This window comes from Apium graveolens, chromosome 7 (assembly GCF_009905375.1).
Source record: "Apium graveolens cultivar Ventura chromosome 7, ASM990537v1, whole genome shotgun sequence".
Classification (NCBI taxonomy): domain Eukaryota; kingdom Viridiplantae; phylum Streptophyta; class Magnoliopsida; order Apiales; family Apiaceae; genus Apium; species Apium graveolens.
This window is the reverse complement of record NC_133653.1, coordinates 4,108,855-4,179,813: the sequence shown is the minus strand read 5'-3', so window position 1 is coordinate 4,179,813 and position 70,959 is coordinate 4,108,855. Positions and strand designations below refer to the sequence as shown.

Genomic DNA, 70,959 nt, shown 5'->3' with positions numbered 1-70,959 from the left:
TTATGTACATATACTTTCTTAACCCATCTATATCTTGTAAGTTGTATCTATACACTATGTATTTATTTCTAAGATGATTTGAATTGATTCTGCAGGGTTTTTAGCATGAAAATGTACAATACTGTAAGTATCTATCTCTCTTTGTACGTACGGATATATAATCCTTTACTTTTTATTCTAAATGTGGGAGCATGGTACAGTGATACGTTTTGTGTATGGCTTTTTATGTTAATGCTTTCCGGTTTTTGTCTTGTATTATATAGTAGTAGCAAGAAATGTATAAATTATATCGGTTTACATGCCTCATTTGGTTGAAATAAAAAGGGTTAGTTGAAATACAACGGTAAAAATAAATTGGTTGTACCAAAATTGGTTCAATATTGATGCTGAATTTCAGTGGGTGAAACGCCAGAATCTGTCATACCATCTTACAAAGAAGCAAGTTCAGACATTAGAACCTGATGGCTGTTTGGTGGATGACGTGGTCAACATTTATCTTCAATTATTGAAAGAAAGGGAGTTTAAGTATGACAAAGATGGGTTGTTTGGAGAGGGAAGTACGGAGTTTTTCTTAATGCCCGGTGACTTCATGGTTCAGGCCAATAATTACCTTAGTCATTCTTATCAGAAGTCTTCAACTACATTGTACAGGTTCTTTGGAAAGTATAGAAAACAACACAATAACCCTTTGCTAATAGAGTCTGAATATGCGTTTATCCTTACTTGCATTAAAATCATTGGACTTTGTTCATTTGGTGCATTTCAAAAAAACGTATTCTACTACTTGATCCCATGAGTCATGACATGGAAGATAAGACATTGAGGGAGATGTACATGAAGCCATATTACATTGTGGTAATGATAATTTATTTTAAAAGTTAAAATAGTTTATGAAAATATTTGTACATGCAGTTAAATATTATTTGAACGTGCAGTAAAAATTATTTCCCCGTGCATGCTGAACTACTTGGATGTTTCCACTTATCCTATACTGAAATTGAGAAATGTCGAAATATGTAAAAATCTCCCTATCCAAGAGAACAACAATGACAGTGGCGTATTTGTATGTAAGTATGCAGTTGCATTGTGTCGTTCCATCAATTTGGAGATGGAGAAATGGAGCATGGGGGATGTTCTAACATTTCGACATCGCATGGCGCATGAGCTTGAAAAGGGACAAGCACGTCAGTTAACCCGCCTTCAATGAAACGAAGGAGTGGGGAATTATGATTTTTTTATCGGTTTGTAGGACATTAGTAGATTATTGGATTGTTAGTTAATGGTTCATTTAGAGGAATCTAGTTTAGAGGTTTGGATTATTGGATATCGGGTTTGGTCTGATTTGAGTCTGTTATCAGATTCTGTTTAATTTTAATTTGATTTTAGTTTTAGAAGTTATGGGAGTTTATTTGCTCTTCTTGCTTCACATCCCTGGCCGCCTTTAGTGTCATTGCATCACCTTGATGTGGTGGAGCCTTTATTTTCAAATGTTAGTAAAGTATCGAATTCAAGATGGAAAAATATGAACAATGGACCAAAATGTCATGATTTGAGTTTAAAATGCCCAAAATATCATTTTTGAGAAATAAGGCCCAGAATGTCAACTCATAACGGCATATAGTCTAACGTTTTGTATTTACATAAAACGGTACACGAACCCGCGTTTTGTCTTTTTATAAAAAGAAAATATATACGAATATACACTATATCTTTGTTCAATCTAACTTCTTCCATCTCTGTTCAATCCTCAGTTAGTGTACACGAACCCGCGTTTCTGAAGTTCTAGTTTATTTGTTGCTAGTATTGCAATTTCCGGGCGAATTGTTTGATTCTCAGCATTCATGGAATTAAAGGTATTTCGTTTTTATGTTTTATTCACTTTCTTATTGAATTAGTGTTTCATTATTTTACTAGTATGTATGTAATGTGATTCTGTGTGTTTGTTTTTTGATTGTATCATATTTTGAATATCAGTTTCCTTGATTTGATTTGAATTGGTTGTATCAATGTCTAGTTGTTATTGTTTAAACTTAAGTGTTTTGGTCATTAAGTTGGAATTAGGTAAATGAGTGTGGTGGTCTGTGTTGTTCTATGTTCAAACGGTAAGAACAATCCTTAGAATTCTTGCATACTTCTTTGTTTTGTGAACATAGTACTGGTAAAGATATTTAGTGGCTTAACCTACTACACATAAATCATATTTTAAGTGTGAAAAGTTTAATTCTGTGAACTGGATTCTATATTTGGAGAAATTAATCTTTAAGCCAAAAGTAACTTGTACATGGAAAATTATGAGTGGAACACAAAATACTGATAAGATTCAATCATTTGTTATCTAATCACTTAATTGAAGACTACATCATTTGTTTAAATTAACACAATATTTCTATTTGATAAAATGCAAAACACTGAGTCATTGATTAATGTTTAGGTTGCTTTTGTAAAGTGCAAGTTATTTGTACATGATCAGAGTTTTCTGATTGCATCTTGACACATAAGCAGTCTCACAAAATTATTACTCCATCCGCTGCAATACTTTCCATTGTAGAGTACTGTTGTTATTTCGAGACTAATAATTTTTTCCCTTACCTTCGAAGTGCAGTTAATGTTATTCCATTTACCGTATTTCCTTGTTTGATAATTAATATAGCCATTAATTCTTTGGCTTTTCATTTGACTAGTAGGGGTATTCTTGTAGAAAACTACTTGCATCTATACTTGTGAGAGTAATTGATACACTGGTCTGTTAGAAAAGTAGATATTTACAAACAAAGGGAGTAATTACTAAATATTTACAGAACCATTGGCTTGGTAAATTTTGGTAATCCAATCTTGTATCTGATCATCTGTTTTTACAGTATAGAACATTTGAACTCTCTTGGTAGAAAATTTCTGTTGATTGGAGGTGTTGGAAGATTTACTTTTTCTTAAGTTCTTTTTTTTGCAGCAACCGTGATTGTTTTTTTAACTTGTACTTCTATATGTTGCGGGACGTGCATCCAGGCCCTGTGAACCCTAGCCTTCTTCATCTTCAACATACACATAGATATTTAGATATTTGGAAGTTAGGTGGTGGTGATATGTTGAAGTGTCACCGAAAAACCCTAATAATCAAGATGATCTTCCACCGCTAGATCTTCGTATGGTCCCTTTACTTCAGTCTAGTAGTTTCTATGGTGTAGCTCGGGTGGCATCTTTACAGCTGGATTGGAGTCTCATATCAACTCTTGTTGAGAGATGGCGGCCAGAGACTCATAACTTTCACTTTCCTGTAGGAGAGGTCACTATTACTCTACAGGACGTAGGTGTTCTTTTAGGGCTTCTTGTTGATGGTGATGCTGTTATTTCCGATGTCACCCCTGACCCTGATATGAGTTGGCATTCTTATGTTGCTGAGATTTTTGGTAAAGATCTCGATCCGAAGAAAGACATGAATGGATCAAGAGTTCGTTTGTCTTTTATTTCTTCATGTGCTCCAGCACGTTTACCGCAGGATGTATCAGCAGATGATATTCGGTTTCAGGTCTTGTGTTATCTTGTTCATCTCTTTGGTGGTGTACTTTTTACTACATTTTATTCGTGACCTAGACATGTGCGAAGATTATGCTTGGGGTGCTGCAGTTCTTGCATATTTGTGTAGGGAGTTATGCAAGATAAGCAAAAAGGAAGTTGACAAGGTAGCTGGTTTTCTGCTATTGTTGCAGTTATGGGCATGGGAGAGATTGCCCACTCTTGCTCCAATTCGCACCTCTTATCCTTTTTTGATGCTCGTTTCTGGGAGGGTCAGGCTGCAGCTCCACGTGGACTCAGGTACTTAGCATTTATTAATTTGTTTGGGTTAATTAATCCCCAAATTGGGTTTTAAAACCGTTTAAAAGAACTTGATATGCTATGGAACGAGTTTATTTTCATGTAAGATTATAATTTAACACTTTTTAATATTTTAGGGTTCATTAATCCCTAATTGGGTTTTAGAGCGTTTAAAAGAACTTCAAATGGTACGGAATGGATTAGGGTTTAGGGTTAGACTTTATTTTCATGTAAGATTAGAATTTAACACTTTTTAATATTTTAGGGTTCATTAATCCTCAAATTGGATTTTAGAATCGTTTAAAATAACTTGATATGATACGGAACGGGTTAGGGTTTAGGGTTCGTGGTTTAGGGCCTAAAGGCCCTAAACCCTAGGAACCAGACTTTATTTTCATCTAAGACCAGAATTTAACACTTTTTAATTTTTTAGGGTTCATTAATCCCTAAATTAGGTTTTTCAAGCGTTTAAAATAATTTAATATGATACAGACTTTAATTTAAATATGAAACTGACTTTTTATTGTAATGTCATTATAGGTGGCTTTATGGTAATTCCTACACTAGTACGGGTGGTCGTACCCTTCCTGTTATTCGGACGCTATTGGACGGGCTGGGACCGTCTCAATTTATATGGCAGCCTTACCCTCTCGATGTCATTGCTAATCTTCATGCTTATTGCTTGACTGGTGAGCGTATTTGGCGCTACTGCGGGCCTTTGATATGTATTTTCATAGTCGAGCTTCATTGCCCCGATAGAGTTGCTAGACTGTTTGGGCTCGTGCAGACTATACATGTTGATGTTGTTTACTCGGAGGCAAAGCATAATACAAACTTGAGGGGAAATGACAAAACATATGGATTCAGAAACATGCAGCTAGCACTTCTATATGGGTGCATCATTTAGATCATTTATTTGTTGGAGCGATTGTTGCTGAGAGTGCAATGCCAGAGTAATATCCTTGGTATTTAGAGAGGACTGTTAGATTCATATCTCGTGTTGGTGCATTTAATCATCGCATTCTAAGTTTTCTTCTTGTTAAATCAATTTATTGTATAGGTTGTTTTGCTTTCGTAGTTTCATTATAAATTCTTTAGTAGTTGCTTTATTTGATACATGAATCTTGTAACATTTGTGTCTTTTCTTTGTTTGTTTTTTTCAGGATCTTATATTCAGGCAGATATCTGAGCGGACACAGGATGTTCTTCCTGACGTGTCTCATTTTGCTGACCATTGTCGTGATTTTGTCATAGAGTACATATTATATGGTTTTGATGAGATGTATGTGGAGGTTCATTGATCTAGGTAGTTGGAGGAAAGGCAGCAACCGGCCCGTCGAGGTAGGCGTGGTGGTGCACGAGCTGCTGCTGGTAGACGAGCTAGAGTTCTGATTGACGATGATCCTGTTGCTACAGACCTTGGAGATGATCGTCTTCCATTACATTCTGATTCTCATGATGTTCCCGAGTCATCTTTTCATACTCATACTCGTACTGATCCTATGGCTACAGATCTTGGGGATGATCAGGATCCTCCTGTACGTGATTCTGTTGCTGATACTGTTTCTGTTCATGTGTCGGGATCATCTAGTCACTTCCAGCACGATCCTCAGATTTTGGATAGATATGGATATGTTCCCCCTTTTGATCTTGGCTTGACTCCCACTCCCGAGCAGCCTCGTACCGAGGACCCTTCCACTGAGCAACCTTGTATCGAGGACCCTTCCACTGAACAGCCTCCTCCTCTGCATCTTTCTCACCGGCCTATTGAGCGGGTAGCTATGGATTTTTCTATTCCATCATTCAGTCTGCATGTTACACCTACACCTCCTACTGATCCTGATGCCGGTACGGATGTCACTTCTTCACAGAGTACCCATGATCAGAGTTCCCAGGACCAGAGTTTACAGGACCGTCCCAGGAAGTATGGACATTTCTACACTTCTAGGATAAACGTCATTCAAAGAGAACTTGTAATCCTCCAAACTGTGGAACAGATGGGCAGAAGTGCGCGACGAAATGAGGGTAAGCTTAACATTAAGTTTTTAAGTGTGTGTGTTTAATTGTGTATGTTTAGTATGAATCTTAATTGTAACTTTAAGTGTTTGTGACTTGTCAAATATAATTTCTAATTTATATTATATATTTATAAAATTTATTTTTTATACAGATGATGGAGTGGATTGTGGATTATAGGCACTATGCAGATATTGGAAAATGCATGTGATGGAGTTGCTTGTGCTTACTTTCTCTATTTTTAGGATTTTACTTTTGAAATCGTGTAGAAAAAAAGACTTGGAGATATTGTGTTGTTTATTAAGATTCAAAGTTTTTATTCATTTTAATTCGTATTGTATTTCATTGTATTATATTGTTGGTTGTTTGTTCCTAATTGTTGGTTGTATCAAGTTTTTTTTATTTGGGGGATAATTTACAGTTTAAGAAATTTAATTTTTAGCAAGACAGGGCATAATAGATCTCTTGAAATGGAACAGTTCAAAACAATTGAAGAAAAATGGCAGATAAAAAAATGTTTTTACAAAAACACTACTTAATCTTCCGTTTTACAGGTTTTAAAAAAATAAATAACTCTAAACAGTATCTCGTCTTCCGTTTTACCTATTTTTAGAATTTTATTAAAAAACACATTATAACGTTTGTTCGTGTCCCGTTTGTGTCAAAACGCCATATCGACTTCCGTTTCCCGTGTTTTAAAAAAATAAATATATCTAAACGGTATCTCGTCTTCCGTTTTACCAGTTTTTAGAATTTTATTAAAAACACAGTATAACGTTTCTTCATGTTCCGTTTTGCATTTTAATAAAAATTATATAGTCCACAAAACGGTGGACGAAGTGACGTTTTCATTTCTTTCTATAAGTATAGCAGACGAGCACAAACTCTCTGCTTCTCAGTTTACAAACCTAAAAATTCCCATATCTAGACAAAACTTTTTACATTAATATTTATTAAATTCTTAAAAATTTAGTAATGACTTCAGGTTCGGGATCTGGAGCACAATCGGTTACGGTGATTGCGTGGATTTATACAGATGGTAATATACGACAAACTCAGGGTTACGTGTATGATAAACCAGTTTATAAGTAAATACGACTCGATTCTAGTATGAATTTTAATAATTTGCGCGATGTATTATTTTTCAAATTGAAAATTGATAGGAGTTTGTATATTTTAAGTTGTGTTATCGATGGAAAAATTTCAATGATATGAAATTTGGTATTATTCCGGTTGATGATGAAATGATGATGATGTTGAGATGATGTTTAAAATTATTGTTTCGAATGGACCTCCTGTCTTTGTTGAAATTTATTTACCAAAAATTTCAACTTGTGCATTGATTGAAAAAAGTTCAAGAGTTGTGGAAACTAGTTCGAGAGTTTTCGAAAGGAGTGGTAGTAGGGGTTTTGATTGTCAAACTACTAGTAGGATGTATATTGGCGGTGATACGGTTTGTAGTAGAGGTTTGGATGCTTATGATGTTGTTGAGTCGGCTTTGATTACACGGGATGAGACATTGGAGCCAATGGAGTTAAGGGAAGGGATGATATTCGACTCAAAAAAAGTATTGATGCATACGGTTAGAGATTTTCATACCCGGAATCATCAAGAGATTAAGGTGGTTACATCAAGTGATGTGTATTGGATTGTGGTGTGTAAGAATAAGGATAGTGGTTGTGAATGGAGTTTAACAGTTAGGTTGCGAAAATCACTTGAGAAATTCTAAATTATGGAAACTTCGGGACCACACACGCGTTTGCACACCACTGTTACCCAAGATCATCCTAATATTACATCTCATGATATTCTTGAACTAGTTAAGGATTAAATCATAGTTGATCCCACGGTTAAGGAAAAAGTGTTGATGGCCACGGTGAAAAGTATTTTTGGTTACCAACCGGGAAGAAAGAAGATTAGAGATGCCAAAAAACTAGCAATGGATGAAGAACATGGATGTTGTGAAGGATCATATGAAGATCTCATTTTTTTGATGGAAGTGTTGCAATGTTTTAATGTGGGAACCAAAGTTGATTGGATTTTTAAGGAGGATGAGATGGAAGATCGTGGGAGCTTAGAGGTATTCTATTTTTTTTATACTAGTATTGTATACAATTTTAAATGTTTTTTCATAATAATGTAATGTTTTGTAGTTAACGAGTATATTATGTCTTTATTTGGAACATGAAATGACATTCAAGAGACTCTTCTGGGCTTTCAAACCATGCATTGATGGATTTTAGCATTGTATGCCTGTCATACATATAGATGGGACTCACCTATACGGTCTATATTCGGGTGTACTATTGAGTGATGTGGCAGTTAATGGCTTTAGTCATATTCTTCCACTTGCATTTGTTATTGTCGAATCCGAGAATGTTTCAAGTTGGGGGTGGTTCATGGATAGATTGAGGAGATTTGTGACAGGTAGGAGACACGGGATTTGTGTCATTTCTGATAGACATGCTGGGATTATTGCTGCTATGCGATAGACAGGATGGTGCGAGCCCCTTGACCATCATAGATTTTGCATTAGACACTTGGCTACAAATTTTGCTACTGCACATAGGAGAAAGGGATTGAAAAATAGGTTAGTAGAGTTGGATTCTCAGGTGCAAGAGAAAAAGTTTGATTCTAAATGGGAACAATTGTTGATTGATGAGTCTAGGACGACAGAATGGTTTGAGGATAAACCATTAAGTAAATGGTCTTTAGCATATGATGGAGGGAAACGTTTTGGCATGATGACCACCAACCATGCGGAAAGTTGGAACAACGCGATCGTTGATGTTAGAAAGCTCCCGATTAGTTCATTGGTTAAAGCACTATTTTTTAGGACGGTTGAGTATTTTTATGAAAGGCGTTTGGAAAATTGCAACCGAATTATCTAAAGATCGATTGTTTACTAATCATGCAAGCAAGAGGTTGAGTCGGTCAATTGTGCGTGCTAGGGGTCATAGTGTTAAAGTTTATGATCGAAATTCTTTGTTGTTTTAAGTAGTCACTAGGAAAGTTGACCAAAAGGGGGTAATAGGCATACCGTTAGAATTCCCGAGTACTTGTGTTCTTGTGGGAAATGGAAAGCGTATCGTATTCCTTATTCTCATGTTATAGCCTGTTGCGCGCATTTGAAATTGAGCCATTAATCGTTGGTTGATGAAATCTATAGGTAGAATGTATCGATGGTTTACAATGATGTTTTCGAACCCATTCCGAACAAAGGAGATTCTCGTTGGCCGGCGGGTATTAACTTTCCAAACGTGATCCATGACAAAGATGTTGAGAAAAAGAAGGGAAGAAGAAAGTCGACGAGGTATCAAAATGCGATGGATTTTCAAGCACCCAAGGGGAAAAATGAGTTATTTTAGTGATTTGTTTAGTACTAATGTTGGGTAAAAAAATGTATTGAATTGAGAGATTTTTTTATTGATCATTTTAATGTATTCGTGTGTTTTGTTATTGTTAATTTAATTGTATGCTTTAATTTCGTGAAATAGCAAATTTTTTATAGTATTTTTATGTATTTTAGTAAAAAATTAAAAAATTTCAGTGTGTAGTGAAAAGAACAGAAGCTTCTGATATTCAATGTATAAAATGGATCTTTAACTTGCGTTTAGAGCAAAACGGATGTTCGTCTGCCGTTTTACACTGTAAACGTTTCTTTAATCCGCGTTTTATATTTTTTTATTATTTTAAAAAACAGAAAAACGATTTATTATCCTCCGTTTTGACCTAACACGTTTCTTACTGTACCGTTTATGTTTTTATTTTATTATAATAATCATCAGCATTTTACCCTCTAAACGTTTCTTTATTCCGCGTTTTATATATTTTTATTATTTTAAAAAACATAAAAATGATTTATTATCCTCCGTTTTCATCTAACACGTTTCTTAATGTACCATTTATGTTTTTTTATTTTATTTTAATAAAATCATTAGTATAACGGTTTATTATGTACCGTTTTATGTAGTTATATTTTTTTTAAAAAAATTAAAACGGTTTACGATCCCGTATTTTAGTTTTATAAATTATTTTAAACGGTTCACGAAATAGCGTTTTTGGTATTAAAAAAAAGAAAAATCAAAACGCGATACGAATTTATGTTATGAAGTGACATATCGGATCATTTTCTTCAAAAGTGACAATTTGGATCATAATTTGCAATGAAGTGATAATTAAGGTCACTTATACATTTAAGAAACTCCATTTTTCTGTGGCATAGATATTTTAAAACAGAAAAATTAGTAATTACTATTAAAATTTATACTTATGAGGAATCTTTTTGCTATTATACATGCATAAAATTATGATATAAAAAATAATGAAAATGTGAATTTATATCGTATTATGTTTTCAAATTTTGGCTTGATTACTTTGTAGTCATCCAACTTTGCAAGAAAATAGGACGAGTGAGTATTTTTAAACATATTTAGAAAATATTTTGTGAAAAGACATTTACAATAACTAAAAAATTTCTTGTCAATAACACTAAATACACTGGCTCTTCCATTTGCTATACTTTTGAAAGGAATGATGACAGTTTATGAATGATACAAAGCTACTTTTTTCCCTGTTTATTACTTATACAAAGGGAGTATATATTGAGAATTTAGAATCAAGAATTAGATTGTTGCACTATACATCCCGTAGATCACGCCATCTAGAATCAAGAATTCAATTGCAGCACTATCTAGTACTACACATCCTGTACTGATCACCAAAAGTTGTCATCAAATGCGACAGATGAAGATGAGGATGGATCAGCCTCTTCCTCCAACTCCATTTCCAACTCTGGCTCGCCAAATTCAGGAGAATCAATATCGGCTAGGTTCTTTAAATCTACAATAGATAGCTCGTCTAGGCGCTTCACCACTAAGTCAGCAGCCCCAAGTTCGTACACAGGATGCTTGCTAGCAACAGCGACACACTTCATTCTTGCATCATGAGCTGCCTCCACAGTTTGGTTTGAATTCCCAAAAACAATACATCGCTCGGGTAAAAACTGTAATAGCTGTGCTGCATACATGTACATTTCTGGATCTGGCTTTCCTCTATATACATCCTCCGCTGTTACAATTACACTGAAAACCCCTTCAATCCCAATAACCCCAATTGCACTTTCAAGAGTTTTTCTTGGCCGGGTGGATACTAAAGCAATTGGTATCTTGTAATGAATCAAAACATTTACAAACTCTTGAGAACCAGGTCGAAATCTGTATATACCTCCCTGCAAAGCTTTATAGATTTCTTCCTTTCTCGAGGCCATTCTCTTTAGCTGAGAGGGATCTCTCGACCAACACAGAACCTCGGAAATTGCTTGCTCATTCTTCATGCCTTCAATTCTCCGAGTGATGAAATTTGGTGGTGGTGATTTTCCTTCTTCTTGCGAAAGAGCCAACCAAGCCTGCTTCTCAAGGTCTGGATTTTCTTCAATTAAAACTCCCTCCCACTCAAATATAGCACCTAACCACCCACAACCCATCCTTTCTTGTCGAAGCAATGGATTATGAAGTGCAGCATTATCAGCCTTGTTCTCTGGAGGCCACAATCCAGGTTTACGATCAACGTCATTCTCCGACCCATAATTAAAATTCCTAGGTAACCGCTCCTCATCTTTATAAGAATAAGCTTCCTGGGCCAACCCCATAGCCTGAGATTTGACCAATGTCATCCTCCTCATTGGACAAGCAACTTCCTCTCCTCGCGAAGAAGTAGAACAAACCAACTTCCTACCCACAAATTCAGTCCGAGGAATCTTCACAAAATTAACTACCTTCCTTTTACCTCCAACATCCTTACTATAATGTAGTCCAAATACCGGACTGTGCCTCAAAAGAGACGTTGTACCAATGGACTCAACAACCATCTTCCCCGAATAAAAAACCCCACAAGCTTAAGCTTACGATTAACACCTCACCAATTCAACTCAATAACTTCTCTCAAATTCAAAATATTCCCAATTAGACCAAAACAAGATCCCTAGAACTCGACCTTCTATTTATAAAAAAATCCTATCTTTACTTCAACTACCTCAAATCAACCCTTTGAACATGACACAAAATATAACTTAAGCAAACATAAATAACAAAACCAACCAAGAAAAATCACAAATCCACAACCCCTCAAACCCAAATCACCTCTTCCCAATCTGCATCGCTTCACAAATCAAGAAACTTCTATTTTCACAAATATATACACATAAATATCCCCTATAAATCACAAAAGTAAACAAAGTTTATAAAGATCACAACTTTATGCAAAACCCACCAATATTAACAACATTGAAGGGTGAAAAGCTAATAAAGATCGCAACTTTATGCAAAACCCATCAAAATTAACAACTTTGAAGGGTGAATATATGACAAAGATCACAACTTTACTTTATGCAAGACCCATCACAATTAACAACTTCAATAGGGTGAAAAGATGATAAAGATTACAACTTTATGCAAAACCCATCAAAACTAACAACTTCAATAGGGTGAAAAGATGATAAAGATCACAGCTTTATGCAAAACCCATCAAAATTAACAACTTTAATAGGGTGAAAATATGATAAAGATCACAACTTTATGCAAAACCCAGCAAAATTTACAACTTTACTTGCATATATTTAGCATTTAAATTAAAATTATATACAAATGAAAATCAAAAAATTATATAGAAAATATGTGGTGAATAATCAAGAAAAAGAGAAGGAACCTGTGTGGGTGAAAACGAATTGGGAAGTGAATTGAGACAGCGAATGGGAAGATATTTAATAAAGATTATTCTTCCAATCAGACAGTTTTTATTATTTACATATAAGTCCATACATACATAAATTTATTTTGTGGCGTGTACGTATAGATTATAGAAAGAGGGCTTCTAGACACGGTGTTAGGTTCTATTACCCACGTAAAAAATCATATTAAAATTAGAGTAAAAAATCATATTAAAATCGAATTAGGATCGAAATTAAAAAAATCGGAAAAATTGAGATAAATAAGGCCGGCCCAAACCAGAATCAAATCGAAAAATAAAAAAACTGAAACTTCTTTAATGGTTAGGTTTCGGTTATAACATCTAATCTAACCAAAAAAACCGAACTGATTATTAGTATGAATGAACAAATTATTTTATTTTATGCGTTTTTTGTGATTTTTTGAGACATTTTAAATTAATTAACATTTTGTAATTTCAAACTGTCTTGTATATCGTCTTTACAGGTTATCTGGGTTTAGCACTAATGGACTAGTAAATAGTGGCTACTTTCTGTTAGAAAATAGTAGCAATGCACACACGATTTTGTGTATATCTAAAATATCAAGAAATTAATGGTTTTATCAATTTTTATTTGAATCTGGGTAACTTAAAGTTGTGTTCACAAGTATACTATGATGCTAGCAAATGGAGCTGGTCAAATGTGCGGGTTTGAACCGCATATTCAGGACCTGTTCGTACGGAAACCCGTAATTATTCGGCCCAAACCGGTCCGGTTTAAACCCGCACAATTCGTTAAATTAATCGAGCCAATTACGAATACAATACTGGGAAACCGGCCCCGGCCCGCACTAACCCGCCCACACGGAACCCGCGCGAGCTGCACGCGCCTGCAAACCCGCGGGTGTGCTCACGCTCCCCTGTCTTTCCCCCAAGGGCAACCTGCAAAATCACTCAAATAGCAAAGCCTCCAACGTTCCTCTCCAACGGACTGAAATCAAAGCTTCCAACGGACTGAAATCAAAGCCTTATAAATACATACATAATTCAATACAATTTTTTCACTCAATCTCAATTCTCTATCTGCCTCTCTCAATCTCAATTCTCAATCGCTACCTTATATATTTCCTAATTATTTATGAGCTTCACCAATCAGTATCACCAATTCACCATTCCTAATTTATTTCTAAATTTTAACTCGCACATCACACATCACACATCACACATCACACATCACAGATTCACAATCACAAATTCACAGACACAGGACAGGAGCCACAACCACACAGGTGAGCACATCACAGTTCGCATATAGACACAGACACTGAAAAATGGAACAGGGAAGAGGCAGTTTTTCGTCTCAAGATTCAACCCCGGCGACCTCAATGCTACCACCTCGACCCGGATCCACTTTAAAACCGAAGAAGGTATTTTAATTTTTTAATTTGTTGCAATTTTAAAGATTTTGTAAATTTGTTTTAATAAATTTTTGAATGTGTTTTTTAATTCGTTTGGTAGTTTATTTAGTAAATTCGTAAGTTGTTCAGTAATTTTAAAGATTCTATGTAAATTCGTTTAATAAAATTTTTAATTCGTTTGGTAGTTTGTTTAGGAAATTCGTAATTTGTTTAGTAATTTTAAAGATTCTGTAATTTCGTTTAATAAATTTTTGAATTCGTTGTTTAATTTATTCTGTAATTTTTAAATTCCTTTTTTAATTCATTTGGTACATTTGTGCATATGCTACGAGTTCGAGACAATCATCACACATGTGGACATATTTTTCGAAAGAAGCGTTGTCGTATAATCCGAATAGATTTAAAGTTCATTATTTGATTTGTGTACAAAATGGTTGACCACAACCACCGTTTAATTCCGCTCGAGGGACCGGCACTGGAACACTAAGTCGGCACTTGGAGAATATTCATTCTATTACGAAGGCGAGTCACGAAAGCGGAGAAGCATGAAGAGGACCACAACAAATACAACTCGGTGGTTTTATGACATCAACTGAGGGGGAGGTATGCCTTTTTCCTATAGTAGAGATCGAATGATAGAAAGTTTTGCTACTTTTGTTACACTAGTAGAGTTACCATTTTCTCACGGTGAGAGTGATAACTTAGAGTATATGATGAAAACTACGATAAATCCGCCATTTAGAAAAATTCCTAGAAACACACTAAAACGACATACAATAACACAATATCATTGCACTAGAGCACAATTAATTGATTTTTTTCGAGAATTTGGTGGTATGATTTCGTTAACTAGTGATTGTTGGAGTTCGAGTCAAGGTGAACCTTATTTATGTGTTACCGTTCATTGGATTGGTGTCGATTACATGTTACAAAAATGAATTATTGCATTTGATGTTATGGACGAATCACACACCGGCTATAATATTATGTCTAGAATTTTAGATACAATTAAAGAATTTAATTTGTTTAACAAGGTATTCATAATTTCCTTACATAATGCTACTAATAATAACAAATGTATTAATTATATTAGGACCGAAATTCCTTTAGTTTTAGATGGAGTATTTTTACACATTAGATGTTGTGCGCACATAATTAACTTAACGGCTCAAGTAAAAATTTCACAAATAACTAATTTATTAGAATCTATTAGGAAGGTAATTAAGTATCTACGTTTGGCGGGTAAATATAGGTCTAGGTACAAGAAATTGTGTAAAGAAAATGGACTAAGGCCGAAAAAATGGGGCATCGATTGTCCTACAAGATGGAGTTCGACTTATAAATTACTTGTTGAAGTAATTAAATATAAACCAATTATTACCACCTTATATAACGACGATCCAATTCACCAATATGAAGGAGGAATTATTACCGAGGAAGATTGGGAATTAGCATCTACTGTATGTGACATATTTTACTGTTTTGTGCATGCTACTAAAGTTTTTTCTTATGTTTATAAACCAAATGTACACCATTGTATCATTGAATATGTTAGTATTGTTACTACTTTAAAGGAATACGAAGAACATGATAATTTCAGTGATATTATTAAGGATATGAAAATTAAATGGATAGAATACTTTACTGAATTTCCTTATATTTATGGTATTACATGTCTTCTTGATCCCGGTATTAGGAAGGAAGGTTCAGAAAACATGTTAGAACATTATAATGCGGTGTTAGGAATTTTATATGATCATGTTTTATACGTAAATAATTGTTTAAATTTGTTGTTTCGTCCTATAGATATGTATGCTCCAAAAACTCAAAGTACTGTACCACTGAAGAGTAGTGGTACTTCTAGTAGGTTTAGTAATACTATCTCATCTATTCTAACTAAAAAACAAAAATGTAGACTTTCCACTTCATCTCCCGTACCTGCTTCTGCCACTAGTATAGTTAATGAGTTTTTTTTCATATAGTTATGAGTTAAATAATGATTTTGATATATTAACATGGTGGAAGAATCATGAGTTACAATTTCCGGTTTTAGCAAAAATTGCAAAGGATATTTTAGTTGTCCCGACTTTTACAATTGTGTCCGAGTCCGCTCTTAGTGCAGGTAGAAGAGTATTAGATGAGAAGAGATTGAGTCTTGCGCCAGACGTTGTAAAAACTTTAGTTTGCAAAAAAGATTGGGATCAAGCCGAAAAGAGAGAACAAGGAAGAAAATAAGACTCCGACGATGAAGACGAACCATGGATGATAATGGATACTTCATCTGAATCGGGAACCTCAACTAGTGAACAACTCTAGAAAAAATAGTTAATGTAATTTTTATTAATATTTTTGTTTACTTAATTTATAATTTTTTAATGTTTAATGCGGTTTGTTCCATTTTTTTAGAGAGGAGTCCCCTCACATCATTTGTAATATTTTTAAATTATTAAAATTTATACGAGGTGCCATCCTCTTTCAACCCAAAAAATTAAAATAATAAAATTATTATTTAACCAAATAAAAAAATTGAAGTAATTATGAAATATATTATTTAACAGAAAGATTAAAAAACACGATGTCCGAATTATTTGCTATGCAGAACAGCCGAAGGCAGTAATTATTTTCTATGTACTACTGTCTAGTGTGTACTACATATGATTATGTGCCTTCAGCCTACACTATACTACTCTTGTCTCCTGCACTAAAAATATAATAATACTTATAATATATTATATCAAGTAATTGGTAGAATGGAGAAGGCTGGCGGTGCACAGCACGCACGGCCCGCGGGTTAACCGCACGAGCCCGCACAACTCGTACGTGGTTATTCGCCCGTGCGGTTATGACTTCAGTTTCTTCGATTCGAGCCCGGCCCGAGCCCGGTTCGTTCATTAACAGGCCGATTCAGTGTTACCATTTCGAGTTCCCAACCCGTGTGCGGCCCGGCCCGGCACGCACGGACCGCACAAGTGGCTAGGTCTACTAGCAACCATATGAAGGCAGAGCTCAGGGTTCATTTCGTAGTGACTGAAATTCACAATCTTGAAAACCGATGACCCCTCTCATTTTTTTGCTCTCCCCAGGCATTGGCTATCGTTAACGTTTCAAAATATAAATTTTTTTGAACTAAAATCTTCTTATTTCATCCGGTTTTATAACCAAAATTGAATCAAGGTTTTCAAAACTGAACCCAATGGTTCAATTGCGGTTTTCGATTTTTTGCAGAATCAGGATATATATTTTATTTCCATGAGACCTGAAAAAGCCAAACAATATGTAAGAAACTGAAGTTGACAACAAGAATCAAGATATAGCTAGAATACACATCAAGGAAATAAAGCAGTTGTATCATGTATGATAAGAAAAAAATACAGATAGAATAATGTAAACATGGATTTTTAAGTAAAGTACCACCTCGACATCTGACTGGATCTTGCACAATGAAAATGTGCGAAAAATTTGCATTGAGGACAATAGTAAAGCCAATTTAATAGATTCAGTGTATGATGGCAGAGTCTGCAATGTTGTGTAAATTTTTGATAAGCTTCCAGCAAAGAAAATGAGAGGATGAGAGGGTGTTTATTGTGAAATTGAAAAGAGAAAGAGGTAGGAGCATCAACACAACTCTTGTGCATCCAAAATGAACAATCCATCATTTATATGACATGTCTTCATTATCATTCTTCATGTTGCAAACATTGCATTTGAATGAAGATGGGTGTTGGATTAAGGCTAATACGTGTTGGATGGATGTTTAAACTTATGGTTTCGTAAAAATGGCATTAATATAAGTAACAGTTTTGAATTTTTTTAGTTTTAGGGGGATTGATACGGAGGACAAGGAATTCTTTAGGGTTTTCAATCTTATGAGGTAATTCTGCACAAGTTTCGTGGAGTAAGAATTTTGATAACATTGTTTCTTCCCCGATCTTTTTCTCTCTCACTCGAGCCCAGTCCACGTGGCAAACGGATTGTGGTTAAGCTGTGGTGTGGGGTGCCTTTACAAAACAGAACCGGAGGGGGTTGTATCCCCATAGCAACTCCGACGTGAGAATAAAAATGGGTTTCTTGAAGAGAAGAAGAGGGAAGAAGGAGCTATTTCAAAATATATGCAGTGGTGTGTGTATATGTGTGTATAGGCCTTTTATAGGTTCCCAAATTTAGGGTTTTAGGGGTTTGTACCTCTTCATCCTATCCATTGATGATTCTTGGTTGGTGAATGATTGGATGACTTAGATTGCTAGTGGGGCCCGACTGTCCTTTTGCAGCTGGGGTGTCTTGAGATTCACACACGTGGACGGATGGGATGTTGTTGTTCCATTTCTGGTAACATGGGACAGTTGACATTTTGGTCACTTGCCACGTGTCCGAGGGACCACCCTAATTTGGGTTTGGGGTGTTCTCTCCTTGGGCTTTTGTAACATTCTTTTGGGCCTGATTACTTATGGCCAATCATTTGCCTCCCACTCCCTTATGCGGGTTTACCCGGATGAGGGAGTAGTACTGTGGTCCGGAGTTGTGCTTTTTAATTTCTGTAACTTGGAATTTTTTGCATTTTTTCTTTAATTTGTGGCCCTTAACCCCGGGGTTTTGTTGGGTACAAGTCCCCGGGGTTGAATTTGGGTAGGCCCTTTGATTTCTGTAACTTGGATTTTTTGTTTGCATTTTTTCTTTGATTTATGGCCCTTAACCCCGACTTTTGTTGGGTACAAGTCCCCGGGGTTGCATTTGGGTAGGCCCTTTGATTTTTGTAACTTGGAAAAAAATTGATTTTTTTTTGATTTGTGGCCCTTAACCCCGGGTTTTGTTGGGTACAAGTCCTCGGGATTGCATTTGGGTAGCCCCTTTGATTTGACCTGCTATGTACGAAAATTATTGGTTTACAGTCTTTTGTCATTTTTTCGGGGTGTGAGGCGACAGTTTGGTTTCTTGTAGGAACATATATATATATATACATATATATATATATATACATATATGTATCAGACGTTGCAGTTTCCCCCTCTTTCTCTCCTCAAAAGTCGCGCCTGTTAAATAATTACAGCCATGTAATCATTAACTTCTGCGGTTATTTTTATGACGTCCAGGATCGTGCCATGTGTCATAAACCCGCGACCACGATTGTCGAGTAGTTGAGTGGGTTTTTATCCCACTTTCGCCTATAAATACCCGTCCTTTCTCATTTCTTCATTCTTTACGCAATCATAAACACCAAACACTCTCTAGGTTTTTTGTTCAAGGCGAATTTCGAAGATCTTTCTCTTTGAAGTCTTTTTATATCTCCTGCTTTCTTGTAAGTTTTCGAACTCCTCTTCTCGGTTTGCTTTCTCGTACTTGTGTTTGATTCGATAAATAGTGTAGGTTAAGTTTTTCGAATGCATGTAACTATTATTGAATGCATCTGTTGCTTTAATTTGGCTATTTTGGGTTTTGATATTTGACATGCGAAACTGTTGTTTGTGTTTAAAGTTTTGGTTCGAGTATTTTTGGTTTTTTGTTGCCCAAAGCTGGGTTTGTTTTTCGTGTTTTTGTATGCATAAGAAAGGAGGGTTTGATTTCTGCAAACACTGGGTTTGTGTTTACTGTTTGAATCTGCTTCGTGTTTTGGTGTAAGTATGTGCATATGTATAGATTATAGGATACACTTTGGTTGGTTTGATTTCGAAGCTATCTGTTTCTGAGTTTTGTTTTTTCTCTACGTTTTGTATCGAAATGGCATAGACTCCGTGTAGGTATATGGTTAGGAGATTTAAGAGTTGGCTAACCTGAAACATAGATCTGTCCGTTCTCAATTTGGTTTCCCCGATCATTCTTCTAGTGATTCCTCCCCGGAACCCGAGAATATGCCTCCCCGTACTTCCCAGCCTGTAGTTGAGGAGTTACCCACCTTCCTTTTACACCCCGGGCAGAAATTGGGCATAAAAGATGGGTCTTGGGTAGATATAGATCATTATTTTGTTCAGACCCGGGAGAACAGTACCCCTCATGATTACTACTTTAGGGACCCTTCCTACGCTAATAGGCCATAGGGAGAGAACCTTATGACCGTGCCCGTATGGATGAGTTATTTTATAATGCTCCGGGTACATGCTATACCCCTTCTCCTCGTCATCCTAACCTTGGTATTTACACCACAAGTCAAATAGATGACCTTGTTAAGGCAGTATTCCACTTCGGGGATGGAATGGAGTGGAGGTGGCCGAGCCTCATGAGAGGGTGTATCACCGTCTTGAGGGGGATTGGGTAGCCATTCCACTAGAATACCTGCGTAGCATGAGGCCCAACCTTCATCAGTTTACCAAATCCCTTTGCCGTGATGTCTACGGGATCCCCTTTACTCAGTTGGCCCCGAATTTGGTCTAGTGGATATCCTGGTTCTTTGTTTGTTATCATGTATAGGGTTACCTACCGACCTTTAAGCTTTTCCACCATCTCTTCAAAATCAAGAAGTCCACCAATACCCCATGTATGAGTTCACTTTTAATATAGATGGTTGCGGGTTTCCCGCTGATGCCAAAAATTCTCCCGTATTTATGTTGAACTCTCCCCGGGGTTGGCATCATGAGTTCATCTTCGTCCAGGGTGGGGACCTGGAGTTTATGTCGGTGTACAAAAATGTTCTTAAAAATAGCAGGTTCCCAACCCAGCGGCTCGGGGGAGCTGCCTTGGCGAAGATGTACGACTTTGTCGTGGCTCTCGGGGCTCAGTGGACTCGAGACACTTTTCTAAATAATCAAACATTATTTTATGTCAGATTTAAGTGCTTTTATTATATGTAGCATTCTGTTCTGTGTCTTTTCCTTACACGTACTTGTGTTTTTCAGTTTTGGTTTCTGAATTATTATTCCGTTGTGCAGGTCTCCCGTTGCTTAACCATTTTCACTACGAGATGTCGAAGCAATTTTAGGAATTGGATGGTAAGTTCAAGAAGATTGGTGGTGCTGTTCACCTTGACTCGAGCAAGAGGAAGGGAGGTGGTGGAGGAGGTGGTGGAGGAAGTGGCTCACAGATCTGGGACACTAGTTTGTCGGGAAACAGTGTGAGGCAGACAGTGCCGGGGAGGGTGACTCCTGTTGTCGTGACTGGACCTGAGGAGGAAGTTGAAGTTTAAGAGCTGGAGGAGGAAGAGGTTGGTGCTTTGAATCCTCGCAATAGGAATGCTGCTGAAGATGTTGCTTATGGTCCCAGGACCCCACAACGTAGGAGGGTGACACCCCAGGCTCCTCCTGAAGAAGAGAGTCAGAATTGGTGGAAGAGGATTCCCTGAAGAACTTCCTGGCCCGGATGACTCTTGATGACCGGAGGAGTGAGATGTTTGATAACTATGCCACCCCTGAGGACTTAGAAGTTTATGCCAAGGAGGACATTGACACCTACCTTGATCACCTTGTTCGCGATGTCTCGGATGTTCGTACACTTTGTTTTTACGTATATCTATTTTCCTTGTGTTTTTGCTCAGCATTTGTTTTTGTTTCAGGCTAATTCCTGGATCGGCGGTTGTTATACCGTGATCCACAACTATAGGGTGCGGGTGGTGAAGGTGAAGACTGCGGTGAAGGACTTGCCTGACGAGAAGGAAAGGTTCACCAAGTACCGGGAGGTCAAGGAGAGGGAGTCCCAGGAGCACAGGAAGGCTCTCGCGGAGGAGGTTAAAGCTTCGGAGGAAGCTACCCAGGTTGTTGGGACCCTCCGGGCGGAGGTTGAGAACATGAAGAAGGAGCTTGCTGCTAGGCCTCGGGAAGAGGATGCTCTTGCAGCCTTCCGGGGTACTCCTACCTACTACAAAGAGCTCAACAACAAAATCTTCGAGAAGGTGAACATGTGCTGGGATATTGCTTCTTCCTACCTTGCTAAGAATCCTGGTGGCGATATGGATGGGTTCATAGAGTTGTATCTCCCTGAAGAGCTCCGTATTGAGAACGCTCAGGCTACTGGAGAGGGCACTTCCGCGGCACAGCTACCTCCTCCTCTCGAAGAAGGTAATGAGAAGACTCATCCTCCTCCTGAGAATTAATCTGTGATGATCCAGGCTTCGTGCCTTGTAATTTCCTTTCAAGTTTTTTTGTCTTTGAAAGTAAGCATTTGTGGCTTCTAAACCGAATATTTGCTTTGTTTGAATTTGATCCGGGGTTGGTTTGCCCCAGGTGTGTATGTAAATATATTTCCCTTTCCAGCAATTGTTCTTTAAGCTTTTGTTATTTCGCAGGTCCCCGAGGTGGGGTTAAAATTTTAATTTGATAAATTTTTTATAAGTACACAGGGTTTGTGTATTTGTCCCCGGGTAGGGGTTAAAATGTTTAGTCGAATAAAATTCTTATAAGTACACATGGTTTGTGTAATCGCCCCCGGGATGGGGTCAAAAATTTTAAATGATTAAAATTTTTATAAGTACACATGGTTTGTGTAACCGTCCTCGGGATGGGGGTAAAAAATTTAAATGAATAAAATTTTTATAAGTACACATGGTTTGTGTAATCGTCCCCGAGATGGGGGTAAAAACTCTAAATGAATAAATTTTTTTATAAGTACACATGGTTTGTGTAATCGTCCCCGGGATGGGGTTAAAAACTTTAAATGAATAATTTTTTTATAAGTACACATGGTTTGTGTAATCGTCCCCGAGATGAGGGTAAAAACTTTAAATGGATAATTTTTTTATAAGTACACATGGTTTATGTAATCGTCCCCAGGATGGGGTTTAAAACTTTAAATGAATAAAATTTTTATAAGTACACATGGTTTGTGTAATCATTTCCGGGATGGGGGTAAAAATTTTAAATGAATAATTTTTAAAAGTACACATGGTTTGTGTAATCGTCCCCGTGAGGGGGTTAAAAACTTTAAATGAATAAAATTTTTATAAGTACACATGATTTGTGTAATCGTCCCCGGGATGGGGGTAAAAACTTTAAATGAATAATTTTTTTATAAGTACACATGGTTTGTGTAATCGTCCCCGGGAGGGGGTAAAAACTTTAAATGAATAAAAAATTTATAAGTACACATGGTTTGTGTAATCGTCTCCGGGAGGGGGTTAGAAACTTTAACTAGATAAAAAAATTATGCATGTGGGTGTGCAGACAATAATTGTAATATAATCATAAGAGTAGCATCATTCTAATTTGAAAGGGGTACAAAAAATGGCATTTTTCATTTCAAAATAGGCATAAAGCATCGATTACATTATAGGTGGTGTAAATACAAATTTAGATTTCTTATTGTTGAACAAAAATTAGGCAGCCATGCGCACCTTTCTGCTGGTAGAATTTTCTGAGGCGAGCTCTATGCCAAGTGTTCGGGACCTCAGTTCCGTTGAGATAGCTTAACTTGTAGGTCCCCGGACGAAGTGCTTCTCTGACTATGTAGGGCTCTTCCCAGTCGGGCTGTAGCTTCCTTTGGTTTGTTGGGTCCGAAGCCTCAGTGTGCCAGAGTACCAGATCGCCTGCTTCATGTTCTCTTATCTTGGCCCTTTTTCTGAAGTAGAGTTTTGTTTTCTCCTTGTAACTTTCCATCTTTTGCACAACATGGTCTCTTACTTCATCCAGCAGTTCTAGATTATTTCTTACGCCTTCAATTGGATATCTCATCAAAATTGATAATCCGATGTGACGGGGATCCGGTTTCAATAGGGAGCCTGGCTTCTGAACCGTACGCGAGCTTGAAGGGGGTTTCCCCGGTGCTCGTCCTAGGGGTTGTTCTGTAAGTCCACAGGACCTTTGGGAGCTCATCTGGCCAGGTCTTCTTTGACTCTTCAAGCCTCTTATCCAACCCCCGGAGGATCGTCTTGTTGGTCACTTCGACCTATCTGTTGCCCAGTTGTTGGGCTACAGAAGACCTTTTGTGTTTGATGCCCAGTTCCTGAAGATAAGTTTCGAAGTCCGATCCAACAAACTAAGGGCCGTTGTCTGAGACCAAGACAACAAGAATCCCGAATCTCATGACTATAGAGTCCATGAACTTGATGCAGTCTTGCTGGTTGATCGTCCTCATAGCTTTGGCTTCCGCCCATTTAATCATGTAATCGATGGCTACCAGGACGTAGCGGAGATCTCCCTTTGCCCGGGGAAGGAGCCCATGATGTCTATGTCCCAGACATTAAATGGGATTGGAGAGAGAACATACGAAGGTAGGCTCAGGCTCTGCTTGGGACATTGCTGAATTTCCGGCATTGGGTGCATTTATTGACATAGGAAATAGCGTCGGAGTGGATTGTGGGCCAATAATAACCTTGCCTGATGATCTTGTATGCCAAGACTTTTGCTGCCAAGTGGTCTCCACAGATACCTTCATGCACTTCCCGGAGACAATAGTCTGCTTCCTCCGGATCCACACATTTCAGAGTCGGCGCCTAGAAGGTTCTCCTGTACGGCTGATCATTTTCCAGGAGGAAGTGGGCAGTTTTGTAGTTGTCCTGGGGTGGGGTTCCCTGGGACTGCCGGATGTAGTTGGACTATCTGTTTGTCTTGATCCTCTTATCTTTTCCGTACGAAGAACGTTGCTTTGGGGACTCCTCATCATCACAGATTCTTCTATTAATTTTCATATATGTGAGGAAATCATTTTCCTTAATGAATTTTGAGGCTAACGCATAAGCTGAGGCAAGGCTTTGGGGCTCTCTGTGAATTAGGTCCTTGACATAGCCCTCACAAGAAACCGGGTGGATGTTTCTTTGAAAGATGTTAACATCTTCTTTTTCTTCGAGGTTGGAAAGTTGGTTGACCACCTCTTGAAATCTCTTGATAAACTCAGGGAGCGTCCCTCTACTCCTTTGCTGGATGGTTTCCAAGTGGCACATCTGTAGCTCATTTATGCGGTTAGCCCGGAACCTTTTCAGAAACATCTCTTGGAAATCCTTCCACGAGTCGATGCTACGGGAGAGAATTCTGCTGAACCATTTTTGAGCCCCTCCCTTCAGTGTAGATGAAAAGAAACGACATCTCGTAAGGTCATTGTAATCATAGATATTCGAGATCTGCTCAAAGTAGTTTAGGTGCTCCTCGGGGTCCGCGAGCCAATCGAACGAGTCAAAGTTGAATTGTTTAAGACTAGATTCCCTGGGAGTGGATTCTAGTCTCCTGGTGAAGGGGGTGGCTGCTCCTCCAACTTCCATGTCCCCCTCAACTTTCCCCTTGAGGTCCCGGAGAACCCGGGCCATCTGCTCTTGTTTAGATTCCTTTTCGGGCTCGGAATCTGAGGAGACATGAATTCTGCGCGCCTTTCTTCTCAGTTTTGCCTCCTTTTCTTGGACTCTCTTCTCAATATTAGCTTTGGCCTTGGCCTCTTCTTCTTTTCGAATCCGGTCCCGGAGCGAGGCTCTTTTGATTTCGTCTCGGGCATCCTCGGGTGGTCTTTTCAGGTTTTTGGCGATTCTGTCGAGGATCGAACTTCAGGATTCCCCGGAGTGCTCTAGCTGATCCTCTGTGCGGGTTTCAAGTTGGTTCCTTTCTTTCCATAGGCTTACAGCTGTCTGAATCTGCTCCGGGGTCATGCTCCCCCAGGGATTTGTAGAGGTCTCAGCATACTTGTGGGCCACTTTCTCGATGGTTACCCTCTGATCTCCTGGTTGGAGCTGTTGCGACAAAGCGCGAGCTATGGGGGGCTCCTCTTCTATCTCTTCCATCTCGTCGCCCCTAGGCAGGACGACGGTAGGTTGGACCGTTCTCGAGATGGCTGTCTTGCTCTTTTTTTGGTCATTTTTTCAGAATAAAACGGGCAAAAATGACATAAGTACAACGATATGTATGTTTTAAGGTGCGAACGGTACGAAAAGAAAGCTTAAAAGAAAGTGGGGGTGTTAAACTTACTGGGGTGTAACTCTTTCAGGTTCCTGGGGTAGAATAGCACGAATGGAAACGACACCACTGAGCCGGAGGTTCGGCCCCTCCTTCTAGCACCAATGATAACTCTGTTTCTTCCCCGGTCTTCTCCTCTCTCACTCGAGCTCGAGCCCAGCCCACGTGGAAAGCGGATTTAAGCTGTGGTGTGGGGTGCCTCTGCGAAACAGAACCGGAGGGGGGTTATATCCCCGCGGCAACTCCGGTGTGAGAATAAGAATGGAGTTTCTTGAAGAGAAGAAGAGGGAAGAAGAAGCTATTTTAATATATATGCAGTTGTGTGTATATGTATGTATCAAGTGAATATTATCCAACCCTTAAAACCCCTTTTTTGAGGTCTTTTATAGGCTCCCAAATTTAGGGTTTTAGGTATTTGTACCTCTTCATCCTAGGTATTGATGATTCTTGATTGGTGAATGATTGGATGACTTAGATTGCTAATGGGGCCCGACTGTCCTTTTGCAGCTGGGGTGTCTTAAGATTCACACACATGAACGGCTAAGATGCTGTTGTTCCATTTCTGGTAACATGACACAGTTGACATTTTGGTCACTTGCCACGTATCCCGGGGACCACCCTAATTTGGGATTGGAGTGTCGTCTTCTTAGGTTTTTGTAACATTCTTTTCTCCTTGGTTATTTGTAACATTCTTTTCGGCTTGATTACTTATGGCCTATCAAATTTGATACATTTTTCAGCTACAATCGTCCATGATTTTGCTGCGGCTGTAACCGAAAACAAATGATTTACACGAACCTAATTCTTCGTTGCAGGCATTAGAGAGATAAGTGGATGCTCGTGGCTGAAATGATCAGCTCTGAACAATACTATCTCTCTCTCTCCCCCTCTCTCTCCTCTCTCTCCATCTTCAATTCTTGTGCAGTGGAACATGTATAGATCTGCACAAATTTACTTGAAATAATTTATACTTTGCCTCTTTTTTCTTTTATTTTGGAATTACTTGTCTTTTATTTATATACACTTGCATTCATCTGATTAGTCAACTTCAATTGTCCACTTAGCCTTTGGCTTTCTCCACCTAATTTACAAATTTAAAAGCAACTACAAGTCTACAACGGTTTTAGTTGTTGTACATGTCAGACGAGTTGTAATTATATACTTAAAATTACAAATTTGTCTAAGAATTATTTCTCCAAGATCTACAAATTATGTTACATTGCCAGCATCCACAAAAAGACACCATCCTGGTTGTGGAAAATTTGTATAATCGAAAGCATGTTACGGTTTAAATAAGAAAGTCAACTTTGTACCATTATTACTTATATCCAGTTTGATGAGATTGTTTAAATGATCTCTGAACCATTTACTTATATTACCATTATTACCATTAGTACCTTCAGATTCCTATAGCTTGATTAAAAAAGAATGGTTGATGCAATCATTTCTTTTGCAATCGAAAAGCTCGGTGAATTTATTGCACAAGAAGTTAACATTCTACTAGAAGTGAAAGATAATGTAAGGTGGCTCAAAGATGAATTGGGCTACCTCCAGTCTTCCGTAAGATATGCAGAATCTAGGCAGGAAGAGGAACTAATCTGCAACTGGGTGAACAATGTCAGAGATGTTGCCAATGATGCGGTAACTATCCTGAGCAATTTTAATGCTCACCAGCAATAACATGAAGCTCCAAAACAAGGTATCTTGGATCGTTTACGGGTCTGTGTTTGCATGATCAAAAAAGAAGTTACGCTTTATGATATCGGCAAGGAGATAGATTCACTCAAGAGAAGGATTGAAGTGATCAAGAATATGCGAAATGAGTATCGTATTGACAACATCTTAGCCACTCCAAACAAACAGCAGAAAGAGAGAACATTATTAAGAACAACTGTCATTGATAACCAGGTGGATGTGGTTGGTTTTGAGGATGTTTTTAAGACTTTGAAGACTGAACTTGAAAACAAGGATCTCTCCCTCAAAGTCATTTCAATTCATGGAATGGGGGGCTTGGGCAAGACTTCACTCGCCACCAAGTTGTACAACTCTAGCAAGTTGAGACATTTTGACACTCGTGCTAAGGTTTGTGTGTCCAACGAATCCATTAAAGATGTTCTGAAGAGAATAGTAAAGTCTTTTATGGGACCTGAGCACGAAAACTATCTGTCAAACATGGACGAGCATGATTTACTGCAGTATCTGCAAAAGTTACTTCAAGATCGAGGCCGCTATTTGGCGCTGATTGAAGATATATGGGACATCAAGGCATGGGACAAGATAAAAATTGCGTTGCCAAACCAGAAGAATAGTAGTAGAATTATCATAACTACAAGGAATAAAAAAGTTGCAGAGATGGTAGATGACAAATGTTTTGTTCATCAACTCCGTTTTCTAACCGAAGATGAGAGTTGGCAATTGTTTTGTTAGAGAGCAGAACCAACAACCCCAAATTTGAAGAAATTAGGAAGGGGGATGGTTGGTAAATGTCGCAGTTTACCGCTTGTAATTGTGATACTGAGCGGCCTATTATTGCACAACAAGACCTATTTTTCTTGGTCAAAGGTGAAGGAGCATATATGGAGACAACTGAAGGAAGCTCTTTTCAGGTTGAAGAAATACTGAGCTTGAGTTATAATGATTTGTCTCCCCGTTTGAGAGACTGTTTTCTCTACCTTGCAAGGTACCCGGAAGACCATGTGATTGAGTTAGACGAGCTGAAGCGTCTATGGATTGTGGAGGAATTTATATCGGAAGCTGAGGAAGGTGAAGGAGTTGTCATGGAGGATTTGGCTGAAGATTATTTGAATGAGCTAATTAGTCGCAATTTGATTCAGGTTGAAAGTTTGCAACTAAATGGACAAGTTCTGACTTGCCGGGTCCATGATCTTGTACATGATCTTGCCATAAATAAAGCAAAGGAGCACAAGCTGTTGGCTGTTTTCGACTTAAGTAAACACCATCAAGATCTCATCTATTATTATCCTTTGTTGGAAGGACAGCCGCGTCATGTCATTTACAATGGATTATATGAATACCTGAAATGTCTTAAGGCTGAATTTGATTCTTCAAATTTGCGTTCATTGGCACTGGTAAAGTATTTTAGTGGTAATGTTGAATTAGAAGAAATGGAGTTAGTGTGCAACAAACTCAAATATCTCAGAGTGCTAGATATGAGAAGTGTGAATTTAAGAATGGATCAATGTTGATACTGCTAAAATCACCAACCTCCGTGCACTATATATAGAAGGAGGAGGAGGAGGAGGTTACACGTTGGAGTCCATAGCTAATTTAACAAGTCTCCAAACATTCAGCCTATTCTTTATTTCTGCTCTTATTCCAACAATCAAACCACTCTTGTCTTGCCATGATCTCAAGAGCGTCCGCTTAGCAGGTCCTCTAAATGTTCCACGGGAACTACACTTTCTGCCATATTCAGTCACGGATTTAAGTCTAAGCTTTAGTGGGTTTACGGAAGATCCAATGCCCACTTTGGGAAGTTTGTCGAATCTCACTGCTCTTGAGTTGTATGATGTGTACAGGGGAATCAAAATGGTTTGCAGTCATGGTGCGTTTCCAAGTCTTCAAATTTGAAGATTAAATACGTTCCCATATCTGGAGGAATTGGAAGTTCAAGACGGAGCTTTCCCTTCTCTCAAACGATATCAAGCCCGTCTTTGTGGAAAACTGAAGAAAATTCCGGTCCTATTAGAACGTTTCTGGGTTCCATATCTTTAATTTTTAAATTCTATGGATGTGTTTAATTTTTAGTTCTTTTTTCAGAAGGGGAAAATTTGCATTTTCTACTTTTCTTCTTCATTCTATGAATGTGTTTAGTTCTTTGTTGTATTTAAATGAGCAAGCTAATAACGAAGTTTTGGAGAGATAGAAATTCAGTATTCAGACTGATAGCGAGGTTGTCGAAATTCAGACTGATAGTGAGGATGTCGAAAAAGGATGAGACCCTTTGCATATAATCTCTATACATTTGATCTTATTATCACCTACCTAGCATAAATGTTACATCTTTATGGTTCTCTTTAGCTTGTCATAATCACTTGATATATTCTATGAAATTACTGCAGATGACAAACATTGAAATGTGCTCACTTTGTTAGTCATTTAATCCCAGTTATGCTAACTTTATAGCATTCCTTCAAGTCCAAACTTAATGAACTTAAAACCAAATTACTGTTTATGTGAGGTTGCCACGAAAGGGAAAACAAGATGAACTCAGGAAGTAAAACCTACAAGTTGAAAACTTATCTGATAATTTATCCATTTCTTCAATGTTGTTTGGCAATTTTTTTTTATATATATCTAGATTAAAACCTATATTGTAAAAGAATTGATCTTATATAGTGAATAAACAACAAAGGTAACATGAAGTTGTGTAAGTTGCCCATAGACATCGGATAAAACCCGATGTCTTTGTAAAAATATAATTAACATCACTCACGAAGACATCATCAGTCATTTTTAATTTAAGTACGTGTGAGCTGATAATGATGTGTTGTGTATGGGAAGTGGTAAAAACAAATTCTCATAATTATTATTAACTAATGTAAATTTTGTATGTAAAATTCAATATAAGTTAAATACATATACCAAGAAATTAGGCTTCCTTTAAGACTGACAACATAAAGAACATGTCAGAGAACCACTCTGAAAGCTAAAGACACACTTCATGTTTGTTCATTTGATCAAGCAGGGTTTGCTTCCAGAATATGCTTCCTGAGCATGGATAAACCAGTTTCAGATCATAGAGAACTGTCCTGGAAATGTCCTGAGCATGGAATAGGCAGCTGCTAATCTCCTGTGAACTGCATGTCGCTTAAATGGTTGACGTGATTTGCAGGCTATTGCATGAACCCGTGGGGTTATCCAGTGCGAACCCAAAGGGTAGCGGCTGCGGATTTCCTACGATAAAAAAATGCCTTGTTTCAACAGACAAGGGCAAGTATATAAATTTAAGTAACGGAGTAACTATTAAAACATCAATTAACCACATAATACACAATACTCTTTCAGTGTTGAGCAACAAATTTCTAACATGTATTCAAGATTTTTCAACTATAGAGCATAATAATCCTTAAACTGCGTATCAATTATTCCAAATTAAATTATGTTATATTGATATTAGTTAACTGCAAATATCCATGAAAAGGCACTACTCTGGTTGTTCTGAAAACCAATGATTGAATAACATATGTATAGTGGTTTGCTTAATCATCTTGATCTGGTTGTCGTGAAAACCAGTGATTGGAAGCATATAAAGATCTTGTTCATGTTCTAAGAGTTCTGATTGTGAAAACAGGGGAAAGAAAAGAGAATAAACAGCTAGCAACAGTCATCTTGATCTGAAAAACACTTGGTCGATCTTGATGCACCATGTATTGATCCTGTAACAGCATGTATATCACACAAATGAATATTCATATATTTATTATAAATATATGCATATTTATTATAAATATTAAAATATAAATGTAATGTGCTATCGTGTACCCAAAAAATAAACGAAAAATCAACGGTAACGCTCAATTATGCATTTTCGTGGTATGCACTCGAAATGGTAACACAAATACTAAAATCTGCACGTCATTTCTATTATGTCATATTTACTAAAATTTGCGTGTCGTTTTTGTGTATTTCTTATTAACGTGTGGTTTGATAAACTACCGGGTCCAGAAGAAGATTCCAATAGATTGATTCAGATCACAGGATTAACAAGGCAACAAATACTGACAAGGTCACTTCCAAACTAATTCAACTGACGTTACTGTCATGATCCCTCTTCTTCAATAATTAGGACAAGTCTCCGACGACCTTCAAGTTGCATTTTATATCTATTACGTTGTACTATATACGTCGCATCTATTACGTCTGCTTGAATAATCTCCCAAGTAGAAACTTCTATGCACTTGAGTAGAAATTATTTACAAAATGACAAGCATTTGCAGTTGTTGACGAGACTGTTGTGAAAAGCATACCACTGAATTAAGCATTATCACTTTTATGTCTGAGCACTATATATAGACCAGCCTCCCTGAGTCACTTTGTAAAATTCTTGTTGTTGATTCCATTACTTTTTGATCATAAAGCTTTATTGAAAAGAATGGTTGATGCAATCGTATATTATGCAATCGAAAAGCTCGGTGAATTTATAGCACAAGAAGTTAACATTCGAATTGGAGTGAAAGAGAATGTAAGGTGGCTCAAAGATGAATTAGGCTACCTCCAATCTGCAGTACGACATGCTGAGTCGAGGCAGGAAGATGAGCTAATCCGCAACTGGGTGAACAACGTCAGAGATGTTGCCAATGATGCAGTAACTATCCTGAGCAATTTTAATGCTCTCCAACAAATATATGCAGCTCCAAAACACGGTATCTTGCGGCGTGTTCGGGCCCGGGGTCGCAGGTTCGAGAGAGAAGTAGCGCTTTCTGATATTGGCAGGGCTATCGAGTCACTCCAGGATAGGATTGTTTTGATCAAGAAGAGGCGAACTGAGTACCGTATTGACAACATCCTAGCCACTCCAAACGTGCAGCAGAAACAAAGAACATTATTAAGAACAACTGCAATTGATAACCAGGTGGATGTGGTTGGTTTGGAGGACCATTTTAGGACTCTGAAGCTTCAACTTGATAGCGAGGATCTCTCTCTCAAAGTCATTTCAATTCACGGAATGGGGGGCTTGGGCAAGACTTCACTTGCCACAAAGTTGTACAACTCTAGCGAGTTGAGAAATTTTGACACTCGTGCTAAGGTCTGTGTGTCCAACGAATATAACATTAAAGATGTTCTGAAAAGAATAATAAAGTCTCTAATGGGACCTGAGCACGGACAACATTTGTCAACCATGGATGAGCATGATTTGCTGCAGTACCTGAAAAAGTTACTTCAAGATGGAGGCCGCTATTTGGCGTTGATTGATGATATATGGGATGTAAAGGTATGGAACCAGATTAAAATTGCATTTCCAAATCAAAAGAATGGTAGTAGAATCATCGTGACTACACAAAACAAAAAAGTTGCAGAGATGGTAGATGACAAATGTTTTGTGCATCAACTTCGTTTTCTAACGGAAGAAGAGAGCTGGCAATTGTTCTGTCAGAGAGCAGAACCAACAACAGACGATTTAAAGAAATTAGGAAGGGAGATGGTTGGTAAATGTCGAGGTTTACCACTTGCAATTGTGATACTGAGCGGCCTATTATTGCACAACAAGAGCTATAGTCATTGGTCAAATGTGAAGCAGAATATGTGGAGACAATTGAAGGAAGGTGGCTCTATGCGGATTGGAGAAATACTGAGCTTGAGTTATATCGAATTGTCTCCTCAAATGAGGGACTGTTTTCTCTATCTTGCAAGGTACCCGGAAGACCATGTGATTTACTCAGACGAGTTAAAGCTTCTATGGATTGCAGAGGAATTTATATCAGGAGCTGATCAAGGAGGAGTAGTCATGGAGGACTTGGCTGAAGATTATTTGAATGAGCTAATTAATCGCAATTTGCTTGAGATTGACAGATTGCGATTGAACGGACAAGTTCTGACTTGTCGGGTGCACGATCTTGTACGTGATCTTGCCTTAAATAAAGCAAAGGAGCACAAGCTGTTGTTTGTTTTCGACTCAGGAAAACACGATCCAGATCTCATCAATTTGTTGGACGGACAGTCGCGTCATGTCATTCATACTGAATTAGGTGAGTACTTGAACTTACTTGAACGTGGATTTGAAAGTGGATATGATGCTTCAAATTTGCGTTCATTGGCACTAGTAAATTATTTCAGTGAAATAAGAGAAACGAAGTTGTACAACAAATTTAAAAATCTAAAAGTCCTAGATATGAGAAGTGTCGAATCAGAGAGGATACCAGAAGAAATAGGAGATTTAGTTCTTTTGAAGTACTTGGGCTTAATGGGCGGTGAGAACTATTCTATAATACCTATAAAGATTCCGCCAAGTATAGGCAAGCTGAAAAAGCTACAAACTTTGCACGGTTCTTGGACCAGAGAGTATACAGTTCCTACAGAGATATCTGAGTTGCATGAGTTGAGGTGTGTAGACTTCAAAATTAGTGGGAGTTTGAAAATAGGTAACCACCAAAAAAAGTTGCACACTCTCTGTATTATACAGTATAAGGAATGGATGAAGATTGATACTGTTAATCTCACCAACCTCCATGCACTGTCAGTTCAAGATAAAAAAGGAGATTATGGTTACTACACTTTGGAGTCCATGGCTAATATAACATGTCTGCAAACATTCAGCCTATCCTTTAGTTATGTTGAGATTCCAACACTGAAACCACTCTCGTCTTGCAATCGTCTCAAGAGCGTCAACTTAATGGGTACTCTGAAAGATCCATGGGAACTATGTTATTTGCCTAATTCAGTCACGGATTTAAGTCTAGACACTAGCGAGTTTAGAGAAGATCCAGTTCCCACTCTGGGAAGTTTGTCGAATCTTACAGCTCTCGAGTTGATTAATGTGTACAAGGGAAACAAAATGGTTTGCCGTCCCAACGCGTTTCCATGTCTTGAAATTTTGAAACTACTGTTCTTCTCCAATCTGGAAGAACTGGAAGTTGGGGACGGAGCTTTCCCTTCTCTCAAAAAATTTCAAACATTGGAATGCAGAAAACTGAAGAAGATTCCCGTACAACTAGAACGTTGCTGGTGGGCGTCAGCCAATTTTTCATAGATGCTGTGTTATTTTTTAGTAAGAGGACCTGCATTTTGTTATTTTCTTGTGAATTTGATGTTAGATATATTTGTGATGTCATGGCTAATATGATTTATGTTTAGTTATTTCAGATCTTATTAAGCAGGAAAGATCAGTACTTAACTTGAGATCGACACTTATAGTGAAGACAGTACTTAAGATATCAGAACTTAAGTCATCAGTACTTAAGGTTCAGGAGATATTTATCAGAAGATAATATCAAGACTTAAGAAGATGTTCAGATAAGGAAAGCAACTGATTGAAAGGAAAGAAGATCAAGATGAACATAAGAAGATATATGCATGAAGAAGAATTCTATTGAGAATAGAAGACTTGGAAGAAAAGATATCTGATTGATATATTTTAGGAAGCAGAATTATATTCCATATCAATTAGAAGATCTTGTAACTGTGTACTATATAAACACAGACATAGGGTTTACACTATATGTGTTATCATTATCGAGAAGATTATTCATTGTAACCCTAACAGCTCTCGTGATATTTGTTCATCACTGAGAGAGAACAGTTTCATATTGTAACAGAGTTTATTGAGTTAAATAAAATATGTGTTCTGTGTTCTTAAATTCGATTTGATTGTGCTATACACTGTATTCAACCCCCTTCTACAGTGTGTGTGACCTAACAAGTGGTATCAGAGCCTATATGTTAACACACAAACAGTTAAGATCCAAAAAAAATCATGTCTCAAGAACCAAAAACTCCAACCAAGTCCACCAAAGCTGAAGAAACTCCAAAGACAATAACCCATAGTCGTTATGAGACTATTAGAGTTCCCATTCTAAAGCCATCTGAATATCCCATATGGAAGGTGAGAATGACCATGTTTCTGAAAGCAACTGATCCACAATATCTTGACAGAATCAATGAAGGGCCTCACAAACCAACCAAGCTCGCAGTTGCAGTTGCAGTTGCAGGTGAAGCAACAAAGTATGTACCAAAGGAGAAAAGTGACTACACTGCTGAAGATATCGCTTCAATTGCTAAGGATGCAAAGGTACGACACTTGCTGCACAGTGCCATTGATAATGTCATGTCAAACATGGTAATAAACTGCAAGACTGCAAAAGAGATATGGGATGCTCTGGAGACAAGATGTCAGGGAACTGACTCAATTAAGAAAAACAGGAAGACAACACTCACTCAAGAGTATGAACACTTTGACTCAAAGTCTGATGAGTCATTAACTGGTCTATATGACAGATTTTGCAAACTCTTGAATGATTTGTCACTAGTTGATAAGGAATATGATCTTGAAGATTCAAATCTTAAATTCCTGTTAGCTCTTCCTGAAAGTTGGGATTTGAAGGCCACAATTATAAGAGACAACTACAATCTTGAAGAAACAACTCTTGATGAAATTTATGGGATGCACAAGACTCATGAACTTGAGATGGAACAAAGAAGCAAGAGGAAAGGAGGAAAGTCAAGAACAATTGCTCTTAAGGCTGAAGAAGAATCCCCCAAGGCAGCTACCTCAAGGAAAGGCAAGGGTAAAGCTCTCTTCACAAAGTCTGATACTGAGTCATCAAGTTCTGATAGTGATGATGACTCAGAAACTGAAAGCTTGCCTGAGATGGATGCTGATGAAGAGATGATAAAGCTGTGTGCTCTTATGGTGAAAGGAATCACGAAGATTGCATACAGGAAGTTCAGGAAGAGAAAGAAGTTTTCCAGGAGAGGTACAAGTTCTGATAAGAAGAATTTCAGAAAATCTGAAGGGAAAGGAGGAAAGTCTGACAGAGGAGATTACTCAAATGTCAAATGCTACAACTGTGGTGAGAGAGGCCACATATCTCCTAATTGCAAGAAAGTGAAGAGTGACAAAGGCAAGGCTCTTGTCACAAAAGAGAAAAGCTGGACAAACACCTCAGACTCTGAAAGCGAGGAGAACTATGCCTTGATGGCAAATGCTGATATGTCAAATGCTGAAAGCAGTACTGAAGCTGCTGAGTTAAAGGTACCTCAAACTACTTATGCATTTCATACTGATGATATTAATGAGTTAAAAAATATCTTAAAACCATGTTCATTAGTTATAGAGATCAAACTTTAACATGTGAAAGATTAACTTCTGAAAACCTAGATTTTAAGAAAATGAATGATTATCTAGAAAAAGAGTTAGTCATGTTCCATCAAACTCAGAAAGAGAGAGATGATGCTTTCTATGTTAGGGATGAAGTACTTAAAATGAATGAATCTCTAAAAACTGAGTTAGAAAAAGGAAAGAGAGATAATCAGGACTTGGACTAACTCTGGCAGAACAACTCAGAATTTGTTAAGTAGTGGAAAATGGAAAGAGGGCTTAGGTTATGGAGATGAAAAGGAAACTGTAGAAATTAAGCCTGTAAAACAAAAGCCCAAGGTAAAACCTGTTAAGTTTGTACCTGTAAAGTCTAATACTAAAAAATCAGAAGTTAAAAAGGAATTAACTTCTGACAAACTAAAACAGGTTAAGCCAACTGAAGTTAACATAGGCTTAATGACAAAGAAGCAGCTTAGTCATAAGCTGAAAGATGTTAAGAATGCAAACAAGGTAAAATCACCTAGGAAAAATAGGAATGGAAAGGAAGGTGTGAATAAAAGTAATGATTATAAGCCTGTTCCTGATGCTCCTAGAAAAACGTGTCATAACTGTGGAAGTTCTAACCATCTGGCTTCTTTTTGCAGGAAAAATAAGAACATAAACTCCTTACCTTCAAAGTCAGGAGTTAAGAGTCAGTCTGTTAGATATAAGCCACAAAATCCTTGTTTTCATTGTGGTAGTTTATGGCATTCTATTTATACTTGTAAGGAATATCATAGTCTGTACTATGATTTTTATCAAATAAAACCTTCTTTAAAGAAAGTTAGCATTGTTCCTTCTAGTATAAGTTCTGATTCAAAGTCTGATAGTGTAAATTCTGAAAAGAAAAATGTTAACATAAACTCTGATGCTAAATCCGCTGCAAATGTTAACAAACTTAATAAGGCCAAAGGATCCAAGCAAGTCTGGGTCCTTAAAACTAATCATTAGTGGTCTTTGTGATTGCAGGGCACAGGAAAAATATCCTAGTTCTGGACAGTGGATGTTCAGGACATATGACTGGAAATAAAGCCCTGCTATTAGACTTTGTGGAGAAGGCTGGCCCAAGTGTTTCTTATGGAGATGGCAACATGGGAAAAACTCTGGGATATGACACTATCAATCTTGGGAATGTCATCATTGGAAAAGTAGCTCTGGTCTCAGGACTTAAACACAATTTGCTGAGTGTGAGTCAAATCTGTGACAGAGGTTATCATGTGGATTTCTTTGAAGAACACTGTGAAGTTGTAAGCAAATCTACAGGCAAAGTTGTTCTGAAAGGATACAGACATGGTAACATTTATGAAGCCAAGCTTTCAACAAGTATTGATGGTTCTGCAATCTGTCTGATGAGTAGAACATCAATTGAAGAAAGCTGGAGTTGGCACAAGAAACTCTCTCATTTAAATTTCAACAATATAAATGAGCTTGTCAAGAAAGATCTTGTGAGAGGACTGCCAAAGTCAGTATTTGCTCCTGATGGCCTTTGTGATTCTTGTCAAAAGGCAAAACAAAGAAAATCTACTTTCAAGAGCAAGAATGAATCATCAATTCTTGAGCCTTATCACCTGCTGCATGTTGATCTATTTGGTCCAGTGAATGTCATGTCTATTAGACAGAAGAAATATGATATGGTCATAGTAGATGAGTTCACCAGATACACATGGTGTATTTCTTGCACACAAAAAGTGAGACTGCATCTATCTTGATTGATCATGTCAGACAGCTGGATAAATTGGTCAAAGATTCTGTGAAAATAATAAGGAGTGATAATGGCACTGAATTCAAGAATTTGATCATGGAAGAGTTCTGTAAAGACCATGGAATAAAGCAGGAATTTTCTGCTCCTGGAACTCCACAGCAAAATGGAGTTGTTGAAAGAAAGAATAGAACTCTTATTGAAGCTGCACGAACTATGCTTGAGGAAGCAAAGCTACCAACCTATTTCTGGGCTGAAGCTGTGCAGACTGCTTGTTTCACTCAGAATGCAACTCTTATCAACATGCATGGAAAGACACCATATGAGATGGTGAATAAAAAGAAGCAAAACTATGTTCATATTGTAACCGAGTTTATTAAGTTAAATAAAATCTGTGTCCTGTGTTCTTAAATTCGATTTAATTGTGTTATACACTGTATTCAACCCCCTTCTACAGTGTGTGTGACCTAACATTTGATTTCACCTTTTTAAAGTTTATATTACCTATTAATTAAAGAGAAATCTGAATCATTTTCCTTTATCGTGTTTACGATAATTATTTTAACTTAAGAGCAACGCCAACAAGGAATACCAACTGAAGTTGTTGACTCATTGGGATGTCAACAGAGGTGTCAAATGAGGCGGCATAAGTGTCCACTTAGAGCGTCAGATGAGATCTCATGAGATAGCAGTAATGTTCGTATATAGCAGTAATGATTCCCAAATCTCAACAATTTTACATTTATCTACATTTTACTAAAACAAAGTACTCCTCCGTCCCAATTTATCTGTCCTGTTTAACTTTTTGCGGTCAAACTGACTCAACTTTGACCGATTTCATATAGTATATAATTGAAAATATGTATAAAGAATATATCACTAGAAAGTACATTTAATTTACTTTAGAGGAAAGTTCTATGGAGACAGTTTTTTAATCGGAGACCTTGGAGACCACATATGTTCTGCAATCAAAACACTATAAAATATATTATTTTGTGAAGTATATTTTAGGAGTATCACTAATTTATTAAAATTATTGAAGATCATTTAAGTTTAATAAGTAGAAAGTGTATGTTCTGCAAGCTGAAAAAATGTTCTGCAAACTTAACATGTTTTGCAGAATAAAATATTTTTGTAATATTTTACATGCGGTACATATATGATATTCAAGATTTTGAATAAAATAAGGATCTTTGTAGAGCATGATTCGTAATATAATATGTTTTGCAAAGTTTTTATGCAATATTTAACTTGTAGAACAGAAGTGGTCTTCAAGGTCTCCAAAAAAAAGTGGTCTCCATAGAACTTAACACATATACTTTAATATGCAGTTTTAAGTTTTTCAAAATAATGAAATAATAAGTTTTTATTTATGGTCAAAGTGATATTAAAGCTCTCCTTTAAGAGTTTACATCATCAAATTCTATGTGTCAAACTCTCGTTATTTTATGATGTCATCTTCCACTAACAACTTATAAATGCTATTGTATATTCGTCACAGCTGTGAGGGACAAAAGGTTTTGATTTGATCAACAATTTGCATTAATGTAACAAGTCAACTTCAATTATCTTTTGTAGTATTATATTAACAGTTGCATTCATTTGATTAATCAACTCTAACTGTCCATCCAGTCCTCCAGCGAAACAACATTTTTTTAAAATGGTTCAACGGAGTCTTGATCACTCAAAAAGTTATCAGTAGTCGTGAAAAGGGAAGACAAACATGACGAAAGACTGACACCAGAACTAGCAGCTAAAAAGCAAAAACTCAATGAAAACATCAGTTGAAAAAAGAAAAAAGAGACCTTCATCCTCAGGCTCATATATATATATCTTCAAATATAACTCAATTTAAACATTAATTTGAAAATTTATCGATTATTATTTCTCCCCAAGTATGCTACAAAATAAATATTACTCACTCCGTCCTTTTCAGTTGTTAACATTTGAAATAAAATGTTCGACACGCATTTTAAGTCTCCTATCTAGTATACTTACATAAATTATTTTTAAATTATTTTTCTTTTGAATAAATATTAAATGTTTAACTTTATTAAAAAAATCAAAATAAGTTATAAAATTATACTACATAATAGCTTGAAATGCGTGCCAAACACTTCATTTCTAATATTAACAACTTAAAGGGACGGACTGAGTATACTATTAGTCACCATATCCACAAAAGGACAACACTCTGGTTGTTGCAGAAACCAAAAGCTGAAAGCATGTTACAAGGACACCAAATGCGGCATCAAATAAGAAAAGTGTCACAAATGTATAATTTGCCATTGATGTGCAGAAATGAAGCTTAAGAAAGAAGAAATTAACAAACTTTTATTAATAAAAAACTTGAGGAGAAAGACATTACATTGTTGTATTTATACTACCCTAATAGAACAATCTAGAAGCACTAACATATAAGAAGCTAGTACATAATTCTGTTATGCTGAGCTGTAATTCTACTAACTAACAAACAATCTTGACTTTCCATATTATGTCACAGCTGACTTTGATGACCTAGCTTGTGAAGCCTCTGCAGTCTCTAGTTCTTTTGCTTCTGAACCTTCTATATCACTAACATCCCCCCTCAAGTTGGAGGGTTGAAAGTAATTGAAAATCCCCAACTTGGACATAAGAAAGTGCAGAGAGGTAGAAGACAATGCCTTGCTAAGAATATTTGCAGGTTGATTTGCAGAATCAACATGTGCAGTCTGAATAATGCCAAGCTGAAGTTTTTCTCTAACTAGGTGACAATCTAGTTCAATATGCTTAGTGCGTTCATGGTATACTGAGTTGGAAGCAATGTATAATGCTGACTTGCTGTCGCATACCAGCTTCACAGGAGTAAGATTGACTAGACCAAAAGTTTGAAAAACATGAAGTAACCATGTAATCTCACAATAAGTATCTGCCATGCACCTGTATTCTGCTTCTGCAAAAGACCTGGAGATTGTGTGTTACTTCTTACACTTCCAGGAAATCAAGGAATGACCAAGTAAGATACAATAGCCAGTTAGAGATTGTCTAGAGGTCTTACAGCCACCCCAATCAGAATCACAATATGCAGTCAAAGTGAGAGGAGTATTAGCAGCAAAGAATAAACCTTGGCCAAGAGAAGATTTTAAGTATTTGATCACTTTGTGAGCAGCCTGAAGATGAGCAACTCTAGGTTTGGCAATAAATTGTGATAAGACTTGAACAGAATAAGCCAAATCAGGCCTTGTGACTGTCTAATATAGCAATCTTCCCACCAAACGTCTATAAGTAGCAATATCAGATGGAGACAACAACACACTAGAGTTGTTTTGTAGATCATGATTCTGATCCATAGGAACTTTTGAAGGCCTAACACCAAGAAGGACAAAATCCTACAGAATGTCCATAGTATATTTCCTTTGGTGAATATAGATACCAGTAGATGATCTAGCAATCTCAATGCCCAAAAAATACTTCAAAGGACCTAAATCCTTGACCTTAAAGGTTGTACTCATATAAGTGATTATAGTCTGAATTAAAGCTTTGTCTGTGCCAGTGATGAGAATATCATCCACATAAACCAATACAGCAACAAAATGAGAAGATGTGTGCAAAGTGAAGAGACTGTTGTCAGCATGAGATTGAGTGAACTTATAAGATTTCAAGGTAGTAGCAAATTTGGTAAACCAACACCTTGGAGCCTGTTTCAGGCCATAGATTGACTTAATTAATTTGCAGACCAAATTTGATGGATCAGAAAACTGATTTATCTGATATATAGAAGATAGATGAAAGTATCCATGGGGCAACTTTATGTACACTTCCTCATGAAGATCACCATGAAGGAAGGCATTTGTGACATCCAGCTGAGAGATAGACCAATTTTGAGCTGCTGCCAAAGCAATTAGTAATCTGACAGTAGTCATTTTAGCTACAGGGGCAAAGGTCTCAAAATAATTTAGACCATAAGTTTGAGTGAAGCCTTTGGCTACAAGCCTGGCTTTAAATCTGTCAATCTGACCATCAGGAAGATATTTGACTTTAAACAACCATTTGTAGTCTACAATCAGTTGATTTGGAGGTTTCTGAACCAGTTCCCAAGTATTATTACTTTCAAGAGCATGCAATTCTATCTTCATTGCAGTAAGCCAATTGGCATCCTTAGAAGCTTGCTGATAAGTGTATGGTGTAGCAATAGAAGCAGAAGCACGTAAAGAGTGTTGATATAAAGGAGTGAACTTATCATAAGTCATATAGTTTGATAAAGGATAAATGGAAGTACCTTTCTGCTGAGAGACTACAGTAGAAGAGGATGGTAGAGTTGGTAATCCTGTGAAGTCCTTGTATTTAGTTGGTAATTGCTTATGTCTGACAGGTCTGGAAACTACATGAGGGACAGGAGGTGAAGATATATGACTAGGAGTTTGAGAGGTATCTGGATTATCAGTATGGACAGGAACATGAACAATGGGAATGTCTGAGAACTCATGGAAATGAGAGGGAGTAAACATGGATGAGGGTAATTCTGATGGTGAAGAAGTGACTATAGATTGAAAAGGATATTGATTTTCAATGAAAATAACATCTCTTGAAATATAGCATTTCTTAGATTGTAAACACATAACTCTGTAGCCTTTTTTTTAAAAGGGTATCCCAGAAATAGACATTTGAGAGATTTTGATGCAAATTTATCAGGTTTGTCATAAAGATTGGAAATATAACAAAGACAACCAAAATTTTTAATGAGAGAATAATCAGGTGATTTCTGAAATAGAACTTCATAGGGAGACTTGTAGTTTAAGACAGGTGTGGGCAAAATATTGATAAGATGTGTAGCAGTAAGCACACAATCTCCCCAGAAATGAATTGGGAGATTGGATTGAAATCTCAATGCTCTTGCAACATTGAGTAGATGTTGATGTTTTCTCTCAGTAGTTCCATTCTGCTGAGGTGTGTGAGAACATGTAAATTGTTGAGCAATACCAAGTTCAAGAAGATGTTTTTGAAGATCCTGGTTTACAAATTCTGAGCCATTATAAGATCTTGTAACTATTATATATTTGTGAAATTGAGTATGAACAAAAGAAATAAAATTCTTGAGTAAATGAGGAACTTGAGTCTTAGCAGAACAAAGAAATAGCCAAGTGAATTTAGAGAAATCATCCACTATTGTTAAAAACTGATTACAATGACCATGGGTAGTGTGTCTGTATGGTCCCCAGACATCACAATTGACTACATCAAAGACAGTACTACTTTTGGTTTCTCTAATAGAAAATGGCAATCTAGTTTATTTAGCTAAGTGACAAACTTCACAATCAGGTAATACAGACTTAGAAGACACAGATATAGAGGAAATATGACTAAGAACATTAAGTGAAGGATGACCAAGTCTTCTATGCCATTGAGAAACAGAAATTGAGTTTACTGTTTGAGAATGAAGAGCTGTAACAAAAGCTGAGTCTAAAACTGTTTGAGTAGACAACTTGTACAATCCATCAACAAGATTACCAATCTCTCTCTCCTTCTTCATAATTGAGTCCTGCAAAATGCATTTAGTAGCAGAAAAAGAAACAGTATTTGATGAGTTATGAAGAAGCTTTGCAATAGACAATAGATTGCACTGAAAGGTAGGTACTACCAACACTTCAGTAAGAAGAATATATGTACACAATTGCACTTCACCAATATGACTAACAGTGCACACATCACCATTTGGTAAATTGAGCTCAAAATGTACTGGTTTTGAATTTTGAATCAAATGCATAAAAGGAGTGATATGATGACTAGCACCAGAATCTAAAATCCAGGTGCTATCAGAATTAGCAAAGTGTACAGGAGATGCAAACATGACTGAATTAGCATGAGGTTGCCAGTTACCTGCAGAGGCATTACCAGTAACATTATTGATCCAAGGTGCATTAGGGGAAGCCGAGCCTGTAACATCTGAATAATTTTCTGACATTGAGCATCTGACAGAGATGAAGAAGCACTAGAATCTGCACTGGACAACTCATCTTTACACTGAGTATCTGATTTGGAATTGACAGAGTTAGCAGAGCTCTTCTTAGAAGCATTGATCCTGAGTTTTGGCTTAGGTTGACCATATAGACGATGCCACTCCGGATAACATGGAGAGCAAAACACTTGTCCTTAGAGTGTCCAGTAAACTTACAGTACTCACACACAACAAGCACATCAGTTGCTTTCTTCTCATCTCTTTTCTACTGAAATTTGTTCTTATTTCCACTAGATGGTGTGAATTTAGTAGCAACATGATCAGAGGTCAAAGAGAGTTGATTAACATTATTCCTCTGGTTTTCCTCTTGCAAAAACATAGCATATGCTTGACTCAAGTCAAGTAAAGGCATCATAAGAAGAATATGACCTCTAGTGGAGGTGAAGGTATCATTGAGTCCCATAAGGAACTGACTCAAATGAATTTGACGCTCATATTGCTCAAGCTTTACAATAACCGAACAAGCACAACTGCTAATGACACACACACATTTAGGAATTGGAGCTAGATTTTCCAATTCATCAATCAGTCCTCAAAATTGAGTGAAATAAGCAGTAATACTTTTAGTTCCTTGAGTGAGAGAAGCTAAATCCTTACGAAGATTAAACAATCTCGGAACATTATTTTGAGAGTATCTAGCTGCTAAATCATCCCAGAACTGCTTAACAGTAGACATATAGACTATACTCTTCCTAATTTCATGAGAAACAGAGTTGAGTATCCAAGAGATTACCAGATCGTTGCTTCGTTTCCATAGAGCAACATGAGGAGATGAGTCTGCAGGCTTAACTTGTGTTCCATCAATAAAACTGAGTTTAAGCTTAGCAGATAGAGCAATGGTGACAGATCGACTCTAGTGAGCATAATTTTGATCATTTAGAACCTTAGTAACAAGAGATAAGCCTGGATGATCTGTAGAACTAAAGAAATAAGGATGATTGATGTTAATTACAGTGTTTAGGGCCATTGAAGATCGATTAGTCGAAGAAGAAATGGCGGAAGCATACGTTTGCATAATCGAGATACTAGTAATCAGAGATCAATAGCTTTGATACCATATCACAAATGTATAATCTGCCATTGATGTGCAGAAATGAAGCTTAAGAAAGAAGAAACTAACAAACTTTTATTAACAAAAAAACTTGAGGAGAAAGACATTACATTGTTGTATTTATACTACCCTAATAGAACAATCTAGAAACACTAACATATAAGAAGCTAGTACATAATTCTGTTATGCTGAGCTGTAATTCTACTAACTAACAAACAATCTTGACTTTCTATATTATGTCACAGCTGACTTTGATGACCACAGCTCATGACCTAACTTGTGAAGCCTCTGTAGTCTCTAGTTCTTTTGCTTCTGAACCTCTATATCACTAACAAAAAGTCAAATCTCTACTTTAATTATTAACTCAATAATTCATTCAGATCCAGTTCGATCAGATTATTTAAATAATCTTTGAACCATATGTTTCTGCTATATAGTGTTTACATTTGGCCTAACAAACCATACAAGTCAAAGAATCTGCAGCAGACCAGCCTTCCCGAGTCACATAAATAGTTTAGTATTTTTTTGCTAATATTTAGTCAGATTAGTATTTTTCTTGTTGTTCCTGAGAAAAATGGTTGATGAAATCGTATCTTATGCAATTGAAAAGCTTGGTGAATTTATTGCACAAGAAGTTAACATTCTACTAGAACTGAAAGATAATGTAAGATGGCTCAAAGATGAACTGCGCTACCTCCAATCTTCCGTCAGATCAGCAGAATCAAGGCTGGAGGAGGAGCAGATCAGCAACTGGGTGAAGGATGTCAGAGATGTTGCCAACGATGCGGTAACTATCCTAAGCAATTTCAATGTACACCAACAAGAACATGCAGAAACATCTTAGCCACTCCAAACGTGCAGCAGAAACAGAGAACATTATTAAGAACAACCGCCATTGATAACCAGGTGGATGTGGTTGGTTTCAAGGATGATTTTAAGATTTTGAAGGCTGAACTTGATAGCGAGGATCTCTCCTCAAAGTGATTTCAATTCACGGCATGGGGGGCTTGGGCAAGACTTCACTTGCCACCAAGTTGTACAACTCTAGCGAGTTGAGACAGTTTGACACTTGTGCTAAGGTTTGTGTGTCCAACGATTATAACATAAAAGATGTTCTAAAGAGAATAATAAAGTCTTTTATGGGACTTGAGCACGAACAAAAGTTGTCAACCATGGATGAGTATCATATGCTGCAGTATTTGCCAAAGTTACTTCAAGATCGAGGCTGCTACTTGGGTTGATTAATGATATATGAGATATACATGTTTGGGACCAGATTAAAATTGTATTCCCAAACCAGAAGAACGGCAGTAGAATTATCATTACTACAAGAAACAAAAAAATTGCAGAGATGGCGGATGACAAATGTTATGTCCATCAACTCCGTTTTCTAACAGAAGATGAGAGCTGGAAATTGTTCTGTCGGAGAGCAGAACCAACAACCCCAAATTTGAAGAATTAGGAAGGGAGTTGGTTGGTAAATGTCGAGGTTTACCACTTGCAGTTGTGATACTGAGCGGCCTATTGCTGCACAACAGGAGCTATGCTTATTGGTCAAAGGTGAAGGAACATATATGGAGACAATTGAAGGTAGGCGGCTCTTTCCATATTGAGGAAATACTGAGCTTGAGTTATAATGACTTGTCTCCTCATATGAGAGACTGTTTTTGATAACTCCGGTGAGCGGGGCGGGTCCTTTCGACGCTGTTCCTGGACCTTCTGGGTGTTAATGAGGTGTAGCTGCTGTTTGGGAGCCTGCAAAACAACACCGGAGGGGGGTTTTGTCCTCGTGGCGTCTCCGGTATAAGAATAAGTAGCTGGTTGGGGAAATAAAGATAAAGAGGCTAAAGTTGTTGTGTGTGTGTATAGGCTGAGTATATGAGTGTGTGTAATGAAAGTGTTTTTTCTAACCCCCAAACCCTTCATCTTTTGGGGGTATATATAGCCCAAAAGGTAGGGTTTAGGGGTTGGTACCTCTAGATCGGGACCGTTGGTTCTTGGAGGCATAGGACGCCTGACTTGACTGGATTGCTCACACGTGTCCAGGGGAGGACCACCTTCAGGGCGTCCTAACGGCCTTCTGACACGCGCTGTGTTTGTCTGATATGTTGGTTGTTAATAGCTGTCACTGTCACGTGCCCACGTACCCTTCCTTGGAGGGTTGTGGAGTGTGCATGTGCTCGCTGAGACCCCCCTCAAGTTGATTCTGGTTCTGGGCTGGATCCAGGTGGGCGGATGATCCAGGTTCTTGTTCTGGGCTGGATCCAAGTAGGCAGGTGATCCAGGTCATAGGGTGGACCCTGGTTGGGGGATGATCCAGGTCCCGGGTTGGACCTGAGCCTGGACTTCTACGCTTGGTTGAACTGGGCAAGGGGGTCTTGGTACATCAGTTGAGCCTGTCTTACCTTAGATCCGGGTTGGGCCCTAGCCAGGTTGCTTATACCCTATCATTTGCCACCCACTCCCTTATGTAGATTTTATGGATGAGGGAGTAGAGTAGTTTTAATTAGCTGTTGTCTCTGTGAAAAAATTTTGCTTCTCTGTTGCCCCCCAATCCGGTTCTTTTGTAGTAGAGACAGATCCGGGTTCTGGTAGATAAAGCTGGCCCCGAAAAAATTCTGCTCCCTGTAGCCCCCAATCTGGATTAGGTATATAGGAGACCAATCCGGATTAAGGGAGTGAACCTGGTTGCTTAGAGAAAATTATGCTCCCTGTAGCCCCCCAATCCGGATTAGGTATATAGGAGACCAATCCGGATTAAGGGAGTGAACCTGGTTACTTAGAGAAAATTCTGCTCCCTGTAGGCCCCCAATCCGGATTAGGTATATAGGAGATCAATCCGGATTAAGGGAGTGAACCTGGTTGCTTAGAGAAAATTTTGCTTCCTGTAGCCCCCAAATCCGGATTAGGTATATAGGAGACCAATCCGGATTAAGGGAGTGAACCTAGTTGCTTAGAGAAAATTCTGCTCCCTGTAGCCCCCCAATCCGGATTAGGTATATAGGAGACCAATCCGGATTAAGGGAGTGAACCTGGTTGCTTAGAGAAAATTCTGCTCCCTGTAGCCCCTCAATCCGGATTGGAATCCGGATTGGGTGTATAGGAGACCAATCCGGATGAAGGTAGGTGAACTTTTGTTGACTTAAAAAAAATTCTGATATTTGTTGCCCTCAATCCGGATTAAGGTTGAAGAGCTTAGCTGTTGTTGAGAAAATTTATGCTCCCTGGTTGCCCCCCGATCCGGATCTGGTGTAGTAGATGCCAATCCAGATTAAGGTAGAAGAATATTCCTGCTTTTAGGGAAAATACTGTTGAGGGACACTGGTCCGGGTTCCTTAGGATTCCGGGTAGGACTTACTGATCCGGGTAGGATGCTTTAGGTTCTGCGAAATTTTTGGAATTTGTAACATTTTTTGCTCAGTTCCCCCCATTAATTTGAAATCTTGGCAGTTATCCCCTTGAAAATTGCCCCCATAATGATTACTGGCTTTCAATATGATTTATGCATACATATTAATGTACATATATATTTTTTGTAACTGTTGGGTTTACCAACCCCTGGCTGCCACGTGGCAGGGGCGGTTCCCCTCCCCCCTATAAAAAGCTGAGCCCCTTTCCTCTTTCTTTTTATTCATTTGCAAAAGAAAACAACAGTCTCTTCCTCTTCTCTTCTTAAGATTTTTCGGAGCTTTTGTTGTGACTTGAGGGCTTGGATTTTGTTTTTGTTTTCGCCGTGTCTCGCTCTTCTTCTCCGTTGCAACACTTGTAAGTTCTCTCTTCCCTTTCTAAGTTTCTTCCCCTTCGAGTTTTTTTTTATCTTCTTCGAGTTGGCATGCTATATTTTGCTTCTTTATTCGCGAATTAGTTGTAGAAATCATGTTTCTCGGCTTCGTTTTTGTAGGGGATATGTGTTTTTGTGTTCATGTATGTTTAGATCTGTAGGTTTTTTGGGTGTTTTTTGTGATGTTATTGGTTGATTTTTGTGGGTTTTTTGGTTCGAGTTTCTGGGTTTTGCAATATATGTTCTTGATGTTCTTTTCTTGAATAAGTGTATGCATATGTAAAAAGTGCATAATCTGCTTTTTGATTCTCAATTTTGATGTTTGTGAGTTTGTGTTTTCGTTTGGATCCGGGTAGGGGGTGTAAGACCCGGATCCAGGGTAGCTGTTTGGGCAAAACTATGTTAATAGGGCTTTTCAATTTGTTTGGCTACTTTGGATCCGGATCTGGGCATTTGCCATTAGGATCCGGGTCCATGGTGGTTTGGTTTTTTGGCTTGTAGTTAACATGATCCAGATCGTTAATGTTTTTCCGGGTTGGACTGACATTGGTGGTCCGGATCATTAGGTTATGGTAAAACTAACATAACCTACTTGATCCGGACCGCTTGGCAAGACAAATAAAATCTGTAGGGCTCAGGCTAACTGACCTTCATTTTAATAGGTATATGGTCCGGACCTAGAAGCGGGCTAGGAGAGTCTTTAACTGCTACCCAAAATTTTCTGGAGACGAGAGTGATCCGGATTCTTCTAGAAGAGAACAGATCCGGGTAGAGATGGGCAAGAAAGCCTTCCCTTCCACTGAGATAATTTCGAAGTTTAGGTACAAGAAGATTCCGAGGAATTCGGTCCCCTTCACACCTGAGGGGTACTAGATAGACGTGAAATACCACTTTGTTGAGAAGCCTACAGAGATTGATAACGAAGTCTACTACAGTAGGGTTAGGTATGACAGACAGCCTAATGGTCACCCCGGGGTGTACAACTAGGAAGCTCTCGAGAGGATGTTCGTCGAGTTTCCTATAAGCCGGGATCATTACCAACTTAAAGATTTATTCTCCGAGGCGGATCCGGCTGAGATGAATGAGGCGGTCCGGGCCGCGTTCCAACTGACCCCTGATATTTAGTGGAGGTGGTCGGAACCTCATGAAAGGATCTATCACCGCCCGGAAGATGGGTTCGTCCCGGTCTGGATGGAGCATCTTAGATCCGAGTGGAGCCCCCACTGCCATATTTTTATCAAACACCTCTACAAGCATGTGTACAAGATATTCCCAATGCAGATCACTCCGAATGGGATAAAGTCTATGACTTGGTTCATTGCCTGTTGCAACAAGTCTAGGTTCCTGCCGACCCTAAAGCTTTTCCACCAAATCTTTTATCTTTCCAAATCTAGTCAGAAACCTTTTTGTAAGATTAGGTTCCGGGCCGCGGAGTGTGGGTATGGCCCGGGTAGAGTCAAGCCTATTATGCACCAGAGCTCCTTAAAGTTCTGGAATGGGGAGATCATTCTGCTGAAGGGGTATGATCTAGCTTATCTTCCTTACTTTACAATGGAAGGCGTTCAGACCAAGTTCAGTCTGGCTTTACTTGAAGGTCGGACCTTGTCTCAAATGAGGACTTTTGGTGATTCCCTCGGATTCCAGCCGACCCGGGTCACTTTTATGAACCACAAGCTGCTCTCTACACTCGGATGTAAGTTTTTTCAAATATATTGATCCGGGTCGCCTGCTCTGTTTAGATCTGCTTTTTTCTACTTGCATTTGATTTGTAATTTGTTTAGAGAAAATACTGGCCCTTGATCCGGGTCTCTTGCTTCGCTTGTTGATCCGGATCCCGGTCCTATTTGCTTTTGACTCGTAGCCTGTTTATAGAAATTGCTGGTCCATGATCCGGATCTGTTATTTGTACACTTTGATCTGGATCATCTCTGCTTTTTATCCTGGAGCCTGAATTGTGCTTTTCTTATCTTTCTTCAGGTCTACCTCATTTTAACTGTGACTATCTCGGAATCATGTCTTCTTCCATTTATGCCGCAGCATTCAATACTCTTGGATTGGCCTTCAAGACCACTAAGGGGGGCCCAGGACCTGGATCCGGGTCTGCTGACCTCGAGGACGGGGCCGAATCTTCTGTCCCTCAGAACGTCCCGAATCCGGGCCTTGGTGCAGGGGATTCTGAGCTCGAGGTTCAGGAGATTCCGGACGACGAGGATCCCCCAAGGAAGAAAAGGAAATCAGTCCCGAACAAGCCTCCTCGGGGCAAAGCTGCCGTCTCTAACCAGGTCATCTGTGACTCGGAAGGGAAAGGTCCGGATGGGGACCCTGTGAAGATAGGAATCAAGTCTTTGGTTGACCTCGCCGGGTTCATGTCGAGCATCCCCTCTGAGGATGACTGGGAGGAAGTAGAGGGATACAGCATGGCTGCTGCTTTGAAAATGGTAATCGGGCAATGGGGGCAGGTAATCTTAAATTATCCCATTATTTTAATTCCAGATTGTGTCCTCCAACTTAGCTTCTGTACTTAGTTTCTTTTATATTTTTCCAGCTCGGGAGCGCCGTATCCATATGCTCGGATGTCGCTTTTACAGAGCTCCGGGAGGCCAACAACCGGACCAGAACCGAGAGTTACGAGCTGATAACTTAAAGGGTGTTAGACGAGGCCCGGGAGGGCTTCAAGACCGTCAAATCCGTGTTGAATGAGCAGCTGAAGGAAGAGAAGGCCCGGGCTGCTGGCCTTTCTGAAGAAGTGGAGAAGCTGAAGGCTGAACTGGCTGCTAAGGAGGACTTAAACAAGGAAGTTATAATTGCTGAGTTCAAGGCTAGTGATGTTTATGATTTTGAGGTGGCCCAGGCCGGGGTCCTGAGGTCCGCAGATCATGGCTCGTTGCAGAGAGGCACATCAAATCAGATCCTCTGGCCAACTGGGATAGTTTCATTCGGGAGTTCCTTGTAGCCAAGTCAGCCGTCGAGCAGGGTCAGGGTGAACCGGAACCTTATGACGGCCCCAACCCCAGCTTCCTTTAGATTTATTGCAGCTTTGTTAAGCTTTTCGGGCCTTGCCCATGTAATTTCCATTTCTCAAGATCTTTGATTCCCGTATTTTAATTTGAACTATTTGTAATATTTGGATTTGTTCCGGATTAATGGCAATCCGGATTTTGCTTTAAATTTTACTTCCGTTGCCTTGTACTTTCCTTCCATTTTAGAAAATATTTGCTTGTCTTCCGGTCCGGGTAGGACACTCCATCCGGAAGTTTTTGCTTTTATGAGCAATCCGGATCTTGGCTTTAGTGCATAAATGATTCTAATCTGGGTTGTGGCTATGGCACCCAACCCGGATTGGGTTTATAGCCGGGTGGTTCCGGGTATGAAGCCTTATCAGGGTTGATTTTGCTTTTCATATGGCATATCAATCCGGGTATGATACTATAACCGGATTGATAGTTGCTTTTGGTTCTTTTTGTACTTTGGAAATAATCCAAGGGCACAATGGTTGCTGTTGACTTAAATTTGGATTCTTATCTGGGTTTGTTTCGGTTTTTATATTGGTTTCCAATCTAGGTATGCTACCATTCCGGATTGATGATTTCTTATTTTGCTTTATGTACTTAGAAAATAATCTGAGTGCATAATGGTTGTGGCAACCTGGATCTGGCTTCTTATCCGGATTGTTTTTTTGCTTATATTGTTGCTTTCAATCCGGGTATGCTACCAATCCGGATTGATGTTTGCTTATTTTGCTTTATGTACTTAGAAAACAATTTGAGTACATAATGGTTGTTTTCAACCCGGATCTGGATGCCTATCTGGGTTGTGTTTTGCTTGTAATATTGCTTTCAATCCGGGTATACTACCAATCCGGATTGATGTTTGCTTATTTTGCTTTATGTACTTAAAAAAATCTGAGTACATAATGGTTGTTTTCAACCCGGATCTGGATGCCTATCCAGTTGTGTTTTGCTTTTAATATTGCTTTCAATCCGGGTTTGCTACCAATCTAGATTGATGTTTGCTTATTTTGCTTTATGTACTTAGAAAATAATCTTAGTACATAATGGTTGTTTTAAACCCGGATCTGGATGCTTACCCGGGTTGTTTTTTGCTTGTAATGTTGGTTTCAATCCGGGTATGACACCGCGTCCAGATTGATGATTGCTCTATTTACTTAGAAATTTTCTAGGTAAATAGTGGTTGCTTTTATTTTTTGCTTTCAATCTGGCTGTGAGATTATATCCAAATTGTTTTGTGCTTTCTTTACTAGTAATAAAAGAAGTAATAACTTTCTGGGAAAGGAAAATTCTTTTCATTGACTTGAAACTTTCTTCATACAAAATATAAGATCATGGATTGGTTGCTTGCCATAGACTACAATTTTTTGGTTGCTTTTTCTACTGGTAGAATTTTCTGAGCCTGAGTCCATGCCAAGTATTCGGGATCTCGGATTCATCCATGTTCATGAGCTTGTATGTTCCTGGCCTTAACACTTCCTTGATTTTATAAGGGCCTTCCCACCTTGACATTAGCTTCCCAGTGTTGGTAGGATCCGAAGCTTCCGTGTCTCGAATTACCAGGTCTCCAACTTGGAAGTTTTTGACCTGGGACTTCTTGCTGAAGTGCTCTTTAATTTTTTCCTTATACTTCTCCATCCTTCCCACCGCCTGGTCTCGGACTTCATCAATTAGCTCAATATTTGTTCTGAGCCCCTCCTCATTTGCTATTTCATCAAAACTGATTGCTCGATAGGAGGGGGATCCTACTTCGATTGGTAGCATAGCTTCAGTTCCACAAGCCAGCTTGAAGGGTGTTTCTCATGTGCTTGTTCGGGGGCTTGTTCTGTATGTCCATAGTACATTAGGCAACTCTTCTGGCCATTTGGTTTTGCTTTCCCGGAGCCTCTTTTCGATCCCCCGAAGAAGGATCCTGTTGGTTAATTCTACTTGGCCATTCCCTTGAGGGTAGGCTATAGATGATTTCTTGTGCCGAATACCCCGCTCTTGAAGGTAGGATTCAAATTCTAATCCAACAAACTGTGGCCCATTATCCGAGATAGTACCCTCGGGATCCCGAACCTCATCAAGATGTTGTTCATGAACTTGATACAATCTTGTTGGTTTATTGTTCTCATGGCCTTTGCTTCTACCCATTTGGTCATATAATCAATTGAGACTAACAAGTACCTGAGGTCTCCTTTGGCTCTTGGGAAGGGTCCCATGATATCAATGCCCCATACAACGAAGGGGATTGGTGACAAGACTGAGGAGGGTAGGACTGGGCTCATCCGGGTCACATTGCTGAACATTTGGCATTGCTTACATTTTTTCACAAACTCTATAGCATCCTGGTGAATGGTCAGCCAGTAGTATCCTTATCTTATGATCTTGTGAGCTAGGGCCTTTGCGGATATGTGATCCCCGCATATCCCTTCGTGAACTTCCATTAAGCAATACTCTGCCTCCCCTGGTCCGATGCATTTCAGGATGGATGATGAGAAGGTCCGGCGATAGAGTATCCCCTCTTCAATGAAATTTTTTGCTGCTTTGGCTTTCAACCTTTGAGCCTTCCCTTTGTCTTCCGGGAGCTCTCCCTTCTCCAAATAGTTGATAAATGGAGTCATCCAATTTGGGTTGTTGTCTATTTCCATGACTTCTTCACATTCTATGCTTGGTCTCTTTAAATCTTCAAAGTATACGGAGCAATCCAGATCTGATGAGTTTTGCACCAGTTTAGATAGTGTATCAGCCTCTGAGTTTTCCTCTCTGCAGATTTGAAGGACTTGTGTTTTTGGTATTAAGGCGAGGTAGTTTTGGACCAGAGCCTGGTACTTTTCTAGAACTGGATCCTTGGCTATGTACTCGCCGTTTATTTGCTTTACTATGATCTGGGAGTCGCTGTAGATTTTGAGGTTCTGGATCCTGAGTGTCTGGGCTAGCTTCAGTCCTACTATTAGGGCCTCGTAATCTGCATGGTTGTTTGTTGCTGAAAAGCCAAAGGAGATTGTTTTTTGAATTGTGAATCCTTCCGGGCTCTTTAGGATGAGCCCGGCTCCTGACCTTTCATTTGTTGAAGAACCATCAACTTTGAGAGCCCAGGATCCTATGTCTTGATCAACGTTTCTCTCAGGGTCAATGCTCATGGGCACAGACTTTTCTTCCGGGAAATTACATTCTATGATGAAATCAGCTAGAGCCTGGGATTTGATCGTTGTTCTTGGAATGAAACTCAAATTGAATTGGCTTAGCTCAACTGCCCAATTTACCAACCTTCCTGAGATATCTGGCTTGTGTATTATCTTCCTTAAGGGTTGGTTAGTTACCACCCGTATCTCCCCGGGTTTCCGCGTCTTTTAGTACTTGGCTCACATAGTAAACTGGTTGTTGTTTGCCATTCTCTTCCCTGATCAGGGTTGCTCCAACTGCCAGGGCCCCTGCTGATAGGTAAAGGGATAGGGGTTCCCCGGGTTGGGCTTTGGTTAACACAGGAGGTTGAGAAAGATACCTTTTAATTTATTCAAGTGTGCTTTGGCATTCCGGGCTCCGATTCACTTCTCTCTTGTTGGTTGCTCCTTTTAACAGGTCAAAGAAGGGTAGACATCTTTCGGCTAGCTTTGAGATGAATCTTCTAAGTGTTGTCAGTGACCCTACTAGCTTCTGCACATCCTTTTGTGTTCTGGGAGGCTTCATCTCCTGGATTGCCTTTATCTTTTCTGGGTTGGCTTCAATTCCCCGGTTGCTTATCATGAATCCAAGAAATTTTCCTGCCCCTACTCCGAATGTGCACTTTTCTAGATTGAGCCTGAGTCAGTATTTTCTCAAGTTGTCAAAGCATTCTCTTAGGTCTCCTATGTGACTGGGGATTCTTGTGGATTTTACAATCATGTCGTCAACATAGAATTCCAGGTTCCTTCCAGGTTGCCTTGGTCGAGGACTGGGCTCAATTCAATCTCTGTTGTGACTTGGTTGCTTTTTTGCTGTTTCGAGCTTGGCTTGGTTGCTTTTGGATCTGGGATGGATTTTATGATCTGGACTTCTTTTCTCGCATCATCCCTTGAGTGGGGGCGATGTTTCTTAATACTTTGCTGTTTTCGAAGGACTACGGCCTTCCTCTTATTGTCTTGATGGGTTTCAGCCATGACCAGAGCTTGGCTATAGCATCTCTCAGCGACCTCATAATCTCCCTTAACTTCTCCTACCCCGGTTGGAGTTGGGAATTTGATTTTCAAATGTGATATGGAGGTGATTGCTTGGATCTTGGTTAGAGCTGATCGGCCAATTATGCCGTTGTACGATGAGGGAGTGTTGATCACGTAGAATTTTATGACATGGGTCACTGGGTTTGGGGCCGATCCAAATATTACCGGCAAGTATAGGGTTCCCTGGATCGGGACCAAGTTATTCCCAAACCCATAGAGAGGGTCCTCTCGGCATTCATTTGAGCGGACGCTCCCTAGCTTCATCCGGTCCACAGTATGCTTGAAGAGTATGTTTACTGAAGAGCCATTATCTATCAGCATTCTCCTTACCTCATTGTCAAAAATATCAAGTGTTACCACCAAAGCTTCGTTGTGATTCGGGTTGACCCCTTCATAGTCCTTGCTACTGAATGAGATTACCATCTCTGGGTAGGATTGGATGGAGAAAACTTCATCTCCTGAGCCCGTGCTCCTGGGGGGAGAGTGTGATCCCCCCTGGACCACATTCACTACATTTTTTCCTTTTCTTTGTCTTTCATCCTTCTGGTTTGTATACCGGGAGATGTACTGATTCAGGTTGCCCTTTTTGACTTGGTCTTCTATGATATATTTGAGAGAAAGACAATTTTCAGTTTTGTGCCCATGGATCTCATGATAGTCACATTGCCTATTGTAAGGCCTGCTCTCTGGGGGAGTCTGCATAGGCTTTGGTGGGTAATATAATGGTTTTCCCTTGATTTCCTTTAATATCTCTTCCCGGGTCCTGTTTAGTGGTGTCTAATCTGGTTCTTGTCTAGGCTCTCTGGCTTGCCTAGTTGGACCGGGGTCGCTTTTAGGTTCCGTCTTAGGACCGAGCCTCTGAAATATTGGAGTGTTTTGCACCAAGTTTGTCTGCTGGGCTTGTTGGCTTTGCTTGAACTTTTTCTCCTGATGGTAATCCCCTTTCGGTCGGTCATTAGAGTTCTTGCTCCTGGATCCCACGTTTCGGGTCATCCTCATGGCCTGGAGCACATCTGTCTCCTTGATGAATATGGCTGCCATAGAGTAAACAACAGCTAGGCTCTGAGGTTCCTTGTTGATCAGCTCTACAATATACCTTTCATTGTGTTCCGGATCCAGGTTCCTTCAGAATATGCTCAGTGCCTCCCGCTCATCAAGATTCGAGATTTTGTTGATTGCTTCCTGGAACCTCCGCATATAGGCTGAGAGTGATTCATTATTATATTGGCGGATGGTTTCCAGGTGACACATGTGCATTTCGTGTGTCTTATTGGCTCTGAATCTTTTGAAGAAGGCTCCTCTGAACTCTTTTCAGGAGTGGATGCTTCGTGAGGGGATCCTGCTGAACCACCTTTGAGCCCCCCCTTGAGGGTCGAGGCGAAGAATCTTGCCTTTTGTCATCAGAAATGACCTCGGGAGTGGGGTCCCTCCGAGTCCTCTTGCCTTTTGTCTTAGCTAGGAGCCTTTTCTCTTCCAGCTGCATCCTTTTCTGGATCTTTAGCTCAAGCTTTGCCTCTTCTTCCCTTCTTATTTGCTCTCTCATTTTTTCCAATTTTTTCTTTCTGGCTGCTTCTGTCTCCTTCTTACTAGGCTCTTTTTGATTCTTTTTTGCCTTAGCCCCGATTCGGTCGAAGACAGATCTCCTAGATTGTTGAGAGTCTTCGGACTCTTCTTGATCATCCTCTTGCTCATATTCTATCTGAGCCCGGGCTTGTTCATCTCTGTAGAGCCTGATTGCTTCAGCTAGTTCATGGCTTGTTAAGTCGTCCATATGCTCCTCTGCCACTGGAACATTAGTATACTTATACTGATTGAGCTCGATGATGTTCCTCGCATCCCTGGCCGGGGTATGTTGTGTCAATGGTTGCTCCTCGAGGGTCTCCCGGTCTCCCCCAGGTTCTTGAGCCTGAGAGTGGTCCTGGTCCTGGACATGGGTACTGGCGGAGGGCCTACCAACCGTACTTTTTCCAGCTCTTGCCATTACCACAATTGTACAAATAAGTGACCAAGATTTGAGGCTAAAAATATGGATCTAAGGTTGCTTTTTTGAAGATTACAAAAAAAATTTAGAATAACACCAAACAAACTTTCTGGGTTTTGCTAACAAGAATACTAAACAAGAACAACAGACTTTAGAACACAAAAATAATATGCAAACTAAAGCAGATCTGGGTTTTAAAACTATCAAGACTATCAAACCCCAGGCTTCAAGACTATCAAGATTATCAAACCCTAAACAACCAAATTAACAAACGAGAGCGGGCTCACACAAACGTGGCCTAAAGTAATGAGCTCACACAAACGTGGCTAAAATGAACATTCATATTCAAGAGAGGGTATGGTTGCTTTTGTTCTTACAGGTTTAAGATTTGGACTCTCTTAAGAGTTTGCTGATGAAGGTGAATCCAGGGGCACCGAGACCCAAGGATGGAGAGCCCCTCCTTCTAGCGCCAAATGATAACTCCGGTGAGCGGGGTCCTTTCAACGCCGTTTCTGGACCTTCTGGGTGTTAATGAGATGTAGCTGCTGTTTGGGAGCCTGCAAAACAACACCGGAGGGGGGTTTTGTCCCCGCGGCGCCTCCGGTGTAAGAATAAGTAGCTGGTTGGGGAAGATAAAGATAGAGAGGCTAAGGTTGTTGTGTGTGTGTGTATAGGCTGAGTATATGAGTGTGTGTAATGAAAGTATTTTTTCTAACCCCTAGACCCTTCATCTTTTGGGGGTATATATAGCCCAAAAGGAATGGTTTAGGGGCTGGTAGCTCTAGATCGGGACCGTTGGTTCTTGGAGGCGGAGGAGGCCAGGTTTGGGTGGATTGCTCACACGTGTCCAGGGGAGGATAACCTTCAGGGCATCCTAACGGCCTTCTGACACGCGCCGTGTTTGTCTGATATATTGGTTGTTGATAGCTGTCACCGTCACGTGCCCACGTATCCTTCCTTGGCGGGTTACGGAGTGTGCATGTGCTCGCTGGGACCCCCCTCAGGGTGATTCTGGTTCTGGGCTCGATCCAGGTGGGCGGGTGATTCAGGTTCTGGTTCTGGGATGGATCCAGGTAGGCAGGTGATCCAGATCATAGGATGGACCCTGGTTGGGGGATGATCCAGGTCCTGGGTTGGACCTGAGCCTGGGCTTCTACGCTTGGTTAAACTGGGCAAGGGGGTCTTGGTACATCAGTTGAGCCTGTCTTACCTTAGATCCGGATTGGGCCCTAGACAGGTTGCTTATACCCTATCAGTTTTCTCTACCTTGCAAGGTACCCGGAAGTCCATGTGATCATGTCAGACAACTTAAAGCTTCTATGAATTGCAGAGGAATTTATATCAGAAGCAGATGAAGGAGGTGTAGTCATGGAGGATTTAGCTGAAGGTTATTTAAATGAGCTAATTAACCGCAATTTGATCCAGGTTGAAGGTTTGCTATTGAGCGGATACGTTATGAGTTGTCGGGTCCACGATCTTGTACGTGCAAGAGCAGAAGTTGTTGGTTGTTTTCGAGTCAAGGAAATGCCATCCAGATATCAGTACTGATACAATTGGCATGTAATTTCAAGTGTAACCGAGATATTCTTAAGTTGTTTAAGATTAATTTTTTTTTTTCAAAATTAGTAGAAGAATTTTAAGATTAATAATTAAAATTACATGCGATAATCTTAAAAAATGAGTAACAAAGAACCATCATGTAAGCAAATTTGGAGATAATGAGTAATTTTATTAAGAAACTACAACATAATACAAAAATACTAAAAAAATAAGGGATTTTTTCATAAATATTTAAGTTGCAGAAAATATTTACAAAAATACGGATCAACAACCGTTCCGGGTCCGTATTTTAGCAAATATTTTGCTAAAAGTAGTATTTTTGGTAAATTACCAAGAAATAATCATAAAACCTAATCTAAAAAAAGAAAAATTGAAAGATAATGTTGGTGAACAATAGTGACATAATAATTTATAATTTACAAAAAAACTTGACCAAATATTTGGTGCTACAATTCTATCTGTTCGTCATCATAGGGTAATTTTGTGATGATAAAGTAACATTTTGAAACCGGTCAGGTAAAGGTGATGATTTAATAAAGGTGATGATTTAATAAAGGATAATTCCGATGATGATGGAGTGAGGCTTGGACCATCACTGATTGAGGTCTATTTATGAAAACTGATTCTTTGGTGCTCTTCTCAAATGCCATTTCAAAGCAGTTTAAAAATTTTATGAGTGAAATCTTTGTGCACATGTGTATTTTTATAAAAATCGTAGACTTATCGGAACTTATCTTTTAGTTTAAAATTTGAATTTTGAAATTTGAAATAATGTTACGAGATCTTCATGTCTCTATCCTAAAATATTAGTAATAATATTTTAAATGTATATTATAAAAAAAGAATTTCATAGCTGCTTATATTTTTGAAATCTTATGTACTATGTACATAAGTGGTGTCAATTTAAATATAACTATATTATAGAGATCTCGATAGAGAATTACATAACAAAGATTTTCAAAATTATTATATATTTAATCAAATTGAGTTTTAAATATTGGACTACATAAATAGTAAATAATGTTAAGAGATATTTATGTCTCTATTCTAAAATAATAATAATATTTTAAATGTATATTATTAAAAAATAATCATAGCTGCTTATATTTTTGAAATCTTATGTATAATGTACATATGCGGTGACAATTTAATTAAAACTATATTATAGATATCTAGAGAATTACATAATAAAGTTATTCAAAATTATTATATATTTGAATTAAATTGAATTCTAAATATTGGACTCCATAACTCTAATAATAAGTATGAGTGTTCATCATATATATATATATTATAATATATATAATTTTAGATGTTCTACTTTTTTTAATAGTCAAATGTAATTTTATGTTTTATATTTTTTAATATTAAAATGTAATTATTATATAAGTTCTAAATTCTATATTTTATATTTTTTCAAATTATGATGAGATTATTATATTATAGTTTTGGTATATTTTGTTTTTCATGATATATAGTTACAGATTTTAAATGTTAATTTCAAAATATGAGGTTGCAAAATTTTATAATTTTATAATTTTTCATAATATATAGTTATAGATTTTATATGTTAAGTTCAAAATATGAAGTTGTAAAAATTTGTTTAGTATAAAAATCATTGAAAATTAATAAAATATTTCAAATTGATTTTGTAATAGACTCAAAGTTATTCAAAATTATTATATAATAAAAGCAATGGTTTTTGAATATCAAAATATAAATATTATATATTAGTTCTAAATTTTATATTATTTGAAATAAAACTTGATTACTTATCTTTAATTTTTTTAATTTATGAGATTATATAATATAAGCAATGGTTTTTGTATATTAAAATGTAAATATTATATATTAGCTCTAAATTTTATATGTTATGAAATGAAACTTGATTACTTACCTTAATTTTTTAATTTAAACTGATAATTTAATAGCCTAAACTCAACATTTATATGAGAGGATTTTTTAAATATTAACTTCAAAATATGAAGTTGCAAAATATTTTTTTTGGTATAAAAATCGTTGAAAATAGTAATAGTTTAAACTGCTTTACTAGTAGATTACGTGAGTGCTGCCTTCAGATTGACGGGAATTCTTTGCGCTACAGAAACCCAAACTTGATTTTTTAAATGTTAATTTCAAAATATTAAGTTGCAAATTATTTTTTGGTATAAAAATTATTGAAAATTGTAAAATAGTATAGACCGGTTTAGTAGTAGATTACCTCATTACTTAAAGTTAAACCTGAGTGCTCCACATTTACTGTCTTTTGATTGTCTGGAATTCTCTGTCTTCTGATTGGTTACAAAATCTCAACCTTTATACGGAAGGATTATCAAATAATATTTATTAATATTAAATTATCTAAAATAACAAATAATTGGTTTATAAGATGCATATATATATATATATATAGACACACACAATTCGTTTCACAAAAACAGAACATATATATTAGATTTCTATTACAAGTAAAACAATGCAAGAGCAAAATTATACTGTTCAATTTCATAATTGATTCAATTCTTTTAACTACGTATCAAATCTTTGCAAGTACCAATTTAATATTTGATATTAATATATTAATTTCAATCTGTGTTTCGCACGAATTATAAGTTCAATTCTCTACAACTACTAATTCGAAATACGGATTATTAACTATCTATACCAATAAGCGTAACTATGTTATATTAGAACACAAAAGTACCAAATCTTGATACTCACTAGAAAACTATAAAATTATTTTTAAAATTTTGTAGAATTGAATCTCAACTAATATGAATTGACTTTTACTCTATATAAACTTTGTTTTCACATTAACCTCTGTTTATTAGTGTTAATCCAAGCGTTGATTTACTTTTGAATTATCCTATCAGTAAAAACTAACATGTTAGATTTATATAAATAACATAACTACGTACATAACTCTCTCTATATATATAGTGAAATTTCAAAATTACACTTAACTTCGATTTTTTTAGCTATATAATTAAAAAAAAATTATTTATTATATTTTGATATATGTTTCGCACATGAGATTCATTTTTTTACGAATGATAACTTGATATTATGTTTAATCTCAGGCCCGTACTTCGCCCGAGTTACCAATTAGTATTAACGAAGGGGGAAGGGAGAGAGATAGTCGAAGGTAGAGAGTTGGCTATAATTTAAGTTTGGTGTGATTTCGAAAAAACGAATGAAATAGGGTGATAAATCGGGGCATGGGGGATTGGAATTACGGAATTAATCGGTGAAAGGAGTTTACAGGCATGTGGCCGGTCGGCGGCCGGACAGTGGTGGTGGACGGCTGACGGCTGCGTCGGTGGGTAGTGGTGAAAAGGCAGAAGATGGCCCAAGAAACGGAGACGTATATTATTAGTGTTATTATTTATTTTGATGAGTAATAAAAAATGAAAACAAATGGATTCGACAAACTCATTAAAGGTGAAACTATAGTACCCTTGTGTTTAATAACAACTCACTAACGATACTTCTATTTAACTAATGAAAGTTGCCAAAAGTCATTTAATTGCCTAAAAATTTAAACTTGAGCCATTATACTGCAATAGAGATGCACAAAAGACCCACCGGGTCGGGCCTTGACTGGGCCTTAAAAAGCCCGGGCTTTGACCGGGCCGGGTTTTTCGGGCTTTGACTTTGACCGGGCCGGGTCGGGCCGGGCTTTCCGGAAATTTCAAAGCCCGTTTGGGCCCTCGAGGCGGGCCTAACCGGGCTTTTTTTCGGGCCGGATCGGATCGGGCCGGGCTTTTTTCTAATTTAAATCGGATCTAGTATTATTAGAGATTCCGAAGAATACATGTGTTAGCAACTAGATCATCGTAAAAATGTATTAGTTTACATGGAATATTTTAGGAAAACATTATTTCGTTGAAAACATTTAAGTTCGGCAAAAAATAAACATGTTTATATGATATATTTTATCATTGTTATGATAACAATGATAACAATGATATCATTGTTATGATAACAATGATATCCAAATATTCATGACTGATAGGGATAAATAAATTATGATTGTATAATTAAATACTGCATTAATTGTACAAACTGTGGGCTGCTAGGCCCAATAAAAAGATATATGATACTCAGACCAGAAAGGTTAAGCCTGATGGACCAGATCAGGTCTGATGGAATAAAAAAGGCCCAAAAGCCCTGATTATTAATTAATTTTGTAATTAATTAATAAGGGACAAATCAGATGTTGAAAAGAGTCCCGATAAGGATATAAATCCTTGGAGATTAGCTTCAAGGGGACCTAAAAGGATAAGGAATCAGTTTCCTACTACCTAGGACTCCAAAGTCCATTCTAATTATGAGACTTGCCCACCAAGTCTCCTATACCAAGTCCAATTCAAGGACTCCCAACATCTATATAAGGGGTCTCACCCCCACCAATCAGAACTACGTTTTTTGGCTTGATTCTCTAATTCACAGAGATACGTAGGCATCTCGTAAAGGCAGATTGAGTCACGAAACACGAGAGCAGCCATTAAAGGCCTTGAGCTCCCGAATCTTAGTATTAAATACAGCAAGTAATAACCTTAGTTTTTTATCCACAACATTTGGCGCCATCTGTGGGACTCACAACAACAACCATGGCGAGAACACGCAGAACAATTGGAGCTCTAGAGGAAGGAACACCATTAGAGACAACCCAGGTGATTTCATCAACCGTGGAGGTTCCTCCCCATTCAACTTATGCATCTACTCAGGAGGAAGCCCAGACAGGGGCAACTCAACCCCAGCTACAAGGGACAACTCCCCCGATTCAAGGTACGAATCCTCAAGTTCAACAAATACATATACCTGTGAATTCTCGACCCGTCGGGTATGAATATTCAACTATTGTTACTACTAACCCCCCTTATGGGATGCCCCTTCACCCTGAGGTTGGAGGAAGCGGATATGCTGGGCGAAGCGAAGCACGAGGGCGGTCGCCCCCCTATATACGAGGTTTGGATCCTATCCCTGAGGATCGGGAATTTTCTGGTCCATACACTGAGAGAGACTCCGAATCTTCGGATGATGAAGTGGCCCCGAGAAGGAGGCGTCCTGGAAAAGAGCCAATGGCCGATGGAAGGCAACGCCCCCAAAGCACCCCAGGGGCGAATCCCCAAGAAGTGCAGGAAAAGATCAGGGCTCATGAGGCTGAAATCCAAAGGCTGAGGCGTGATTTGGAGGCTCACCAAGCCACCAGACCCCACATGCCTCCTAGGGGGAGAAATCCTCCTCCTATCATAGACCTGGATGGTCCGGTAAGAAGAAGGGCTGATGTCCCAAGAACTGATCCAAGCAATCTCCTTCCCCTTGGAGATCCTGATGATCCAACTCCACCCTTCACAGAAGAGATAATGAATGCCCATATCTCAAGGAAATTCAAGATGCCCACTATCAAAGCCTATGATGGCACGGGAGACCCCGCTAATCATGTTAGGACATTCTCTAATGCACTGCTGCTGCAACCCGTGAATGATGCTATAAAATGTCGGGCCTTCCCTCAAACCCTGTCGGGTATGGCTCAAAGATGGTACAGTCGCCTATCTCCAAATTCTATTGGATCATTCAGAGAATTAAGTCAGGCTTTTATTAAGCAATTCATCAGTGGAAGAGTCCATGAGAAAAGTTCAGTATCTCTTATGAGTCTTGTGCAGGGAGCTAAGGAATCCTTAAGAGATTACCTGAATCGTTTTACAAAGGAGGCTTTAAAAGTCCCAGACCTTGATGATAAGGTAGCCATGATAGCACTGCAACAAGGAACTAGGGATGAGTTTTTCAAGATGTCTTTGGCCAAACGACCCCCTGAGAGCATGTTGCAGCTCCAAGAGAGGGCATGGAAGTATATCAAGGTTGAAGAAAGTATGAGGAAGACCGTAGTAAGTAATGAGCCCACTGGAGGCAAGAAACGAAAAACTGATTTGGAGTATATCGTTAAGGACAAATATCCTAGAACCGAACAAAACCCTGATTCAACCCCCAAGAAGGGAGGACCTGGGCAAAAGTTCACTGAATACGCTAAGCTGAATGCTCCCAGAAGTCAGATTTTGATGGAGATTGAGAAAGACAGAGATATTCGCTGGCCTAAGCCCTTGAAGGCTGATCCCGCCAAGCTAGATAAGGGCAAGTATTGCAGGTTTCACAAAGATGTTGGCCATGACACCGATGAGTGTAGGCAATTGAAAGATGAAATTGAGTTTTTGATTCGAAAAGGAAGATTGAACAAGTATACTGGAGATGGAGGGGACAGAAATAATAATGGAAGGAAGAACTTTGAAGATCATAGGAGGGACCAAGACGATCAGGGGCGAAACCCCCAGCCTAGAGGACCAGTTATAAACACCATTTATGGAGGGCCGAGACCTCGAGGGCCTGTGATAAACACGATCTTTGGAGGTCCAACTGCTGCTGGATTGTCCAAAAATTCCAGAAAGGCATATACTAGAGAGATTATGCATATTGTTGGAGAAGCCCCGAAGAGGGCCAGGACAGAAGTAACATTGGCTTTTGATGATTCCGACCTAGAGGGTGTGAAGTTTCCCCATGACGACCCGCTGGTCATAACACCAATAATAGGAAATAGCCCGGTTAAGAGGGTCCTTGTGGATAATGGTGCTTCTGTGGATATCTTGCTCCACGACACCTTTCTAAGGATGGGGTATAACGACTCCCAGTTAACACCAACCGACATGCCGATATATGGATTTGCTGGAGTAGAATGTCCTGTGGAAGGGATAATCAAATTGCCAACCACCATAGGTACGGAGCCAAGGCAAGCAACGCAAATGCTGGATTTCGTGGTGGTAAAGGCTAGTTCAACTTATAATGCTATCATGGGGAGAACAGGGATACATGCCTTCAAGGCAGTCCCCTCTTCCTACCATTCAGTCATGAAGTTTCCCACCCGAAACGGGATTGGAGAAGAAAGAGGAGATCAAAAAATGGCTAGAAGCTGTTATGTGGCCTCTTTGAGGGCAGATGGAGTCGGGGGGCAGGTTCTTCCTATTGAAGATATGGATGATCGAGAAAATGATGAGAATAGAGGAAGGCCAGCAGAAGAATTGGTCTCGGTTCCTTTAGACCCCGAGAATCCTGAGAGAACGACTTTCATTGGAGCCACATTAGAGGAGCCCCTTAGAGGGAAGTTAGTGAAATTTTTGCAAGAAAATAGTGATGTGTTTGCATGGTCAGCAGCTGATATGCCAGGCATAGACCCGGAGTTAATTACTCACAAGCTAAACGTAGATCCAAGCCGGAAGACAGTGAAACAAAAGAAAAGAAATTTTGCCCCGGAAAGACAAGAGGCTATAAAGCAGGAAGTGGAAAAGCTCTTAGAGGCTGGTTTCATTGAGGAGATTCAATTTCCGGAGTGGTTAGCAAACCCTGTAATGGTGAAGAAGGCTAATGGAAAGTGGAGGATGTGTATAGACTTCACCGATCTGAATGATGCATGCCCCAAAGACTGTTTTCCGCTGCCTAGAATTGATACTTTGATTGATGCCACCGCTGGACATGAGATGCTGAGTTTCATGGATGGGTTTAGCGGATACAACCAGATCAAAATGCATAAGGATGACATTCCAAAGGTATCATTTATCACTGACTTTGGTGTTTATTGTTATCTTGTTATGGCGTTTGGTCTCAAGAATGCAGGAGCCACCTATCAAAGGTTGGTGAATAGAATTTTTAAGGATCTTATTGGTAAGACTATGGAAGTCTATGTAGATGACATGTTAGTCAAGAGTCTAGTAAAGACTGATCATATAGCCCATTTAAGGGAAGCTTTTGAGGTCCTGAGGTACCACAAGATGATGTTGAATCCGACGAAGTGTGCTTTCGGAGTAGGATCTGGAAAATTCTTGGGATTGATGGTCTCGAAAAGGGGAATTGAGGCAAATCCCGATAAAATAAAGGCAATCCTGGACATGGAACCCCCCAAAACTGTCAAGGATGTTCAGAAGCTCACAGGAAGGGTTGCTGCATTAGGACGATTCATCTCCAAGTCAGGAGACAAGTGCTTGTCATTTTTCAAGTCACTAAAGAACATCAAAGACTTTGTATGGAGTGAGGAAAATCAGAAGGCATTTGAAGAGTTAAAGAAGTATATGGGCCAGGCCCCGTTGTTGGCCAAGCCAGTTCTGAATGAAGTTTTATTCTTGTACTTGGCTGTTTCAGAGAGCGCCTTGAGCGCCGTGTTGGTTAAGGAGGAACTGAAAGTCTAGAAACTCGTATACTATGTCAGCAAAATTTTGCATGGTGCTGAGTTGAATTATTCAGCCATTGAGAAATTCGCTTTAGCCTTGGTAATGGCTTCAAGAAAGCTGCGTCCTTATTTTCAAGCTCACCAAATTGAAGTGCTAACAAATCAGCCACTGAGAAATATCATTCACAGTCCCAAGGCAAGTGGGAGACTGATTAAGTGGGCAATAGAGTTGGGAGAGTTCGATCTCAAGTATAAGCCACGTACGGCCATAAAAGCCCAGGCACTAGCTGACTTCGTGGTGGAATGTACCATACCCAACCAAGAAGTCGGGGGGCAGGAAGATACCATACCTCAAGACAAGGGAGTCGACAATGGGGACAAGGAGAAAGAATATTGGGTTCTCTATTTTGATGGAGCATCAAAAATAAATTCCAGTGGAGCAGGGTTGGTTTTGCAAAGCCCTGATGGATTCTTAATTGAATATACCATGAAGCTAGACTTCCCAACCACAAACAATGAGGCAGAGTATGAAGCCCTGATTGCTGGCCTTGGTCTAGCTGGGACACTTAGAGTCAAAAACTTAAAGGTCCATGGAGACTCGAAGTTGATCATATCCCAGGTAAAGGGAGAATTTGAGGCAAGGGATGATACGATGGCTAAGTATGTTCGCCTAGTAAGGGCTGTGATGACCCAATTTAATGAATGCCATGTTGAACACATTCCAAGGGAAGAAAATACTAAAGCAGATGCGCTATCAAAGTTTGCTTCATCTGACATTGAAGAAAGTTCAGGAAGTGTGTACTTCCGTGTTTTGAAGACACGAAGCATAGATGTTAAGCTTGTGGCTCCCGTAGGCTTGGGGACGTCATGGATTGATCCCATCAAGGCTCACATTCAGACCGGTTGGTTGCCAAGCGATGCAATTGAGGCACGGAAGTTAACTGTTCGAGCACTAAGGTACTCTTTGATAGATGGGATTCTATATAAAAGATCTTTCGTGGTTCCTTACTTGAGGTGTCTTAGGCCCGATGAGGCACGCTTAGCTCTTGAGGAAGTGCATGGAGGTATTTGTGGGCAACACTTGGGGGGCAGGGCCTTGGCTCATAAGATAACCCGTTTAGGCTTCTATTGGCCAGAAATGATGGCTGATGCCAAAGAATATGTAAAGAAGTGTGATCGCTGTCAGAAGCATGCACTAGTCGCCAGACAACCCCCCGAGATGCTGACCTCTATCAACTCACCTATTCCCTTTGCTATGTGGGGGATGGATATTCTAGGGCCTTTTCCTATGGCCACAGCACAAAGGAAGTTTCTGATTGTAGCCATTGATTATTTCACCAAGTGGATCGAAGCCAAACCTTTGGCCAAAATCACAACTAAGCAGGTTGCACAATTCCTGTGGGAAAACATTATGTGCCGATATGGAATTCCCCGTATCCTCGTCACTGACAATGGAACACAATTCAACAACGAGGAATTCAAAAAGTATTGCGAAGAAAATGAAATTGAGTTACGGTTCACCTCTGTGGCTCACCCGCAAGCCAATGGGCAAGCGGAGGTAGCAAATCGGATAATCCTGGATGGACTAAAGAAGAGGATCGAAAAGTCAAGAAATAATTGGGTGGATGAGATACTTCCCATATTATGGGCCTATAGGACTACCTGTAGAGTCACGACAGATGCAACTCCTTTCATGTTGGCATATGGGGCAGAAGCAGTAGTTCCCGTGGAGATATCACATTCCTCTCCAAGGATTCAGGCTTTTGATGAAAAAGAAAATTAAGAAGGGCAGAAGTTAGCCCTGGATTTAATCGATGAAGTGCGAGATAAAGCACATGCAAAGATAGTAGAATATCAGAAAAAAGCTTCATTCTACTACAACTTAAGGGTTAAAGAGAGGTTTTTTAAACAAGGTGATCTAGTTTTAAGAAAAATAGAGGCTTCTGGTGTTGGACAGAAAGGAAAGCTCGCCCCAAATTGGGAAGGGCCGTACAGAGTCAAGAGCGTTCAGGGTAGAGGAACCTACAAGCTGGAAACTATGGATGGTTTTGAAGTCCCGAGGACCTGGCATGCACAAAACCTGAAGGTTTACTACGTGTAAGATAGGCTAAGTACGATTCTCACTTGTCATTGTGACAAATAGGTTTAAAAGCACCTGGAAGCTTTGCTTGCGTAGAATTTTATATTCTAGTAGAATTTACAATGTCTAGTTATTATTGATTAGGGTCGAACCCATGCTGTGTAAGGTTTTGAAAAACCAGACTTCATGTTAAAGAGCTTGAAATTATTTCAATCCAAGGATGTTTAAGGTTCAAATGCATATTAAGATTGTAAAGTTAAAACAGAAAAAGGCAAGAAAAGCAACGTATAAAACATAACCCCGAAGGGTAACAAGTTCTGATATAAATAAAGTTCAAAAAGAAGATATACAAAAAGCTAGGCCTTGGAAGGCTGAGATTCCTCAGAACCACTATCCGAAGTCTCTTCGGAAGTTTCAGTCGTTTCTTCGGACGTCTCGGTCGTCCCCTCCGAAGTCCCTGTAGAAGTTCCCTCAGCAGGAGATGATGGCTGTTGAGGCGCTGCTTTGGGAGATTCTTCCACCCTGGCCTTCTTAGCGACAGGCTCGAATTCCTCCTCGGAGGAATCTTCCTCCTCTCCATCCTTGATCATGCCAGCAAGCTTTTCAGTAACACCTCCAAGCTCTGGAACCCGCACTGGGCAAGGAAAGGGCGACTGCTCAAGGACCTCGGGAAACTCATCCTGGATGGCCTCCACAGCAGCGTCCCAGCCTTCCTTATAGCTAACAGGATGAAGAAGGGCGTCATGCTCCACCATCCAGTCTTTGAATTCTTGAGTGTCCATCCAGCCATCAAAGGCTTTTTCCTTCTGCGCCTTCAAGATGACATTTTCAGCCCGGGCCGTCTCCAGGTC

The 70,959-nt window shown here is 38.8% G+C and overlaps 4 protein-coding genes across 5 annotated transcripts; 2 read left to right on the top strand and 2 right to left on the bottom strand.

The window, feature by feature from the left end:
- Positions 1-10,312: 10,312 nt before the first annotated feature.
- On the bottom strand, positions 10,313-12,592 carry LOC141671135 (5-amino-6-(5-phospho-D-ribitylamino)uracil phosphatase, chloroplastic-like). The gene has a single exon (XM_074477270.1). It carries the CDS (start codon positions 11,693-11,695, stop codon positions 10,544-10,546), a length of 1,152 nt encoding a protein of 383 aa, XP_074333371.1. The 5' UTR covers positions 11,696-12,592; the 3' UTR covers positions 10,313-10,543.
- Positions 12,593-27,472: 14,880 nt separating this feature from the next.
- On the top strand, positions 27,473-28,168 carry LOC141673124 (disease resistance protein RPP13-like). Its single transcript, XM_074479858.1, has one exon. It carries the CDS (start codon positions 27,473-27,475, stop codon positions 28,166-28,168), a length of 696 nt encoding a protein of 231 aa, XP_074335959.1.
- Positions 28,169-31,788: 3,620 nt separating this feature from the next.
- LOC141671901 (disease resistance protein RPP13-like) lies at positions 31,789-34,703 on the top strand. 2 transcript variants are annotated; one of them, XM_074478333.1, is made up of 2 exons: positions 31,789-34,469; positions 34,565-34,703. In XM_074478333.1, the coding sequence occupies exon 1, from the start codon at positions 31,857-31,859 to the stop codon at positions 34,449-34,451; it is 2,595 nt and encodes an 864-aa protein (XP_074334434.1). In that variant the 5' UTR covers positions 31,789-31,856; the 3' UTR covers positions 34,452-34,469; positions 34,565-34,703. The 2 variants fall into 2 exon arrangements, with proteins under 2 accessions (XP_074334434.1, XP_074334432.1); XM_074478331.1 differs by having other exon boundaries at positions 34,556-34,692.
- Positions 34,704-55,954: 21,251 nt separating this feature from the next.
- LOC141673123 (uncharacterized) lies at positions 55,955-56,974 on the bottom strand. Its single transcript, XM_074479857.1, has one exon. The coding sequence runs from the start codon at positions 56,972-56,974 to the stop codon at positions 55,955-55,957; it is 1,020 nt and encodes a 339-aa protein (XP_074335958.1).
- Between the last annotated feature and the right edge of the window lie 13,985 nt (positions 56,975-70,959).

Coding starts and splice junctions, on each gene's coding strand:
- LOC141671135 (XM_074477270.1), bottom strand. CDS start 11,695: ATGGTTGTTGAGTCCATTGGTACAACGTCTCTTTTGAGGCACAGTCCG.
- LOC141673124 (XM_074479858.1), top strand. CDS start 27,473: ATGATCAAAAAAGAAGTTACGCTTTATGATATCGGCAAGGAGATAGAT.
- LOC141671901 (XM_074478333.1), top strand. CDS start 31,857: ATGGTTGATGCAATCGTATATTATGCAATCGAAAAGCTCGGTGAATTT.
- LOC141673123 (XM_074479857.1), bottom strand. CDS start 56,974: ATGCAGACTCCCCCAGAGAGCAGGCCTTACAATAGGCAATGTGACTAT.